The sequence below is a fragment of the Cervus elaphus genome, chromosome 5 (assembly GCF_910594005.1).
Source record: "Cervus elaphus chromosome 5, mCerEla1.1, whole genome shotgun sequence".
NCBI classification, from domain to species: Eukaryota; Metazoa; Chordata; class Mammalia; order Artiodactyla; family Cervidae; genus Cervus; species Cervus elaphus.
In genome coordinates this window covers 28,794,571-28,866,659 of record NC_057819.1, presented here as the reverse complement: position 1 = coordinate 28,866,659, position 72,089 = coordinate 28,794,571, and the positions used below count along the sequence as shown (strand labels likewise).

Here is a 72,089-nt window from a genome sequence, read left to right as displayed (position 1 = left end):
GCTAGCATAAGGCTGGGATTTCACATTTCATTGGTAATTTATCAAATTAATGGATAGTTATAATTAGTAAATTGTACAAATGATACTCTGGTTTCAGTTAAAAATAGATGGAAGAGAACCAGAGTATCTGCAGCAGTCAGGATTCTCCAGAAAAGAAGAAAGAATACAAGAACTTATTGATTGCTTGATTGACTTATTACAAGGAATTATGGAGGATGATTATCACACGATTTTGGAGGCAAGCAAGTGTCAAGACCTGCAGGGTGAGTCAACTGGAGACCCAGAATCTTCCGCAGGATGGAGTCTGAAGACCTGCGAACCAGGAAAGCTGATGGTAATGTTCTGGTCTGAAGGTCGGCTGCCTTCAGGTCCAGGAAGAGCCAGGGTTTCAGTTTGCGTCTGAGGCGGAAGCCTGCCAATGTCCCGGTTTGAAAAGAGTCAGGCAGGATTCTCCAGATGAGCCATTTTTTCTATTCAGCTTTCACCTGCTTGCCCACGACCCACCCACATCCAGGAGGTAACCTGCTTTACACAGGCTAGTGACTTAACTGTTAATCTCACCCAAAAATACCCTCATGGAAACACCCAGATTATGTCTCACCCAGTGTCTGGGACCCCTGTTGCCCCAGTCAGGGTGACACATAAAATTAAACACCATGATGTCCACTTTTCAAGGTTGACTAACACAAATGAGTGATGACCATGGCAGTAGAGCAGGGAAGAACTGCAAAAAATTTAAAGATCGGAAGGAGGTAAGGGAAGTGGGGACCGCAGGGCTCACGACAATCATATCCTCCTGAACCAGATCATCTGATGCTTATTGGTGGCGTTTGGGAAACGGGTGTGTGTGATGAAGACCATGCGTGCAAAGGTAAAGTAACTCTCCCCAACAAGTCCCCGGGCTCTGGCAATGCCACGGGGGTGTACGTTTCTGCGTGTTCCTGGATGTGTATGTGTGTGTGTTTGTATGTGGCTGGGAAGTGGGGTGCGGAGAAAACTAGGTTAAAGAAAGGGGGCAGATTTACTAGGTATGCTAGATATATACTAGACATACTCGGTAGGAATGCACTCCTCCTGTGTTGGCCACTGGATCCTGGAGTCAGTACTTCAGTTTAAAGGCCGCACACGGCACAGAGCTGTGAGCGAAATATTAATGACAACCTTGAGAAGTCGCCCAGTTCAGTCTTCCGCCTTGAAGGACGCGCTTGCATCTTGAGAAAATGAGACTCGATCTTTCTATTACTCTATTTCTTCAGAAAGGAAGATTCTGGAGGCCAATTCGTTATCAGAAACACTCAATTTCCTCTACAATACCGCCGCACACACTATTAGCGTATAATAAAACGTCCTTAGTACTTACGTGCTCCAATAACGCAATTACTATTGCTTCCTTAGCGCTGTGGGCTGGTTCTCTGCTCTGCAATCGTAGATGCCGCTGTGTGACAGGGGACTTGCTAATTGGCCTCTTTGGACCGCAATTCCTTCTTTTTAAAAAGAAAGTTTGGATTAAAGAGTCATTACGGAGTCTTCCCGTTTTAATTTTGTGCCTATGATTTCTATAGATTTAATACTAGATATCCCCCCCCGCCACGCCCCCGCCCCAGCCAGGCACTTCTGTTTTTAAAAGTACCATGCTGCCCTCATGTGGTCAGACGTGAAATGACACACATTTAAGGAAACCACAAGTACGATTTTTGTTTTAATTAATGTCAAGTGAAATCCTATACTTTAAAATAAAATTCAAAAATAGTAACAAAATCCATTTGAATCACCTGTCCACTAAAGCGTCAAGGTTTTACCCACTCACACGGATGCAAAATTTCCCTGTAGGAATAATAATACAGATTCTAACGTGAGTTAACATGAATGAGCATTAGCTAAGAGCCAGGCAAGGTAAAATTTTACATACCTCATCTCTCTTCATTTTCAAGCATAGGCTGTTTTGATATATTATTTTTCAGTTGTGGACACTAAAACACAGGCTGTTAATAAATAAATGTAAAGGCCAGTATAAAGCTGATTTTTCTGACTCAGAGCCCAAACACTTTCACCATCATCTTATTGTCTTGTTCCATTCTTTTATATTAACAAAAGTACATTTTCTAATATTCCATTATCAGGAGACATGCATAAGGAAAGGGACAAAGAATTCTTGAAAATAGGGTGAGATAATATATATGAAAACTATACAAATGCAATGCCTAGTATGAAAATAGGAGCTCAAAATATGTTAACTTCTTCCTGAATTAAGTATCCTATTGCTAACAGAATAATACTACTTTATTTAATAACTAATATTCACTACCAACCTATTGGGATGTGAATCAAAAAAGAGATTAAGTATCTTAAATCAACCAGTGAGTAATGATCTTCTAAACAGTTCAAACCCTATCCCTGGTAAGTGAAAAAAAGATCTGTTAAGAGCTTAGAAATGAAAGAGGATTTATTTCAGGTTTATGTTTTTATTGGTTGACTGCACAAGGCAGATCAGCAGTGACTGCATTTCAAGTTGCAAAAACAGAACTATTTTTAGTTTAAAAATGAGAGGACATGTCTACTCAGAGAAGCAGTAGCAGCCAAAATACCGTGTTAATCTCTGGCTCTCCGGGGGCTGACCATGTGAAATTTAGGAGTATTTCATCTCATTAGAAAATTTCTCATCTGCAAATTAAAGAGATTAGATTCTAGGGTTTGATCCTAGTGATTCTAAAAAGTCTTGAGTTCAGATCATCTTCATCTTTGGTCTACTTTGTTTCATAATTCTATAGTCACGTGGCAGGAGGATTTGTGTTTGCTTAGGCTTTATTTAACTTTTTCAGTTATTTCTCAACCTCACCCACCTGAGATGTGAGGTTAACAGTCTTACCTTTGCCCATAATAAGTCAATGATAGAGCATGTGCTACCAGATCTTTTTAAAGCATCATATGGACAGAGAAAGCCAGTGACTGAATTTCACATGCCAATCTCTCTCCCCAGATTCCATGCAAAAATAGTGCTGCTGGCTCTGCCAGTCATGTTTCCTCTGCTTTGTTTCAAACTCCAAGAACCCTATTGCTTTAAACATCTCTAAAGGAAGAAATAAAAACATCAACCAAAAAATGTCCAAATTTGTTGGGTCAGTGAGACTATCTAAGAAGGAATTATTATGGTATTTATAAAAGCTAAACAAGTTAGTCATTAGGAAGTTACCATATATCCCTGATAATAATAATAGCTAGGTTTTAGGATGTATGACTACTAGTCCACTGTTGAGATCAGTGAAGGTCACTAAGATGCAGAAAAGACAAGTAAGGCTACCATCTGCAAATATGGAACGATTTTCGCATAAGGACTTAACAATAAAGAGAGCAAAGTCTACAGATGTTGGTCCTGCATCTTATCCCAAAGGGAAATATTATAGCCAAACAACCATAGCTGCTATTATGAATCAACAGCTATGGCTTAAGAACTCTTGACCCATTGTCTCTATTCCTCATAACAACTCCAGAACTAGGAATTATATCTAACTTATACAGAACGTAATTGAGGCCCAAGAAAGATAAGTAATTCTTTAAGGTCACACAGACAATAAGCAAACAAGAAGGGTTCATGTTTACCCAAATCCAAGGTTGTGTTTTGGGCTTCTCTGGTAACTAAGACAGTAAAGAATCTGCCTGCAATGCAAGAGACCAGGGTTCTATCCCTGGGTTGGGAAGATCCCCTGGAGAAGGAAATGGCACCCCACTCCAGTATTCTTGCCTGGAGAATTCCACTGTCAAAGGAGCCTGGCAGGCTATAGTCCATGTTGTCGCAAAAAATCGGGCATGACTGAGTGACTAACACTCAGCTGTGTTTTATCCACTTTTTGTCACATGCATTCTGGTATTACCTAGGGTCTTATTTCAAGAATTGTCTTAAAGACCATAATGAACAAATATAGTATTAAAAATGGTAATCATCAGGAACAAGGTAAGGATACTCTTTCTCAGCACTGCTTTCAGCATCATACTTGAAGTCCTATCTAATGCAATAGGACAAGAAAATTAAGGCTATGAAGATTTGAGAGGGAAGACATAAACTGTCTTTGTTCACAGATGACAGATTAATCAATGTAGAAAATCTGAAAAAATCAACCAAAAAACTCCTGGAACTAGTAAGTGATCACAGCAGTGTTAAAAGATACAATGTTAATATGGTTAAGTCAATCTATTTTATGATAACAGCAATGAACAACTGGAACATGAAATTAAAAACATAATATCATTTATATTAGGACCCCTGAAATTAAATACTTAAAGAAAAATTCAAATATATTGCAAGATCTGTATGAGAAAAACTACAAAACTCTGATGAAAGATACCAAAGAAGAACTAAATAAGTGGGAAAATATCTCATGTTCATGGATAGAAAGACTCAATATTGTCAAGATGTCAGTTCTTCCCAGTTTAATCTGTGAATTCAACAGAATCCCAAAGTCCCAGCAAGTTATTTTGTAGATATTGACAAACTGATTGTAAAGTGTAAATGGAGAGGCAAAGGATACAGACGAGCTAAATCAGAGAACAGACACTAACTGACCTTGAGACTTTGTATGAAGTTGCAGTAATCAAGACATCATGGTATTAGTGAAAGAACAGACAGCTTAAAGAAATAAAATAAAAACCTCAGAGTAGATCCATATAAATATAATATAACACACTAATTATAATCAACTGGTCTCTGACAAATAAGCAAAGGCAATACAATGGACTATCTCAACAACTAATGGTTCTGGAACAGCTATGCTTCCACATATAAAATAACAAACCTAGTCACAGACGTACACCTTTCACAAAATAGAGACCTGAATGCAAAAAGCAAACTATAAAAATCCTAAAAGACAACATAGGACAAAACCTAGACTACCTTGGGTATGGTGATGACTTTCAAAGCACAATACCAAATTCACAACCTATGAAAGAAATAAATCATAAGCTAGACTTCATTAAAATGTAAAAGTTTTGTCCATGAAAGACCATGTCAAGTGAGTGAGAAGATAAGACACAGACTGGAAGAAAATAGTTGAAAAAGACACAGCTGATAAAGAATTGCTATTCAAAATATACAAAGAACTCTTAAAATCCAACAATAAGAATATATATATGTACACATATATAAAATATATATGTTATATAAATATAATATATATTAAATATATTGTGTGTGTGTGTGTGTGTGTATATATATATATATAAACTACCCATACAGAAAATGGGCCAAAGATCTTAACAGACACCTCACCAAAGAAGATACATAGATGGCAAGTAACACATAAAAGTATCCAATATCATATGTTATTAACAAAGTACAAATGAAAACATCAGTGAGATACCACTTCACACCTTTTAGAATGAATGAAATCCAAAACACTGACATCACCAAATGCTGTCAAGCCCGTGGGATGGTAGTAATGCAAAATGGGGCAGACACTTTGAAAGACAACTTGACTGTTTCCTACAGAAGTAAATATACTCTTACCATACAAGACAGCAATGGCCCTTTGTAGTATTCAAACAAAATTGAAAACTTCTGTTCACAAAAAAAAAAACCCTGCATGTGGATGTTTATATTGTAGAAGCCTTAGTCATAATTGCCAAAACTTGGAAGCAACCATGATATCCTTCAGTAGGTGACTGGATAAATAAGCTGTGATTTATCCAAACTAAAGAATATTATTTAGCACTTAAAAGAAACGAGTTATTAAGCCTTGAAAAGACATGGAGGAAACAAATACATATTACTAAGAGAAAGCTAAGTTAATTTGAAAAGGCTGAATTATGTTATGATGCCAACTATATGACATGCTGGAAAAGGCAAAATTGTGGAGAATATAAAATGATTGGCAGTAGCCAAGGGTCAGGGGTTGGGAAAGACAAATAGGAGCACAGAGGATGTTTAGGGCAGTAAAACAATTCTGTGTGATTCTATAATGGTGGATACATGTCATTACACATTCATTGAAACCCATAGAATATTCAATATCAAGAGTGAACCCCAATGGAGAAGAGTGATGAGCTAATATAGATCATTGATTATAACAAACATACTATCCAGTGGGGATGTTTATGGTGCGGGAGATCATACCTGTGGGGGGAGGGACAAGAAATATCTGGAAATTCACTGTGCTTTTTGTTCAATTTTGCTCTAAACCTAAAACTCGAAAAATACAATTTATTAATTTGAAAAAGACAGTGATCAATTAAAAATTCATTTAAGCTGAGTAATACTTCAAAGCCATGAAACTGTGCCATTCTGCAGTTAACTGCCTCTGTAGTTCGGCTGCAAGTAGTTCTCTTTTTCATATACCTCCTGGACTATAGATTTTTCTGTGATTGTTGACTGTAAGGCTAGATTTATGGTCAGTAAGAGCCACCCTCATTTATGCAAATTCCACCTGAGGACAGTATTTTCTCCCTGTAAGTCTTCCTTTTTTCTCACATCTTATCTTTGCAGCACTGTGATTTTTGCACAGGCAATAAAAGTCAAAACATATGTAATTGTTCCAGGCTCCATCTAACTCCAGGGAATGGAGAAGTATTAAAACAGAAAGTACATTAGTACTAATGACATGCAGATAATAAAGGATATTAGAATTACTTTTCTTATATTATGAAAAGGACACATTTTTGATACTTAAAATGATTACATGAAAGAGAAAGGGAGTTTTAGGCTCTTGCAAAGTACTACTGTCATGTGAAAAGTATTGTTGATACCTATGAGTCCTAGGTTTTTCTGAAATTCTTAAGACTATGGAATCACCCGGAGCTTCCCAGCTGGCACTAGTGGTAAAGAACCTGCCTGCAATGCAGGAGACTTAAGAGATGCGGGTTTGATCCCTGGGTCGGGAAGATCCCCTGGAGGAAGGCATGGCAACCCACTCTGGTATTCTTGCCTGGAGAATCCCATGGACAGAGGAGCCTGGCAGGCTACAGTCCATAGGGTCACAAAGAGTCGGACCCAACTGAATTGACTTAGCAAGGCACAGCACACAAGGAATCACCTTAAGTCTATGAGAAGAGAATTGCTACTATTTTGCAATAGTTAACAATGGTTTTAAGATAAACCCATTAGCTGTCACCATAGCCTATTTGTAGTGCAGCAAAGCTAAAGCTTTTCTCTGCTCACATTTACTCAAATGTCAGCCACATAGAAATGGATTGAAGTTTCTATGGAAACCATTTGTGGTTTCAGTTGTTTCTCGGGGTATTTTATTTCATTAATTGTTTGGAGAAAGGAGATATACATTAAGGCTTTTTATTAATGACATTTTCCCTTCTGGTTGGAAGCTGGCGAGTGGAGTTACCACCTCGATCTTTGTTTTACCACATTTTTCGCAGCCCCCAGCTGCAGCTTTCCCTGTGGCTGAGAAAATGGAATGAACTACTTTTAAAGCCTACAGATCCTACCCATCAGCAGTGACTGTTGAAACAGCATCTCTCTTCTCTCGCCTGAAAGGAAATTTGAAAGTCTGTACCTAGAGACTTTTGTAATTTATTTTCTCTTTCAGGATTTATGTAGTTCCTATGATTCCCTGGTGGCTCAGATGGTAAAGTGTCTGCCTGCAATGCGGGAGAACCGAGTTCAATTCCTGGGTCAAGAAGATTCCCTGGAGATGGAAATGGCAACCCACTCCAGTACTCATGCCTAGAAAATTCCACGGATGGAGAAACCTGGTGGGCTACAGTCCATGGGGCCGCAAAGAGTCGGACACGACTGAGCGACTTCACTTCACTATGAAATGCAGCCAATGCAGGATGTCAATACAACTTTGATGACTGTATGAACCCAGTTAGCAACAACAACAAAAGGGGATGCATGGTGGGGGAGGGTTTTGTGGCATTGATAAATCTTTCAGTGCAAAATTCAAGACCGAAGAAAATAAAATATTTCAACCCAAACATTAGCTAATTAATTGGCTGGAGGAATAGAATCCCCTCCTGTGCTGGGTGGAGAAAAGTCAAAAAGGAGAAAAGAAGCTCTTCAACCCAGAGGTGATAGAAGGACTCGAATACACTATCAAGTGTCATGTTGTCCTGTAATCATTTCAAAACATAGAAAACTTGTGGTAGACTACAAAAATATTAATAATAAAGAAAAGTCAACACAAAATAAAACTAAGAAGAAACAACCACAAATGTTCCTTGGAATAACTGAGGGCAATATGGGCTCTGAAGCAAGAGCTTAATTTACATCTCATCACAACTACGGACTACCTAGGATCTTAAATAATTTTCTTTCTCACTATGCAAGTCAGTTTCTTCATCTGTGGAGGGAGGATGAGAATTCCTACCTTGCGGAGATGTTGTAAGGATCAGAGGTCGTGGGTAAGGGTCCTTCTCATCAGTATATTCATTATCTGAAATCCTGAAATCGTGAGGTTAGATGTTACACAATTCCCCATATCATGAAAAACATCACTAAAGTACTAATCTCTTATAAAATTAATATCCATTGAAACATTTGCCCCAGTTTAAAGCTAGCAGCTTCCTCAGCTTATGCTTGACAAACTTTAGCTGATTAAAGTTTACAAAATCTCATTCAATGAGTACTGTAATGCATCTCTTAAGAATGCTCAGAATTTAATAAAGCATTCAAAAATGAGGATGAAGGACTGGAAAGACTGTATAGCAGAGACGAGAGCCAGACTCCGCTGATTCAGATGGACCAATTTCAAATGCACAACCTCAAGCAAGTACCTCAACTTTTCTGTGTCTCAGTTTCCCACGTACACAGCAGAAATAATGACAATACCATCTCCTACAAGGGTTTGTATGAGGATTTAATAAAGGTAATACTCGTAAAGTACCTAGAATAATGCTTAGAAAGTCAAAAACATGGGTTTTTACTAAGAAAAAATAAAAGCAAACAAAACAACTCTATAGCAAAGTCATTTTATTTATTTTCATTTTTTTAATTGAAATTTAGCTGATTTACAATGTTGTGATAATTTCTACTGTACAGCACAGATTCAGTTATGGATATATATATATAATTTTTTTCATATTTTTTCTGTATGGTTTATCACAGAATATTGAATATAGTTCCCTGTGCTACACAGAGGACCTTGTTGTTTGTCCACCCCATACAAAATAGCTTGCATATGCTAATCCCAACCTCTCAATCTATCCCCCCCACACACCCCTCCCCCTTGGCAACCACAAGTCTGTGTCTATGAGCCTGTTTCTCTTTCGTGGATAAACTCATCTGTGTCTTATTTTAGATTCCACACGTAAGTGATATCCTATGATATTTGTCTTTGTCTAGCTTACTTCACTTAGATAAGCAATCTCCAGGCCCATCCATGTTGTTGCAAGTGGTGTTATTTCCCTCTTTGTTATGGCAGAGTAATATTCCATTGTATATGCGTACCACAGCCTCTTTATCCATTCCTCTTGTCAATGGACATTTGGTTGCCTGGATGTCTCAGCTATTGTAAATTGTTGTGCATAGCAAAGTCATCTTAAAGTAAAATGATTATAAGCTAAAGAAAACCCAGAAGGTTTATGACAAGATAGAAGCAATAGTAAATAATGATTTGACTATCACAGAACTTGAGAAGCATTTGTGAAGCAGACAAAGAGCCGGATTATTTTCATGATTATTGTCACACACACACAGGTGACTGTGTGGGCCGTAGGACTGCTTGTATCCAGATAAGGCCTTGGCAGCTGGTTTCCCAGACACACCAGTGGGCCCAGCTCCTGGTATTCACAGCCTGTGTCCTCTCTGCCCCCCACCCTGGACCAGGCTTGGTCTATGTAACCCTGGGCAGCAACATGCCATGCGACTTCAAAGTCAGGTGGTCCCAGAAGACGCTGCTGCCTCATCTCAGTCACTCTCTTGCCTGTTTCCCCACACCTCCAATCCTCATGCTGGAGGAACACAGCTTGCAGGCTCCGTGGAGCCCTGGGGAGAGCCCAGGTGGTGGGGACCTGAGGCTTTTGTCCAAAAGCCTGAGGACATCTGAGAACTCCTACCAACAGTGACACGAGCTTGAAATCTCCACCCCAGCCCTGTGACGCTTTCAGAAACCACAGCTGCTCTCAGCAGCTTGTCTGTGTCCACTGGGGGGGGGGGGGGGGGAGGGGTGGCACAACCAAGAAGTTGAGAATTATGTTTTACTTGGCAGACATCCTGATGAGGTAAGCCTGGGACAGCCCTCTCAGATCACTCTGAGGGACCTCTTCAAAGAGGCAAGGGAGGAGCCAGGGTATATAGGAGCTTTTACAACAAACACCAGGGAGTAGGAACTTCAAAAGATTACTGTTCATCAAAGAAAACCAGACATCTCAAGTTAAGGAATTCAGAGCTTTTCTATGTTTGGGAAGATGCAGGAGTCTGGGCTCACTGAAATCATTCCTCTAATGTACACCTCAGCTGTCTGGGGCCAGTGTCCCGTGTTTTCTCAGCCTGTCACCCTGGGGTGCTTCAATGCAGGTTGGCTTAATGCTGGGTGGTAGGCACCCTCTTTCCATCCTGTGTTTCCTTAGGACTCATTGTCTGGGTGGCTGTAATGTGAAGGCTTGAAGGTGACAATATCCTTTGCTCAGTGATATGGCCAGCTTCCTCACTGACATCTGCAACTGCGTGAGACAGCCTGAGCCCAAACCACCAAACTAGGTCCCTCTTAGCTGCTTGCTCCACAGAGACAATATGAGATCATAAAGGTTAGCGCTCTAAGCTACTAAGTTTGGGGTCACTGTTGTGTAGCAACAGCTAACACAGAAGCGAAGGAAGTCCTATGTGCTATTCTGCAAAGTTAATGAGAAAAATTAACTCCCACATAGATGCAATTGATAGTGTTTATTCTTAAAACTAGCAAGCCTTTGACTGTGTGGATCACAACAAACTGTGGAAAAGTCTTCAAGAGATGGAAGTACCAGACCCCCTTACCTGCTTCCTGAGAAATCTGTATGCAGGTCAAGAAGCAACAGTTAGAACCAAACATGAAGCAACAGACTGGTTCCAAATTGGGAAAGGAGTACGTCAAGGCTGTATACTGTCACCCTGCTTAACTTATATGCAGAGCATATCATGCGAGATGCTGGGCTGGATGAAGCACAAGTTGGAATCAAGATTGCTGGGATAAATATGAATAACTTCAGATATGTAGATGACACCACCCTTATGGCAGAAAACAAAGAAGAACTAAAGAGCCGCTTGATGAAAGTGAAAGAGGAGAGTGAAAAAGTTGGCTTAAAGCTCAACATTCAGAAAACTAAGAGCATGGCATCCTCTCCCATCACTCATGGCAAATACTTGTGGAAACAATGGAAACAGTGAGAGACTTTATTTTCTTGGGCTCCAAAATCACTATAGATGGTGACCTCAGCTGTGAAACTAAAAGACACTTGTTCCTTGGAAGCAAAGCTATGGCAAACCTAGACAGAATATTAAAAAGCAGAGACATTACTTTACCAACAAGGTCTGTCTAGTCAAAGCTATGGTTTTTCCAGTAGTCGTGTATGGATGTAAGAGTTGCACTATAAAGAAAGCTGAGGGCTGAACAATTGATGCTTTTGAACTGCAGTTGGAGAAGACTCTTGAGAGTACCTTGGACTGCAAGGAGATACAACCAGTCCATCCTAAAGGAAATCAGTCCTGAATATTCATTGGAAGGACTGATGCTGAAGCTGAAACTCCAATACTTTGGCCACCTGATCCGAAGAACTGACTCATTGGAAAAGACCCTGATGCTGGGAAAGATTGAAGGCAGGAGGAGAAGGGGACAACAGAGGATAAAATAGCTGGATGGCATCACTGACTCGATGGACATGAGTCTGAACAAGCTTGGGAGTTGGTGATGAACAGGGAAGCCTGGTGTACACAGTCCGTGGGGTCAAAAAGAGTTGGACGTAACTGAGCGACTGAACTGAACTGAACGTGCAACCTTCCATTTTCAAGATAAAAGCTTTCTCAATCACTTTTCAAAAAACATTTTGATAAATAACTTTGATTCCCCCTTAACCTTCAGAGACTTTTACAGTCTGAGAGTTTCTTGCCCCCCTCATCCTCTGCTCCCTCCCACTTTCTCTCCTCTCTACTTACGCTTTGATGTTTTGGGAAAGTGCAGTCACAGTCCCACCTCAGGGATGGGCACTGACCCTTCCTTCCATCTGCTTCTCTTCCCCCAGATTCAGGAGCATCTCACTGTCACTCCTTAGTCTCTTCCTCAGGGAAATTCATCCCAAACATCTTATTGAAAATTGCAGCCCCACCTGCTCACACTTCTGACTCTCTGTATCCCATTTCATTGCCTTGTAACACATTTTACTGGTTTTCATGCATATCTTTCTTCACTGGACACCAACTCCATGAGGGCAGGAAATTTTATCACTTTCATCACTTATTTACTAACAGATCCTCATCAACCAGAACCATGTCTGGTACTTAACATGTGCTCAACATATATTTGCTGAGGTGAGCTTAGGGAGTAAATTTACTTTAAATGTTCCCCCCCCCCATACCAATATTCCTGGGGTAAAGTGGTTATTCTATTTAAATATGTTGACTCAGTAGGTTGTCAATAAACAGTAGCTATGATCTGAATGCAAACTTCTGTTTATATTGGGTTGACCAAAAAGTTCATTTGTTTGTTGTTGGTTTTTTTTTGTAAGATGTTGCAGATATGTACACATATACACACACAGTAACTCCCCTAAATATTAACAAGGTGTGGCTATTCTATTTAAATATGTTGACTCAGTAGGTTGTCAGTAAACAATCTGAATGCAAACTTCTGTTTATATTGGGTTGACCAAAAAGTTCCTTTGTTTGTTTGTGTTTTTTTTGTAAGATATTGCAGATATGTACACATATACACACACAGTAACTCCCCTAAATATGAACAAGTTCCCTTCCAAGAACATGTTTGTTCAACTTGTTCATAAGTCCAACAAAGTTAGCCTGGGTACCCAGCTAATACAATTGGCTATATAGTACTGTGCTGTAATAAGGTTTATATTTTTCACACAAATAATACATAAAAGGCAAACACAAAAAATAAAGAAAACATTTTTAATTCTACATTACAGTATCTTGAAAAGTACAGAAGTACAGTACAACAGAGCTTCCCAGGTAGCTCAGATGGTAAGGAATCTGCCTGCAATGCGGGAGACCTGGATTCAATCCCTGGGTTGGGAAGATCCCCTGGAGAAGGGAATGGCAAACCACTCCAGTATTCTTTCCTGGAGAGTTCCATGGACAAAGGAGTCTGGTGGGCCCACGGGTCGCAGAGAGTCGGACATGACGGAGGGACCAACACACACACACACACACACACACACACACAGTGCATCAGCTGGCACGCAGGGACTGGCACTGGGTGAACAGGCAAGAAGAGCTACTGACTGCAGGAGGGAGACGAGGTGGGAGATGGCAGAGCTGAAGCGTCATCAGCAACAGGAGACAGAGGGCAAGCTGGAAAGTCACTCACTCCTGACGTTGATGCCATAGGTTCTGGTTCCTTGATGGATTCAATTCTATCTACCCTTGACAGCTTACAGTGAATGGTGTCGGATTCTTCATCTCCGAAGATTTAGCTTCGGGACCAGGGACCAGGGACCAGGCTTGATCACTCAAGAGCTTTTGTGTAGCAGAGTTTTATTAAAGTATAAAAAGGGACAGAGAAAGCTTCTGACATAGACATCAGAAGGGGACGGAGAGTGCCCCCCTTGCTAGTGTTAGCAAGGGGGTTATACATTTTTTTAATTGGTTATTACAATAAATCAAAAGAATGTCTCAAGGTTGTAAAGATCTCACTAGACCCACTCCCACAATATACATTTTAAGATAACAGGATTAGTCAGAAGTTCTTCAGGAAAGAGAAACATGTCCTCAACAGGATACATTTTTGTTATATAATCCTTACTAAGGAATATAGAAAAAAAAAAGTTTGTCCTGTCCTCCTAGAGAATTCCAGACCCCTATCTCCTCCTTGGATACCCCGGACTTCTTGTCAACCTGCCTAGGAATTGACTCTCTCCCCCTCTTGAAAAAAATGACTCAGTAATGTCTGGGTGCTGCTGCTGCTGCTGCTAAGTCACTTCAGTCGTGTCCAAATGTGTGTGACCCCATAGACGGCAGCCCACCAGGGTCCCCCGTCCCTGGGATGCTCCAGGCAAGAACACTGGAGTGGGTTGCCGTTTCCTTCCCCAATGCATGAAAGTGAAAAGTGAAAGTGAAGTCGCTCAATCGTGTCTGACTCTTAGCGACCCCATGAACTGCAGCCTACCAGGCTCCTCTGTCCATGGGATTTTCCAGGCAAGAGCACTGGAGTGGGTTGCCATTGCCTTCTCCAAATGTCTGGGTAGTAACTCTTTTTTTTCTCATCATAGGTGACGCAGTAGCACTGGGTTGAATTCCGAATGGCTGCTGCAACCTCCGTGCATCATTCTACATCCAGGCCCTTGTGCCTCAAAAGCTAACAGTGCCGCCTCAGATAAAGAAGATTCCCCTGCCATTCCCTGTGTCCTGGATCTCTTCTTAGCGTTGCCAGCTATGTCACCGTTGCTTTCACACTTGCTTCTGGACATCCTGAACTTGAAATAAAGATACAGCCCTGCTGTACTCTATGCAGTACTGTACAGTCAGGTACACAAAACACAACCACGTGCAGGGGATGCATGCAGGTGACAACGTACACTAGACATGTGAGCTAGTCTCTGGGATGGAACATGTGAACCCATGTCCGTGTCTCTGAAGGTTCGCCACTTGAAGGTTCGTATACAGGGGACTCACTGTATATATATTAGCCTGAGTGTCTTACAAGGAAGGTCTAGATGCAGAACTGCCATGGATGATATGAACACTGACCTGTGAACTCACCGTTTAAATTAAATCTTTACCACCTACATTCTTAGGGCAATCATCTCATCATATATGCATAAAAAAAGTTTCCATGTCTTTACTCCTAATACATTATCTTTATTAACATACATTATCTTTATTAACAATTTTCTATCAGAGAATAGCATGACTCACTGTAGCTAGGTAAAAACTAAAGACGTAAATCAGATAGTGAGTCTAAAAAGTCTAAGAGGGCTGCCCATGACATCAATTCAGAAGACTTCTGGAAGCCATTTAGAAAAGATTATAGCAGAGAGACCCAGTAAGCTGCCTGTGTGGGTGTGTGGCCTGGGTAGCCACATAGGACGCTGTGCAAGAGAGACTCATCCTTGGTTTAATGTTCTACTGTTGCCATCCTGAAGTCCTTACTAACATTGTTTACACGGGACCCTGCAAATCACATAGCTGCCCTGAAGCCAGAGAAGACAATATTACTCACTACTGTAACCAAAAGTGCTACAGCTGCTCACTGCTCAAAAGCCATTAAGGAGACTAGGTTGGTGAAAAGGAAAATTTGCTTTTGGATTCTGGCAACCTGTGGGGAGGGTGCATGCCTGTCCACACACACACACACACACACACACACACACACACACACACACGTGGGGAGGGTGCATGCCTGTCCACACACACACACACACACGTGGGGAGGGTGCATGCCTGTACACACACACACACACACACACACCCAACAGTCAGGGGGCAAGAAATTTTATAGATGGATGGAGGGGGCTATATGCAGAAACAGCACAGTCAGCTCTGACCATCATCCTGAAGTTGGTCATTGGAGGTCTGACCAGTGTCATCTTGTTTGTTTTAGGTCCAGTTAATCTTCAGTTCCAGGGTCGGTTTGTTTCCATTTCTTCAGGCCAGTTCTCAGAACTATGGCAGCTACCGTCAAGGCTACAGTCTGGTCATCATACAGTTAACTTCTCTTACCTGGTGAGGGTTTCAATATCTATAAGACAGCTCACAGGCTATGGCTCAGAATACTATCTATAGCCCTTGAGAAGGAACAAAACGTCCTTGACTTTGCTTACTGACTGAATTATTATTGCTTTGTCCTGTCAGACTGTTTTCCTTTGTGTCTGCATTTTCCCACTTCTCTGATTAAACGTATTCTTTGGCTAAAGTTTTTCCACAAACAAAGGCTGGCAGAGGACATAAGGGACAGGGACCACAGGACCCTCTCTGTTTCAGTACTATTCACTGCTCAAGGAAATGAGCAGAGGTAGAATGACCAGGAAAGAATATGAATTTTCCCTGGGGGAGACACTCCAGCCTTCTCCCCTGTGTCCCTCCTGAGTTAGGGGAGTGGAGAAACAGCACCAAGTTTGGTACACCGCTTGCTGTTCCAAACGGGAACCCTGATGCCACCAGCAGCAGGCCCGGGAGACGGTTAGAAAAGCAGAATCGGGAGCCACTCCAGACCTCCTGCATCAGAATTTGCATTCAATGTGCGCTTTAAATTTGAGAAACAAATCTGTACCCTTCCAAAAGCCATCCGTGCACGATGACAATGCACGTTACAAGTGGCCTGGTCTCCTTGTTACTTCTGAACTCAGGTAGCAGCTGCTCCCGGCTCAAAAGCCAAGAGGCAAGTGTGAACAGAAAGGATAGATGCTTTAATCAGAAAAGCCAGCAATTTGGGGAGAAGGTGGATTCATGTCCTGAGATGAACTCTAAAGATTTTGTGCAGTCACGGTACGTTTTCAAGGGAAAAACGGATGGGAGCACAGAGTCTCAGTAAGTCAGGGAAGCAGGAGGGTGGGATCAGCGTGATCCTCCATAGCTGCAGGCTGGCTGACTCTTCAGATGTTATCTTGCCTGTGTGATCCACCAGCAGGACTGCTCAGCCGGCTGTTCTGGGTAGAGAGTGAGCCACACTTTAGCTGCTGAATTCTTCATTCTTACCTCTTTTTATCTAGAAGAATCAACAGGTCAGGCTAGGCATGGTGTGCATTCAGGAGAGCATAAGACAGGAGTTAGTTTCACTGCCTAGGGATCTCATTCCTACAATTAGGTTTTTAAGGTTCGAAGGCATAGAAATGGGCAAACAAAAAAAAGAGCAAAAGAGCCACTTTCATCCCTAAAGGGGATCTTCCACCTTCACCAGAAAATCCTTATCCTGAAATGCTGCCAGAATGGGATGTTAACTGATTTGAACATTACTTCTGCTGTGTCTGTGGTCCATTCTCTAGGATTAAGTTGATATGAAGTGAAATGACTTGAAAAGATAATAAAAGAGAGAAGAAAACATGAAGAATGGGTTACTATGAACTAAGCTGAGCAGGGGGAAAGCAATGTAACGATAATAAGAGGGGGAAGTAAAGTCACTCAGTCGTATCCGACTCTTTGCGACCCCGTGGACTGTAGCCCACCAGGCTCCTCCGTCCATGGGATTCTCCAGGCAAGAATACTGGAGTGGGTTGCCGTTTCCTTCTCCAAAGAGAAGGCAAGCTACCTTAAAAACAAAATAGTTAATAAACCAAGAGCTTAAAACGCGCTGGGCATCTTACAAAGCGTTTGAAATACTTTATTTAAATCTCAACACAAACGTTAGAAGTGCCACCTTCAGAAACTGATTTCCAAAGTTTGAACTGGCTATGATCTAAATCATCAAAACGTGGTGTATTATTTTCACAACTGTGTGTTTTGATACACAATTATAAACTACTGCTGAAGGAATGTCTGTGTAAATTCACACGCATTTTGGAATTGGGCTCCAAAAGTCAGGGCCCATCACAAAGAGAAACAGAATTAAGGTCCTTTGGATTCCACTGTTGCCTGCATCCTTCCACCTGAGATAAAGGAAAAAGAAAAAAGATCAAACTTCACTTGATGCAGGAAGTGCAGTTCACACAGCTGTCTGCACGGCCACATTTCCGTGTGAAGAAGCTCTTTTCTAGCAGAAGTGAGACTACCCCAGGGCACGTGGTCCTGGGCAGGTGCTCCCACTGAAAATAGCGTGAACCCTGCAGTTTGCAGCCTACCCGACATCCGGGCTCAGAGCCGCCAGGACCGAGGGGGCGTCACCGTCCCAGCCCCGCGCCCCGCCCCGGACCCGCCGGCGGGGAGGAGCTCGGAACCGAAGAGGAAGCGCGGGATGGAGCTGCGGCGCCTCTGGCTTCTCTGCTGCTGCTGCTGCTTCTGCTGCTGGGCCCCCTGCCCCGCCCTGACCCCGCCGCTCGGCCGCCACCCGCTCGCCGCCTTCCGGGTACCGCGCACGCCGGGGGAGCCCTTACCGCGCTTCCAGTCCCGGGCTGGGCGGGGCGGAGGGGCCGCGCGAGCCCCACCCCCGGGGTCACCGGCCGCTTCCGGTCCCGGGCGGAGGGCGGGGCCCTGGAGCTCCACACCGTGGAGTCGCCTGTGTTTTCCAGCCCCGGGGGAAGGCTGGGCTGGCCGGAGGTGCCACTCGAGCCAGTCCCGGCGGGTTACCAGCCCAGTCCTTTCCCGGGGCGGGAGGTGGGGCTGGGGCACCTGGGCGCCACACCCGGGGCGGGGAAGTATCTCAAGCCCTGTCCTGTCCTGGGGCTGAGGGGCCACGCGAGCGCCACCCGCGGGGGTCGCCTACCCTGTCAGGTCCCCGGGCCGGGAGAGGGGGCACCTGAGCTCCACCGCGAGGGGTTGCACGCCCCGCCTGTCCCGGGCTGAGCGGGATGGAGGGACCACGCGAGCACCCCTAGGAATTACCTGCGCCGTCCTTTCCCGGGGAAGGGGTGGGGGGCACTCGAGCGCCATCCCCGGGGGGTCGCTTAAACTCAGTCCGGTGACGCGCCCGGGTTCCAGACCCGGACTCCGTCCTAGGGTTTCCCAGGGCATGCTGACCCACAGATTGGTCCTCCAGGAAGGATGTGTGCCTGAGGGTTTATACGACACGTCCCAGGTTGCCCACTGATTATGTCCAAGCTGGTCCTAATTGAAAAGCACTGCCTCCCCAGACTGTGCATTTCAAGGACTGGAACCAGAAATAGGCGGAAGAAACTTGGCCGTTTTCCGGAGGGGACACTGATCACCTCCTCCTCAAATCAGAGTTTTATCGGCCAGGAGCCAGCATTCAGAGCTCAGGGAATCCTGCCTATTTATGATTTTCCTGAACCCAGGCTCCTTGGACTAGCTCACACCCTACAAGTTCATCTGACTTGGTGGAGACTGATTTAGAGAAGGGGGTAGGGTTTAATTTCCTTTTCAGATTATTTTGAAAAGGCTTCATGATCTCAGATTGCACCCCAGCGTTAAAACTCAGGAGCACACCAGTTAGCTGAGTATCAATAAGGTTTTTCCTCAAGCCAAGGAAGCTGCAAGAAAGAATGATTTAGAATGTACTTCACTGTGTTCTATTAATATATACCGGATACTATTTAATAGTTTTAAGTTGTGAGAGGTCATCATCTTGGTTTAATTTTGCTGTCAAAGAAAATTCATTCGTAATTGGGAAGTGTGAAGTCAGTAATCCTGCTGCTTATTGGAGTTGTATTTATTCTTTATCCTAGTATTTTCTTGAGGTTTGCCAGAGATTCTGAAGCTGTGCACCTTTCTACCCCTCCTGCTGGTCCCCTGGAGCCCCAGTGTGGGAAGTGCCAACCTCTCCTGATTCTATTTGTATTTTTGCCCAAACCAAGATATATATTTTATCTCCTACTTATTGCTCTAGCTTTCAAAACCAGAAGCACTGGTATAATCGCTTAAGAACGAAGTTTCTGTCCTGTATTCTCTTCCTGCTCTGAGCTTAGTGACATGTGATGGTGAAGTAAACCCCTTTGGGGGAAAATAATCAGTCCCACCTATCCTGGTGATGTGTTCACTGACTGAAGAAATAGAAGCACTGCAATACTCCTCAAAAATATATTTGAGGATTGGAATCACAAGGAGGCCAGAGTAATGAATATATCTTAAATATGTGTTATTTGTATAATTTATAATTATGTGTGCATTTGCTCATATCATATACTCATACTAGAGGCCCTACCCAGACACTGGCAGCTAGGAAATACAGCTAGCTCATGTCAAGAGAAGTACAAGAGTGCTTGTTGGAAGACGTAATTTCTCTTTTAAGTGGAGAAGGGCAGAGAGATGAAGATTTTCAGCACATTTTAAAAATCTTGAGAGAACCTGAAAAATTTCCAAAGCAATTGCCCCTGGTGGGACTTGACTTCATGAGATGTTGTGACTCCTTTCCACACTTGCTGGAAACTGTGTTTGAACCTAGATGGCTGTTTGAGCCTGGAGCAGACTGGACATGAACAGGTAGAAAGGGCCTTGCTCGGGCATTAGGAAGCATCCCTCCACCCTAACAAGAGGGACTAACATGTGTTGTGACTGATGCTCAGTATAACTCTGAAAAGCTTTACTCCTTAAAATTATGTCAGATTAGGAGTTGGTTGAGTTGAAATTCTCTGTTTACCTATCTGGGGTAAATTACGGACAGATTCTAGGAAATTCCCTGGCTCCATAATCAAGTTAAAATTTTAAAAGTTTAAAAATTAAAATAGAGTTATAAAGTGCTCTCTGTGTTGTGCTAGGGAGAACCTATAGGTTTTAGGGTGAAAAGTACATATGGAGGGCCAGGAGCTGTAGTTTTTGGCTCTTTATATCTTATTTAGGGAGACCAAAGAGGTCTCATGTCTGCAAAGGCATTGATGAACAGTGGCTCCTGAAATGTAGCGTGGAAAGGTATTCAGGGAACTGCAACTGTTGACACAGTTGGAGAAAGGGTCTGATTGATTAGTAATTTTTTCACGGTCTTAGGTTCACGGTGAAAGGTTTTGTGCCTGCCTTACCTGTTTTCCTAAATTCACTGTGAATATTCCGTGAGTGGAAGTTAGGTGGCATCTGTGATCCTTGTTCACAGACTGTTATTCAGTTACTGTTGAGTGAAGACCAAGCTCCTCCTGGGATGATTATGGGATGCCTCTCAGGATAACTGACAGGGAAAGAAGGGGAGAGCACTCACCCCCCCCCCCCCCACCTTTTCACTCCTTAGAAGCTTCTGGTGCTCAGGAAGCCCCTGCTCTTGTTTCACGCGCCTGATCCTTATGCTGGAACCCAGCTGTGCACTGACCTTTATTCCTGCTCCCTATTTGACCAAGAGCAGCTGGTCTCCTGACCACTTTGGGGCTACAAACCCAATAAGGGAACCAATGACCGTTGTATGTACTCACTTCAGAATAATGTTTATATGCCAGTGCACATGTGATTTTGCCTAAAATTTCAGAAGCTTCACTTTTAAAATGCTTACCTTAATGATACATGTGCCAGTTTTTAAAAAATTAAATTATACATACTTGGAGGCATGTTTGTTTACATGTAAATAGATCATTTTACAATGAATGATCCTAATGAATGAGCCACAGACATTTGCTATTAATAGCCCCTGAAGATCTGGATTATTTCCTCCAAATAAACTTTATCCAGAATTCTTTAAACCACAATTTTCATCTAACTGAAACATTAAGAGGTGAAAATGATGTAAGAGACTCTTGTTCAGGTGGTAATTTCTAATGGTTCTAGCTTAATGCATATACTGCCAAAATTAAAATATACCAGAAACTTGAAATCTTGGGTAAAAATTTATTCATTCATTTGTTCATCTGTCCATCTATTTATCTCTTACTTTAACATTTACTATGTATAATGTGCTGACTTTGAAAAAAAAAAAGCACAATATAAGAGTTTCAAGTTAAGTTTTGTTTGGGGCAAAATGAGAACTATAGCATGGGAGACTGCATCTTAGCTCTGAGAAACTGCTCCAAAGAGGTAGAGGGGGAGTTCAGTGTATGTGTAATTTTAGTGGAAAGGGAGTACATGCAATCAAGCACATATTTTTTGCGGAAGGTTTCTGCTAATCATGAGGAGCAGATGTCATCAGGTAGGAGATGCAAGAATTGGGCTCATAAAATCGGCTCCTGAAAATACCTGTCTGAAGAACTGTCCTGCCAACTTTTTCTTGAGCACAGGCACGTCATTTCTGATCTTCACACAGAACTTCTTTCGGGGGTGTTGAAGGTCAGCAGCTGAAATGGCGCATGATTTAATCCCTCTAGAGGAAGATGGCATGCACCTGGAGCAAGTGCCAATTTGTAGTTGATGATGAGATGGTCTAGGTTTTCTGATTGATTCAATGGCATATAAGACACAAATGGATCCTGTTAGAAGTTGGCATCTGGTCAAAGTAGGCATTTCATCAATTCCTTCCCTCAGGTTGATCAAGTTTCCTTTCATTCACTGCTGAGAGTCCTTATCATGAAAGGATTATGAATTATGTCATATGCTTTTTCTGCATCTATTGAAAATATCATATGGTTTTCCTGTTTTTATTCCATGAGTAGGGTGTATTGTGTTGATTATTCAGATACTAAACCAATGTAGTCTCTTTTAATGGACCTCACTTGGTCATGATTCTATTGTCTTATAAAGTTTTGAATTTGATTTGCTGATTTTTTTTTAAGGATTTTACATCTACAGTCATGAGGGCTATTGGTGCATATTTATCTTGCCATGAGGTGTTTCTGTCTGGTTTTGGAATCAGGCCTTATATAACCAGGTGCAAGGGGTTCCCATGAATGTGTGTGTACAATTGGTAGTAGCATTTCTTTTTTAATTATATGGAATTCACCAGTGAAGCCATCTGGGCCTGGAGTTTTCTTTGTGGGATGATTTTCAGTTAGGAATTTAATGACTTCAGTTGATAAAAAGTTGTTCAAATACTCTATTTTTGTTGTATCCAGATTTGGTGATGTAGGTCTTCCTTGGGGATTGTCCATTTTGCATAGGTTATCAAACTTGTTGGCCTCAAGTGCTCAAAATATGATTCTTCTAGTGCCTGAAGCATCTTTGTGGTCCTTCTTTCCTTCCCAATAATGGTGATTTATGTGTCTTCTCTTTCTTCTTTTTTCTTTATCACAGGAGTCAAGACTGAGAAAGTGCAGGGGAGGGGGCCTCAGGGAGAGCATCTGACTAGAGCAAAGCTCTAAGCTGAGAGAAGGGGGAGAAAGGGCCTGGGGGGTGTGCCCTGGATACCTTGCGGGCGAGGGCAGGGTCATGAAGCCATAGGGATGCATTAATCACAAACCAACCTTCAGGGGAGTCCCTTCCCCTAGTAGGACACCTGAGTGCTTGGTCGTGGGCCAGGTTGTGGGAACCTGGGTCTCCTCGCTGCAGTCTGTCTGTGAGGCCCGCCTTCGTGGCTGCATGTACTTTCCTGTGCATCCATAAAGGTCCTGCATCCTCAGGACCTCCATCATCCCTCCAACTCGCAGTGAAGTCCAGGTTGCCTTTAGGACCTAGGAACCCTCTGAACTGCTCAGCAGTTTGCAGTCACTGGCTTATATTTGTCACACACTCATTTTGTGGTCCAGTTCTATTTTTAGATGTATACATCTTCTTCCCAAATTATATTCAAAGCCTTGCTTCATCAAGATTATCTTTTGAATGCCTGAAACTCGATAACTGTTGATAATTTCATAGATTAGCAATCCTTCCACATATGCTCAGTAAGGAAAAATACAATCATGATAAATCCCAGGAATAATTTGCTTAAAAATAAACAGCTTATGCCATTTGCAGCAACAGGAATGACCCTAGAGATTATCATGCCAAGTGAAGAAAGTCGGACATTGAAAGCCAAATACCCATATCACGTATATGTGAAACCTAAAAAATGGTACAAATGAACGTATATATAAGCCAGAAATAGACTCACAAGACATAGGAACCAAATTTATGGTTTCCAAAGGGTAATCAGGTTGGGGGAGTTATAAATTAGGAATTTTTAATTAATGATATACACTACTATATATAAAATAGATAACCAAAAAGGTCCTACTGTATAGCACAGGGAACTATATTCATTATCTTGTAATAACCCATAATGGAAAACAGTCTTAAAAATAATTATATATACATATGTAAAAAAAGTAGCTTAGAGCTATCAAGGGCATGATGTATATAAAATATAATTATGCGTTATTCAACAAAAAATGCTAATTAAGCATCTGTTATGTGCCAGGCGTGTGCTCAGTGAGGCGGAAACGGCAATGAATAAGACAGACCAGCCTGGCCCTCATTTTGCTTATAGGTTGATGAGACAGACACACAATAAACATATAAGTGAACAAGCAAGTTTAGAGTAGCTGAAGTTAGAAACTTAATGAATGGTGGTCTCCTGAAATTGTATTTACTCCACACAGTTGGTTAGTACTAGCAAATTGAAGCTTGTTTGTGTAAAAGATGAGCCTAGCATACTTACCACAAAATTCAAAGTGGAGGAATCTGTAAATAAGGATCTAATTTTCAGACAGACAAACCAAGCCATTTTCCTGGGACATTTCCAGGATTGAATCTCTTTCCCAAAGCCTTTTACCCAAATGAAATAGAGATCTCTGTAAAACCGAGATAGAACCACACTGATTTATCCAGTAGTTATTTATTCCTTTCTTCATGCTTCATTCATTGTGCTAAGACAAAGATAAAGATCACATAAGTACTTACTGGTTACAATTCCTACTAGTGTCTGGTATTTATTTGCAATTTATTTTCTTTTTTTCACTATATTAAATAAGCACAGTTAGTGCTTTGAAAATCCTTGGTAAAGAGGAATTATAAATGGATAAGACATTCCTTTCCCAGCCTCAGAAATTATTCCTAAAGTCAGATAGTATTTTTAATACAAAATATTTATAAATCTAATCTATTATTTTAGGTAACCTTTCATTGTGATCCACAGGAAATAAATCAAGCTTTTACTTTTGCATCTGGAAACTATTTCTAAGTCAGTTATATGCACATTGCTCCAGAAAGTTAACATAGGTGATAGAAATTGGGTTTGTTTTTTTTTTTTTCCTTCTAGGAAAGTCTTAGTAGACAGCGATACTTGAATTCTTTATTTTCTCATGAAAACTCCACTGCCATCTATGGAATAAACCAGTTTTCTTATTTGTTTCCTGAAGAGTTTAAAGGTATGGACTCTGGGGTTATTAGCTGATTAGTTTCCTGATTTTAATTTGTTTCCTTAATTTTTAAGAATCTTCAGTTGTGAATCTAGTAAACTGAGTAATAGTTAACATTGATTAAATACTTAAAAGTGTCAAGCAAGTACCTGATGCTGACAGTTGGAGAAAAAAGTTCATGGCCACTTTCTTCTAATAATCACTTAAGAACTAAATACTATAAATGCAGGCATTTTCCTGTGGCTCAGAGGAATGGCACCTCATCCCTCCTCCAGTTTTCTATGCTATTTCTGTTCGAGACCCCCCCCCCCTGGTTATGATAAAACAGATGTCAATTATACTCATTTTTTATTGACCTGCTTCTGTCAAACCATTTCATGTGACAGCCCGGCCCTATTGGAAGAATTCTCATCTTTTATAGCTTTTGTCTACTCCCTTCCAATTATGGAAAAGAATAAAAGGCAGACTTTATCAGAAGCTCCACTGTTTCTGTTGAAACATCCCTCTGAAAGGAATCCCTGTAATAATGTTGGCTGTCCTTTCATCTTGTGTGTGTCCTCAGCTATTTATTTAAGAAGCAGCCCTTCCAGGTTTCCCCGATTTCCGGCAGAAGAGTACACGTCCATCTCCAACCTGTCTTTGCCATTAAGATTTGACTGGAGGGATAAGCATGTCGTCACCAAAGTGAGAAACCAGAAGACGGTATTTCTTAGGTTTTTTTTTTTTCTTTTTAATCACTTTAGGGTGGGAGTCACTTTTGGGGTCAAGTCCAATCAAACTTGTGATGGAACCATCCTTTCAGTAGGTAAATTCATACCTCGGTTATCACAAAACAATGAGAACAGGAGACCACCCCACCTGGAGGGAGGAGGCGCTGTTAGGCCCAGCTTCACTCAGGGGATGAGCTCTGGGGTGTCCCTCTCTGCCTGCCCGGCCCCCACTCAGACTCCCAGGGCTCTGCAGAACAGCGGGTGGAAGGCTGAGGGAGGGGAACCAACTTAAGTAGCTCAAAAGGGAAACAACTTGAAATCAGGCGCCTGGTCCCTCAGTGCCCCCGGAACCCTTGGGCCCATCCCTTGAGCTCCCTCAGAGACCCTGCCCCCAGCCCCACCCCTGCAGAATCACACACCTTTTATCTGTGGTCCTTAAAAAAGCTGTCAGATCTGCTTTGATCTGACATAGACGTGCCTGGAAATTACCAACTGTGCAAAATCATAAAATGAAAATGAAAGGGATTGTAGGAGAAATGAGGTTAAGACTCTGCACTAAAAATTCATGACACATTAAAAAAAAAAGAACAAGAAAGTAGTAAAAGTCACAGCACAGTTTTATCTGTGTTAAATGATAAAGAAATGTGTAAGCCCTGCAGTAAGTGCAACCATTTACCACCATGTGATATCACTTATATGTGGAATCTAAAATATGACACAAATGAACTTATCTACAAAACAGAAGCAGGCTCAAGACACAGAGAACAGACTTCCTCTTGCCAGGGAGGAGGGGTATAAGGGGATGTAGGGAGAGTTTGGGGTTAGCACATGAAAGCTATTACATATAGAATGGATAAACAACTAAGTCCTACTGTACAACACAGGAAACTGTATTCAATATCCTGTGATAAACCAGAATGGAAAAGAATATGAAAAAGAATGTGTGTGTGTGTGTAACAGACTCACTTTGCTGTACAGCAGAAGCTAATACTACGTGTAAATCAACTATACTCAATGAAAAGATCAATTTTAAAAATGCAGCCATTTACCTTGCAGAAGTCCTGGGTGTGCCTATTAAGATTATCTGGAATCAGGGAAAGCAGAACCCCAGATGCGGGTGGGGGTGCTCATAGCCCACAATGAGCCGTCTTGCTGGCAGACATTAGAGGACAGGCGCGTGTGCCCTGCACCCCTGCCAGGCGCAGGGATGTCAGCTTACCAGGAAAAGTTGACCCCTAACTACAGGGATGTGGTCTCAGTTTGTCTGCAGTGGGAACCTCAGCAGGTCACTCAGCGTCGTCTTGTAAGGCCAGCATTTTGGATCCAACAGTTCCCCAGTGACCATCTCATTAAGATGATCTCCTTTTGTTTCTCAGATTCTGTATTTGTTGTTGTGGATTGAAATAACCACCATATCATGTGCTTTATTACTGGATTCTAATGAAGAGTGATGCGGTTTGCTTACGGTGTCTTAAAGTAGAACTTTTATTTAGAAATCTTTGTACTAAAGGAAAGATGTTTTGGAGCAGCCACCACCCTCTTGGGGCAGCAGTAGGTGGGTGACCTGAAGCAACATGCATTTACCTTTCTCAAGGGGTGCAGAGCCTGCAGTAGCCTCCCTTAGTGAATGCTGTACTCTCCACATGCCCTGGAGCTAGAGATGGAGATAAGGCCACGGTGAGATCCCTCAGAACTTCACTCCACGAGGACCACCAGCCGCCCTTCCTGTCTTTCCTGCAGCAGCTGCTGCCAGGATTAAGGTGGTTCCACCCAGTTTCAAATCCCACTCTCATCTCCGCCTTTCCTGCGATTCTTTCTTATGTGAAATTCTTGATTCCATTCCCTTTCATTCCTTTGTTCTAGTTTATCCAATAAAAGCAAGTTAAGAGACCCAGAGTCAGAAAGATTGTTAGTGAGTATTTCAGTGAGGAACGATTACTGTGGGTGCCTATAGTTGGGACATTACCTGTGCGTTCATAATGCTGATGGGCTAACAAGTCTTTTATCCAGGTCCTGTGCTTATCTGTTAATGAGAACAAATATGCACCATGCACCCCTGCTCTGCTCACCTTTCCCTGCCTTCTGCCCTTGGAGGGGAGGTGTCGGAGGGCAGAGCAGAGTGTCAGGGTAGAAGCACAGACACACTTTTTCATGTTTTTTCCATGATGGTTTATCACAGGATATTGAATATAGTCCCATGTACTATACAGTAGGAATTTGCTGTTTATCCATCCCATAAGTGATAGTTTGCATCTGTTAATCCCACATTCCCTCTCCACCCCTCCCCCACCCCCTCCCCCATGGCAACTATAAGTCAGATGCCTACGTTTGTGCTGACTTGTTTTTTTAAAAAGAACATCAGTCCAAGTGTTTTCCTAATCTCTAAAGTTGCCTTTTATTTTGCAATGTCAACTGGCAATAGTGATACTCCCAATTTACCTTTAATGAATAGTACATTTGGATACTTATAAGAGAATTGAATTGAAAGTCAGCAGGATTGGCCTTTATATTCTGTAGGCCTCCAGATTCTGCTCACTTGAGTTGATCATTTGTGTTGTCAGAGATGTCGCTAGACGTGATTGGCACATTGTTAGATAACAAATGTCATTCTATCTCTGTTTCTATCATCATTCTATCTCAGTGTGGTGGATGCTGGGCCTTCAGCGTGGTGGGTGCGGTGGAGTCTGTGTGTGCGATAAAAGGGCAACCCTTGGAGGCGCTGAGTGTCCAGCAGGTGATAGACTGTTCTTACAGCAACTATGGCTGCAACGGAGGATCCCCGCTCAGCGCTTTGTACTGGCTCAGTAAGGTGAGTGGCTCTGCGGTCTTTTAAGCTGCTTGTTGACTGTGTGTTCAGTCTGTCATTTACTCAGTAATATTTTCAAGTTTGGAAATGTAGCTAACCAGAGCTTAAATTAATCCAAAGATTTCCCAGATATCTGACTATGTATATTTAGAAGTGGGATCTTTAGGAGGTAATTGAGGTTAAATGAGGTCATAAGGGGCTTCCTTGATGGCTCAGCAGTTAAGAATCGTCCTGCAATGCAGGATACACGGGAGATGTGGGTTCGTTATGTAGGTTGGAAAGATCCCCTGGAGGAGGAAATGACAACCGACCCCAGTATTCTTGCCTGGAGAATCCCATGGACAGAGGAACCTGGCAGGCCATGGTCCATAGCATCGCAGAGTTGGACATGACTGAAACAACTTAGCATGCACACACGAGATCATCAGCCTGGGGCCCTAAGTTGATAGGACTCTGACAGAAGAAGAGGATGAAGAGGGCAGGGCCTCTGTCTCCCGTGTGAGGACATGGTGAGAAGGTAGCCATCTGCACCTCAAAGAGAAAGTTCTCACCAGACACTGACCCTGCTGGCACCTTGACCTTGAACTTCCAGTGTCCACAACTGTGTGAAAATAAATATCAGTTGTTTAAGCCCTCCACCCCAAAAAATAAGAATTGCTTCTGTGTAGGTCAGCCATCAAGAGAGAAACCAAAGTGTGAAAAATCTTACCTGCTATCTGTGTTCAGAAAAATATTTATTTTTATTCCCTAATATTACTTAGTAAATGCTTTTTTTGCAGATGACCCATAAAGATGACAGTGTGTGATTATTCATTTCCATAGAACTTCTGAATGCCCAGGTTAAAAGGGGACTAGAGGTCAGCTGGTTGGGTACCTCTGTGTAGATGCAGAACTGAGCCCTGGGAGGTGAGACCCTGTTGCCAGGTCAGTAGCTGAGATGGGCAGCACCCTGGCCCTCTCCCCACTTCCCACCCACCCCCACCACACACCCTCTGACACTGTCCTGGCCCATCAATAGTGGTGTTGAAGCCAGTGATGAAGGCGCTGTTGTTGTGTACTATGAAAAGCTGTCAAGACAGAGTTCCCAAAGTTGAGCATCCCTGTCTTCTTCGTTTGCTGAATCTTAAGTCACCGCCAGATGAATGGCACAGAGAGCAGCGATGGAAGGATGCTTGTGAGCATAATGCATGACCTCAAAGACTTGATAACCTAGAGCCAGAGCTGTGGAAGGAAGATATTTATGCTCTTATACCTTCAGGAGAAAGATGGCCAGATTTTATTATTGAATCAGTGGAGGTTCTAAGAACAGGAGATATAGAGAAAACAGGAGCAAAAGACAAAGACAAACAGTTTAATTACCTAGTGAAGTGAAGTCGCTCAGTCGTGTCCGACTCTTTGCGACTCCATGGACTGTAGCCTACCAATCCTCCATCCATGGGATTTTCCAGGCAAGAGTACTGGAGTGGGTTGCCATTTCCTTCTCCGGGGATCTTCCTGACCCAGGGATTGAACCCAGGTCTCCCGCATTGCGGGTAGACACTTTACCATCTGAGCCACAAGGGAAGTTTCCATAAAAAAACACTTAAAGTTTTAACTTAAGATTTTCATAACTCAAAGAATACCCAGATAATGAACTGTGACCAAGTTGAATCTTAGACTCCTTGTAGTAAGTGGTTTGATCTTTGTCACAACCATGTGACATAGATTATGATTTTCTTTCAGTTGCAAGTCAAGCTGGTGAGAGATTCAGAATACCCATTTCAAGCCCAGAATGGCCTCTGCCGTTACTTTCCTGACTCACATTCTGGATCTTCAATCAAAGGTTATTCTGCATATGACTTCAGGTAAATGTCTCCTCTTGTGGTTTTCTCTATGTTTCTTAAGTTATTATCTATTGACTACTTGGAATTAATAAGTTGATTGGCAGCATTGCTTCATACTTTTAAATGTTTTAAAATACACTTGATTCCCTGGTGGCTCAGATGGTAAAGAATCCACAGGCAATGCAGGAGACCAGGGTTCCACCTCTGGATCGGGAAGATGCCCTGGAAAAGGGAATGGCCACACACTCCAGTGTTCTTGCCTGTAGAATTCCATGGACAGAGGAGTTTGGTGGGCTACAGTCCATAGAGTTACAAAGAGTCAGACATGACTAAGCAACTAACACTTTTATTAGAGAGATGAATTGGCAGTCACCATGGAGGTCTATGTTGTTTCTTAAATATCATATACTTTTTTTCCATGTCTCTACCAACAGAAATAATGCAGTTAAATCAACACATTTAAATTCATTTGAAGGTATAATTGATACTTAGCACCTCCTACCAAGTTTGTGTCACAATTACCCTTAGCGCATTTCAGTCTTACTCTTGAATTAATAATAATAGTAAAAACTTGCTTTCTGTAGATTCTGAAGCTAATGGCAAGTAGTCTTACTTTCCAAGAAGCATTTTTGAACCCCCTCTCTGTACCTTACATTTTTCAAGTCCTTGACTGTCAGAAAGATATAAAATGAAGTTTTCCTATTAGAGGCAAGTGGACAGAGTATATAACCGGGCAGGTGACGAGCTCATCCTGCAGGCGTGATGGGATGCGTGGGTGGGTGAGGAAGGGACTTGTGTGGGAGTGGGAAGGGCGTGATGACTTGGAGTGGGTTCAGTGGAAACAATCATTTAAAAATGCCTTAAAAACACATGGCACTCAAAGCCAGCTAAAGAACCATTATGACCATTTTATTTAGTGCAAAATAGGTGCTCAGGGATGAGACACAGAACCATCCAACTCCTTGCTTCATTTTTTAGAAGTATGAAGGAAGCTTTGAAATAGAGAAAGTAAAAAAATTAAATTTGGCTAAGGTGACAGACTGGTCTACTACTTACTGAATATAAAAGCATCTCTGGGTCTAGATGGCATTCCCCCATGGAATCTGAAAGAAATCATAAGTGACTCTGGATCCTCAAACAAAGTGGAACCCACACCAGCATACATGTGTCTGAGGACGGGCTGGCCATCCCCTCAGCTCCTGGCTGCCAGAGCAGCTGTCACCTGCCAGCTCAGTCCCCAAGGTCAGGATGCACAGAATCGTGATAAACGGGCAGGGTCCCTGAGCACGGTGGTCCCCGCCTCCCTTGAGGGTGAAGGTCACATACTTTCTAAGTGAGCAAGTGAGCCCCTGTGCTGCCAGATCCTGGAGAGTCTAAGGTGAGTATGTGCACAGGATCCTCCCGAGGTTGACAGTGTGATCAGAGAGAACTCAAGGCATCCCTTGTCACAAGGAGCAGAGTGAGAAAGTTAGGAAGAAATAAAAGAATAATGGGCATCGGTCTACTTTAGAGAGAGAGACAAAGCGAAGGTGACTGCAAGATTCATCTGTCCTTGGATCAGAAGGCAGAGGCCGCTGTGAAAACCCACCCCCCATCACACAGAATATTAAACTCTGAGAACATGGCGCCAAGCTAACCACATTAGACTCTCTCTGCAAGAATACCTTCCTTTGATTTATTCATTCATTCATATATTTTACTGAACCCTGTTTCAGGTTCTGGGGATTTGGCAGTGAACACAGCGGACAAAAGCTCTGCCCTCTGGGCTATATTTTAGTGATAGAGACAAGCAGTAAACCAAAGAAATAAAAATATGAATGGTCTGCTAGATGAAATAGCTTTAAAGGAACTAAATAGCCATGAGGTAAAGAGGAAACAACAGCGGTAAGAAGTTGCAGCCTCAGGATGGAAGCCCAGGAAGGGGGTTCCTGGAGAATGTAACATTTAGTGAAGACTTAACTCTGCAGCTACCTGGGGAAACACAGCTCCTGGCAGAAGGGATTGTATGTGCAAAGGCCCTGTGGCAGACACTGGTCTGGCATAGCAGTAGATCAGTGAGGAAGCCACTGTGACTGTCCTGTCATCTCGTGTGGCGTCATATCATGGAGAGACGCACTAGACTGGAGGTGATGAGGTGACAGAGGTCGTCAGGGGATGATCTTGGAGCAGAGTTGGACGAATGGTCTTAGATGTCTTAGATGGGATGGAGAATAAAGCCCCACAGGGCGTATTGAGGGATATCTGTGAGGATAAGAGAGGAGAATGTCAGGGAGGACTCTGGGATTTTTGCCTGAAAGACTGAAAGAATGGAATTGCCAGGCATGAAGCTGGAAAGTCTAAGACAGGAACAGAACAGCAGGTCCTCGTGAGACAGACACACAGAAAGTAATCCCAGGAATCTGGGAGGACTAGGGTGTGAAGCAGAACCAGAGAGCCAAGTGTCCTCAGGAAGCAAGTTGGTCCTGGGGGTAACCTGGCTCTCAGTCCCACCAGGACCTCCGGAGCTGGGCAGACTATGCATGTGAGAGATGACGCCCCACCCGTGTTGGTGTACATCATCTCCCGGGAGTTTCCCCTGACCTCTATTTTTACCATCATGCTCTCTTAGTTTTTTAGTATGCCCAGACAACACCAGCCCAGATCATAGCTCTCAGCCAAAAAGTTCACAAAATTGTCTTCTAGCTCTGAAAAGATATATTTACATTTAAAACCCTTCTGAATCCTAAAAGCATAATCTAGCCTTAAAAGCAGAATGATCATTCATACACAGGCTGCATCCTGCATTTTTGCTCATCAGAAACAGACCTCAGGAAAAACATTTCAGAAGCCAAACTAGAATATGAACATGACTATTTAAATAAATAAAAAGGGAAAGAACCTATCACGTATAACTAAGGATGGAAGAACTAGGATGCCATAGGGAAGATGAAGTGTAAACCCATGTGCTCATCAAGGGTCTGTAACAGGTAAGACTCTCCCTAATCTCCAAATCTTTATGACAATAACGTTTAGGAGAATTCTTAAAGACTGCAGGATTTGTCTCTTAATGATCTGTGAAAGTGATGGTAAGCTCATGGAATATGATAGTAGTTCCATATTGGGCTAAAATGGAAGTAAAGATACTTTTTGGAATATATTGTAACTTGTGTCTAGCCCACACCTTTCTGAAAGATGAGTGACAACAGTTCTGGGGCTAAATGGAACCTTTCCCTGGAGCCTTTCCCTGCTGGTCTAGACCACAGGTGCCCTCCTATTTCCTGTTTTCCAGCAACTATGAAATCTTTTTCCTGGTCCTCCCTGAAGCAGAGATCATAACTGAACTGTTTCCATGACCCCATAGTGTTCACCGCCTTCTGCAATTCCCTCAAACGTCTCTCTTTCATCCTTCTCCTTCCCTCACACCATCTCTGTAAAATGATCTTTGATTTTACTGGAATAATTTACTGGATAGCTTTTGTTATCTCTAAAATGTGGAGGCAGTTATCTTCTGGTTAATATGGAGAGTATCATGTTTGTCACCATTGTGTTACAAAACATTCCGCAAACTTAAATAAAATAGACATTATACACTAAAACCTGTGCTGAAGAAAACTAGTTTATTAGATAACTTAGAAACGAGGGAAGGACACAATGTTTATTATAAACCTCAGGTATAATTTATGGGTCAAGCAGGCTATGAAATCTATGCCTATAATTGTATCTTTATGTTGATGCTGAAGGTGGGTACAGTGGCTGTGTCATGAAACTGGAATTTGAACCAACTCTGTGGAACCTCAAATCCCATACCCTAGCATGTTCTCCTCCAGAATTTTATAATTTTGACTCTCTTTAATGAATACCAATTATTTTTACAGCAGCAAAAATTAGAAATGCCTGCTTGTAAATCTCCAAAAACATTGTCTCCTTAACAGATAATGTGAGTGATTGTTTAGAATGAACTTGTGGTTTCTATTTCAGCAAACCCCACTGGTAGGCACTCATGTTTTTTCCTCTTCTATGGACACACTATCCCCTTGATAGAAACTGGTCTACAGCTGGCCGGATGAGGGCTTATCTACTCTTTCTAGCCACTAATCCACCATGCTTTGCTACAGCAATAAACTATCAAACGCTATCTTAATGGGCTGAAATATCAGTAACTTGGCTTCAGTGTCCTACACCCACAAAGCTGACCTTTAAAAATACAATTAATGGTGTAATTATGTACTTTTAAGATTGATGAAGGCGACATGTTATGTAACATCAGACTTTATCAATTCAGGTCCAGGTGGGAAGGCAGAACTGCATGCCCTGCTGTCTTCCCAGTTCAGCCCTGGTTCTCCTGGCATCTTAACATCCCTCCTCCCTATAACTACACTCCCCGCCGCCCACATTTTTGGGTAGCTCTTTTCTATAGTTTTCTTTATTTGATGTTCACTAACCTAGGCTGTCTGTTCTCTTGATTTTTACTTGGTGTGGCAGAGGTGATGAGATTCACTACATCCAGGCTTTCCACTCTCCTTATTAAGAGAATCCCTATATTTTAGCATGGTACTTTGTCAACCAGCTATAAAATTTAATTTCCCATCTTCCTTAAAACTAACATTGGCCGTAGGACTGACATCTAGCCAGTGAGACCCATGCAGATGTGTGCAGAATGTGTGATCACTTCTGGAATCTCAACAGGGACATAGCACCTCCCATTTCTACTTCTTACTGTCTGAAATATGAGTGAAATGGCTGGCACTCTAGCAGCCTTCTTGGATCATGAAGTGATCTTGGGAATGGAAGCCTCTTATAAGAAGAACCCAGATCCTGGTATCCTGGAGCCCATAGTGCTCCTGGACTGCCAGTCTTCCAGACTTCTTACAGCCTCCTTTGTTTAGAACTTGATAATTGCCACCAAACCTACTCCTTGCCATATACAGATTAAATACATCACTTTTGTAAAATATTTTTACCTTGGAAATTAAACTTCTTAACCAATTTTTTTTTTCTTTTGATAGTGGCCAAGAAGACAAAATGGCAAAAGCACTTCTTGCCTTGGGACCTCTGATAGTGGTGGTAGATGCCATGAGCTGGCAAGATTACCTGGGAGGCATTATACAGCATCATTGCTCCAGTGGAGAATCAAATCACGCCGTCCTTGTAACAGGCTTTGATAAAACAGGTGAGTGCTGGTGAGACATGACTGATTGCTTTGCAGCTTGAACCCCAGCTTGACACGTGATTCCATCCTTTAAAATGCTGAAACTTGGTCCTCTTACATCTAAGTTCTCATGAGCTTTACAGCTTTGCCATAAACTTCCAGGTATACACGCCCTGCAGATCCCCTGGTCAATTTTTGGTAGATGCCATGTTAAAATGACACTAAATTCTTGATCTAAATATTGGACATTCTCCATCTGCAATGTTTAGGATAATTGCTGGGAAAAGAGAAGTGCTTATTATTTCATCATACTTACCTAACAGTTCTTTTCCTTTCCTTTTTTCAAATTGCTTGGATATGTGTATATATGTGTGTTTTCATTTTATGCAGTAAATGTAACAAGCAGAATGAATTCAAACCCCTTTTCCATTGATTGCAGTGTGACACTGGTACAGTTCAGTTTACTTGGCTAGTTTGTTAACATTTTGTTATTTTTTGTTTGTTTGTTTATTTGCTTTCTTAAAACCACTCTACTTTTCAGGAAGTGTTCAGTCATGTCTGACTCTTTGAGACCCAGTGGACTGTAGCCCACCAGGCTCCTCTGTCCATGAGATTTCCCAGGCAAGAATACTGAAGTGGGTTGCCATTTCCTCCTCCAGGGGATCTTCCTGATTCAGGGATTGAACCCACGTCTCCTACATCTCCTGCATTGGCAGGCAGCTTCTTTACCACTCTGCCACCTGAGCTTTAAGTGAACATTCTTTCACCACAGCCATGTTCTCCAGGGTCTGATTTATATTTTGTAGGAAGTATCCCATACTGGATTGTACGGAACTCCTGGGGAACTTCATGGGGCATCGATGGCTATGTCCGTGTGAAAATGGGAGGAAATATTTGCGGTGAGTCTTGAACTGATATTGAAAATCCCAGGCTCAGTGTCAAGGAAGAGAGTGAATAGATTAAAATTATGAGCCTGTCCCATCCATGGTATGCATTCAGGGTTCTCAAACCACTGTTACAGTAACAATGGTCATCCTTCAACTAATTGATAAAAATAAAATAGCGTTTTTTAAAAAAAGACACTACTGCACATATTCATGTTTTTAAGAGGGACTGTAATAAAAAAAAAACCAATGTAATGAGCAGAACATTATAAGATATAGCAATAATTTACCAAAGTTAACTACTTCCAAAAATCCACTTAAGCTGAACTTCTCCAAAAATGTCTCCAATTCCAAATTTGCTTTTTATAACTATATGACTGTCCATTATTTTATGTATTATAATGCCTACCTTAGGATCATCAAGAATCACTTCTTCTTTGTATCAAACTGAGTGAAAATCTGAGCATTTGTGTTGTTTCAGATTTAATATACCTCTTGCCATCTACAAAATTCTAGCAAAAAAATTCTGTTCCCTGGAATTGAGAGGCTTAAGAAAATACCAGACACACTCTTTTGTTGAATAATAACATTTTTTGTTAAAGAACAACAACTTAAAATAGCTATTTAAGTATTTTAAATGTATCCTTAAAATCTATATTCAAACCCTATTCTAAAACTTTTGATCTGGAAAATCAGCAAATTTTCTGAATTGAGTTGACCCAAACTATATTGTGTATGAGAGCATTTATTTTATTTCTCATTAGTTCTAACAAATATACAACTTTTTAAAAGCTGTGGAATGCCCCCGGTTGTGATATTTATAATAAAATGATAGTCATTTTTAGATGTTTTTATAGTTAATTTGGCATTGCTACTGAAGTGGATAAAATATGAAACAGTGGTCTGTTGCCCATAGCTGGAGCACAGTTCTCTATTTGAAAGTACAAAATTCGCACAGAGAAATTACAGCAATGAAACAAATATGCTAATTTAAGCCAATCCCCTTGAATAGGACCAAATAGATTTTTTAGCTGAGGAACAGTTTACTGAAGCTCTTACAATAAGTTCTGAGTTAAAAAAAAAAGAGTTATGGAAAATTTGGGGAGCATATATATTTTTTTGCTTCTTCTTTTATATATATATGTAAATATATATATATGTAAATACATATATGTGTATATGTGTTACTTTGGCTGTGCGGGGTCTTCTATTCAGCCTGCGGGCTTTCTCTCGCTGTGGCACGTGGTGGCATCTCGAGTTGCAGACCGTGGGCTCCAGATCAGGCTGGCGTGGTAGTTGCAACATGCAGGCTCAGTTGCTCCACAGCATATGGGATCTTGGCTCCCCAACCAGGGATTGAACCCGCACCCTCTGCATTGCAAGGGCATATTCTTAACCACTGGGCCACGGGGGAAGTCCCTGAGAGCTCATATTCTGATTCAGTCTAGAGACAACAGCTCCATTGTTCCACTAAATGGTAACCAGAGCGTTGCAGCCAGAGTACCAGACTCCAGCCACGCCTCTCCTTTCAGCATCCCTGAGGGGCTTTGCAGGTAGAAGGCTGATGTGGTTCCTGACCCCTTGCTACCTCCAGTTTATCTCTGACTGTGGAGGGTGGTGCCTGCATCTGGGCTGAGGGGCAGCTACTGTTAAAGCTCTAGAAGGAGAGTTGCAGGAACATGATTCAGACTGGTTCATCTTCACCTCAATCATGACTCTGTTCCCTGCCCCCACCTCTCCCAGCCCCCAGCTACAAAGGGTGGTTGGGATCATTTCTTTATGTTCCCCAATTAAGTCTGCACACCCTGCCTGGTTAGTCATTATATAGGAGCCCACATCCTTTCTGAAAGTATTTCCTGAAAGTTAAATCCCTGATACATCACATTACTCTCATGAACAACTACCGAAGGCAGGTAGCAATTCTGTGGCTCCAAGAAATTTTAAAGACACAGCTAATCACAGACAAATCCAGTCTTCAAATAGGATGTTTCATCGCTTCTGCCATGGCATTGTGATCCCTGCTCTTTCATGCTAAGGAAGCATCACACACTTGTGACTGAAATTTTGTTGAAGTTCAAGTCTTAGAATTTAAAGGTTCTAAGTTATATTTAAAATAATCCTATAAATCATTGTATTGTCTCTAAAATATATACGAGTGCATTCCATATTTCAGATACATTCATCTGTTCAGTTAATAAGTTTTGAGGTTTTTTTAATAGTGTCTTGAAATAAAAACATTAAGCATCTCTGCTGATATCTGCTTTTGAGTTTGCCATGTTTGTATGGACAGGTAGCTAGAACCAGTATGCTATTTTCTTAGTAGATATTAACTTTCTGAACCCAAATCAAAACTGTCTTAATATTTAAAAGAGATGTAGTGCTCACTTCAGCAGCACATTTACTAAAATTGGAACAATACAGAGAAGATTAGGATGGCCCCTGTGCAAGAATGACATGTAAATTAGTGGAGCATTGCATATTTTTTGAATGGAGAGAGTAGCATGGAAACACATACACTACCATATGTAAAATAGATAGTCAATGGGAATTTGCTGTATTACTCAGGGAACTCAAACTGGGGCTCTGTAAAAACCTAGAGCAGTGGGAAGCGGTGGGAGGTGGGAGGAAGTTTCAAGAGGGAAGAAACACATGTAGACCTATGGCTGATTCATGTTGATGTATGGCAGAAACCAAGACAATATTGTAAAGCAATTATCCTTCAATTAAAAATAAATTTAAATTTAAAAAACTAGTGATGAAGGGTTAAATCATAGTGGTGCATAAGAAACTCATTCACATTAGTGAAAAAAACAGCATGTAAAGGAAAAATAGAGTACTACCAATGATTTCCTTTTTTTCTTAGGTATTGCAGATTCTGTTTCGGCTGTATTTGTGTAATGTGTTTGCCACATTGAGAGTCGAATACGAAATTGAAGGTTCATGATTAGAGCTGACACTTCATTCTTGGCGTTTCATCATTATGCTTTTGCAACTTCTGACAAAAACAGGTTCTAGGACCTGGTCATGTTGAAAAGAAGCTATGACAATTTAGAGAGAGGTGGACTGCCCACCTCTGCAGGAAGAAGACCAGCACCAAGGCCTGGGAGGAAGACTGGGAACAGTTTCCTCCTGGGAGGAAGGTCGGATCAGGAAGTGTTTTAGGTCTCTTCATTCTGAAGCACCTATTATCTGGGTTTTGTTTGATTGTTGTTTCTATTTGTCCTTTGTTTGTTTTTAATGACATATTTCCAACAGGATTAAAGAAAGGATAAGCAGTCCTTTTCTTTTATGGGATTCAGTCACCAGCCTCAGCTGCCCCTACACACAAGAACAGCCAACTTAGAACTGTGTGTGCCTGTCATAGAGGTATTCCCAGCCTCCCAGAGGGAATTTCATAAGAGTTGTGAAATGCCAATTGCTTTTCCCCCCAAAAATGGTGCTCACCCCTTGACCTGTGCAGAGGTCATGTAGAACGAGCCAAAAAGACAATCACTTTTTAAGACAAACGATTGAAACTAAGTAACCCATATGGCAACCATGTAGTGGGAAAACCTCAAGTAGCCTTGCATGAGAGACAATGTTATTTGTGAATTCTCACTGTCAGTAGGATTTCAGTGCATTTTTTTTTTTTTAAATGTGGACCATTTTAAAAGTCTTCATTGAGTTTGTTACAATATTGTTTCTGTTTTATGTTTTGGTTTTTTTGGCCTCATGGCATGCGGAACTGCAGCTCCCAGACCAGGGATCAAACCTGCACCCCCTGCTTTGGAAACACCAAGTCTCAACCACAGGACCACCAGGGACGTCCCTCCAGCACATTTTATTTCCTCCTTGGTTCTCCCTGGATTGAGGAGCAGTGGGCCTTCCTATATTTTCTCACCTTTTCTCTTACTCTCAACTGCAAAACTTTAAATCTTCCTCATGGTCTGGCTTCCTTGGCTAAAGTCTCATTTTTTACCTTCCATTTCTATTTTATAACCATTTGTTTGACTCCAGTAGTCTCTAAGGCTTTGTCCATGTCAGGACCTCACCTGTCTGCTCCTCTGTCGTGTGGAGGCACCACTCCTTTCAAAGTTCAGTCTCAGTAATCTGAAACTGTATTAGCCAAAATGTGAGCTCCCCAGCCGCTGTTTTTCCAGTTTTCTGCTTGTTTTTTGCAGACTCCCATCCTAGCTACTTTTCTGTGCATCCTTTGAGGTTTCAGCTCATCCCTGGTTCTTTAGGTCATCTCCTCTCTTGCTAAGTCAGCGTGGCTGTGTAAGAACCTCAGAGCATGAAATCTGCTCTTCTGATTGAATATAAGTACAATCGTATCGTAGGAGTTAACACAGCTGCATCAAATACTGCATATTTAAGCATTTCCTCTCTAAGATTCATGGTCACTTTCCAGTCTCAATAGAAGCAAAATTGTAAAGGTAGCAACAACCACTGAAAACAATTGAGACATCCGATTTTTTTCTTTCATGGTTGGCCTTTATTAATATCCTTATTAGAAAAAGAAAATCCACAACAGGACACTATATCTTTTCCTTACACCAGCCAGAAGCAATTTCAAATGAATATGTGTTGACTCAGGTTTAGAAATGCTTCAGAATGAAAATTGATATTTTATTTGATTAATATTCTAAATATCCAACTGTACCAGAAAGGAATATGTCTTGATTGTCCTAGTTTGTGATGATGTACTAATTCTGGTAAAATGTAAATGATTTTCTGATACTCTTTTACGAATGATATTTTTAATTACAGAATGGTGCATACTTTTCAGCTCTTGTGGATTTTTATAAAATTAATAATGAAACAACCTATATTTGACTCTGAGTTAAGAAGACTCTGTCCTTGTGTATGGCTTACATTTTGTGAACACAGTGGTAATGTGTTTTATATTCACACAGGAGTTTCCTCAATTCTGAACCCATATATTGATTTTTTAATTTTCTCTGTAGACATGTTTGGCTTCCCAGATGGTGCTAATGGTGAAGAACCCTCCTGTCAATGGAGGAGACATAAAGACATGGGTTCGATCCCTAGGTCGGGAAGATCCCCTGGAGGAGGGCATGGCAATCCACTCCACTATTCTTGCCTGGAGAATCCCATGTACTGAGGAGCCTGGTGGGCTACAGTCCATAGGGTTGCAAAGAGTCAGCCATGACTGGAGCAATTTAGCATGCATGTACATAGACACCTTAACTGCAGCGTCTGCAAACCATCTCCTTTCCCTCCTTAGGAAAAAAAAAAAACACACACACAAACAAAGAAACTCCCCACACCTCTTAGAGTCTCTGGTTTTGGTAACATCATGAGCATTATATATTGACCCAATCAATAAAACTGAGGGAAATCTTGAGTGTTCTACCAGTTCAGCTATACCTGATCCATCACCTGATCACCTGCCACTTCTCTATTTCCTCTCTCCATCCTTCCCTCAGTGCATATTCTTTAGCATCTCTCACCCCTACTTCCCAGGAGTTGACCCACTATGTCCGTGTCCTTTAATCCAAGGCTTCTCAAGTCCCCAGACCAGGAGTCACCTGAGGATGGGAAACTGTTTCATCAGTCCCACCAGGTGTTCATGATGGACAGGATGCTAATCCATCTATCTGTGTTCCCTGGGTTGACAGTTCTAAAAGACACCACAATCATGTTATCCCCGCCCCCCACCCCCCCATTTTAGCCTTTTAAGGGTCTCTCCATGCCTAAAAGATCACACATCAACTCTTCTAAAAGAGATTTCCCAAAGAAGCCATTCCTGGTGACAGCTCACAGTAAATGGTGCCACTGGATTTGTGGTCTCCGGAGGAGAAGATTTAACTCTGGGACAAAAGACAGACTCAGTCACTCAGAGCTTTGTGTAGATTTTATTAAAGTAACAGGGATAAAGAAAGCTTCCAGCAAGAGGCAATGGAAGGGGGAGGAGAGTACCTGCTCACTAGTTTAAGCAGGACCTTATATACTTTTCAACTACCTGCTGAGAATAGATAAAAAGAATACCTCAAGGTTGCAAGAGTTCTAAGCCCCTTTCCCAAAGCATGCATCCTGAGATAACTTTGACACAAGATTAGCCAGGGAGAAGGGTTTCTGGCAACTTCTCCAGGCGAGATACACTGTTGTTGTGTAATCAGGGGTACAAGTCTTGAGAAACAGGTTCCCAGGCAAGATCTGTTATAATCATAGTCATTAACATAGAGCCTAAGAAAAGCATTTCCATTTTCATTGCTGTGTGATCATTAGTTCCGGGACCTAAAGAAAGGCCAGTTCTCAGGCAAGATACATTGTTGCTCAAGGCTTAAGGAAAGCCTGAGGGAGAATGTTCACCTCCTCCTTAAAGGGCCTTGGACTGCCTGCCTAAGCTTTAACTCTTTCATTCCCCCCTTTTTCTTTTAGGAGAATATGGTTACCAGGGATAGGGGTGGAGAAATCATTCCATAACTTCTTCCTGCTGGTGAGGGGTGCAGACCCTAAATGGTTGAGGCAAAATATTCTCCTTACCCTCATATTGAGGGTCTCTGATTCAGTGGCCCTGAGTAATAGCTAGAGAAGGCAGTAGGAACTGTAGGATCATGAACGACCATTTGTCACTTAAATCTCTCAAGCCACTTATATACAAATTTCATTATACAGTTACAGATATAAGGAGAAAACAGGAAGGATAAGATGATTACAATTTTTCCAGTCAAGCTAATTTCCCAGCAAGGAGGGTTTGTGAACCAAGATTGTATCTGTGACCAGAGTGGGACATCAGGGAGTCCATTTTGAAGAGTGACCAGAATCTCTACATCACTGTTACTTTGTCTGGAAAGCCATTGTATCCTTTAGAAAGAACAAAGTAGACAAGTAGATGAAAAGGCAGAGACCACAAATCAGTAAAAGAATTAATGTAATCAGCAGTCCAAGCAGTTGCAAGCAAGAGTCAACAAATCAGCTTACATTTGGTAGTAACTTTGATCATGGTCTAGAGAGAGTCAACATTTGGGCTGCCCTGTTTATAAGAATGGAACCGTTTGGTGTGTTTATTTACATTTTGAGCGTAGTAGTAGTTGAAAGAGTGACAACCTGAAACTTAACAGACAAAATAAATATTACCATTTCTTTTTAGAAGAACAAGTCTGAACCCCAATGTAGACAGCTGTCTTAGGGAGACTTAGACCACTTGTCTAAGTTTGTCCAAGTAGGCTTTAGCCTCTTATTGTGGTATTAACATATCAGCCAATGTAGTTGTCACCACTAACAATTTTAGCATTTTTCTAGGTATGAAAAGATGCAAAAATTTGGGCTTAAGAAAATGTTTACCTGAAAATATCTAACTGTCCAAAGGCCTGTTTTGTCCATTTTTCCAGAGCACAGAGTGAGGACCTAATTTCTGATTTCTACCCTGAATTCCATTCAGGGGATGTTGAAGGTCAGTAACTGTAGTATCCATGATTCAGTCTTTGTAGAAGCAGACAGCAAGTGCCAGTGTCCAGTCACAGGGCCCCTTTATGGCCATGAGTTTGACCATAGTTTGGGGGGCATATCATGACCACCTTGTCCCACAGTGCTGAGAAGGCTCATTCCCAGATCTGTTGAAGATTTCACTGACAGGCCACTCAATGTGCTGTTACTGGACTAGGCCCTGTGAGTAGCAAAAGTCTCTGGACTGCACCTGTCTCACGAGTCTCTTGGTCCAGGGAAATATCCCCTGTTGTTGCTTCTTTTCATATACAGAGTCACACCATTATAACTATGGATTTCATATGGAACTGTATACTATCATATCAGTGGCTCAGTCACACACTTCATAATGTAAGGAACAATACTTCTTGAAACAGGCAATACAGAAAATAATGTAGTTAGCAGTAATAGTAAAATCATAAGTAAGACCTTAAGTCAAGAACTTCCATTAGGTATAGCCCAGTGACATCTCCAGGTCATCTGACTTAGTTTGTTAAATGACTGTAGCTTGCTGTTAATCTGGTTGTAGGCCCTGGAGCATCTGATCTTTATTCAAAGACTGGTTACTGAGATAAGGTTTAGAAACAAATTCAGAGTGTCCTCTTTAATAACTTAATTAAACCTCTTAGCAGTGTAACATAACCACAAGGAACTATCTCGGAAGTGAGTCTTAGTAAACACAAGTGTGTGTTAGTCACTCAGTTGTGCCCGACTCTTTGCGACCCCATGGACTGCAGCCCACCAGGCTCCTCTGTCCATGGGATTTTCCAGGCAAGGATACTGGAGTGGGTTGCCATTTCCTTCTCCAGGGGATCTTCCCGACCCAGGGATCAAACCCAGATCTCCTGCACTGCAGGCAGATTCTTTACCATCTGAGCTACGAGGGAACAAAGCTAGAACTTAATATTTAGTGAAACATAATAGATGCCATAGGCCTAACATCAGTTGGGTAGATATTTTTCTTTTAGAGCTCCCCAGTATACTTTGAGATTTCTGTATATGTCAGGAGACAGGGGTGTTTTTTTGTTTGTTTGTTTGTTTGTTCTTTTTAAACCTTAATGAGGCTGTTCAGAACCCAAGTGTCTCCAATTTCTGGAGGGATGAGACAGAAAACAAAAATGTTTTAATTTTACCCACCAGGATAAATCATTAAACTGTTTTAAACCATCAGTAACTTAAGGAGAAGAACTTCTTTACATCTGAAAACAAAGATTAGAAGCCTGTAATGTGTCAGATAAAAGTCATAAAAATTTAGTCATATTTAGCAGCCTATTCAATCTCATGTAATCAATCCCTTTGTTCTGCTGTCCCTGCCCAATGACCGAGGACATCAGTGAAAACAATAGTCCCCAAGAAGCTTGTGACGTTTCTTGCCAATGTCTGTATGACGGGGCCAGCAAAGTGGGTGCCCCAATCATTGGAGATTGTAGAAAACATATTTTAACCATTTTTATCCAGTGTGAAATATTAACCCTGAAGCCAGGAAAGGCTTTATCTTATCAAATAAAAGTGAGGTTTGTCAGGGAGCTGGGAAAAGTCAAGCGGCTGTCTTGGATTTCCCATAACCCCAACTGTTTGGTTTATAGCCATGGTTTATCCATTTTATATGCCCTATGAGGGGTTAATTTTTGTAGAAGCGGAATAAGATTTGTCTATGTGTGCCATAGTCTGTTATCATAAACCACATTCCAGGAAAACTTTGTTCTTTCAACAGGAAGAGAAAACCAAATTCCAGATTGGTACCAGCTTTAATTTACTGTGAAACAATAGTTATTCACTTAGAGTAGCAATAAAAGATTTCAAAGGCAGTTTAATGTCTTAAGAAACTTGTATCATGCACAAAACTCTCTTCCACTTGCCACAAAACCTTTTTACACTTTCTGTATTCACTTTATTTGCCCATTCAGAGGACAGCCACCTATAAGTTCAGATTTACTTCCTTTTTCCTTAATAGAATATAATTCCATTCCTTATAGTTTTTTATTGAAAACACATGTCCTACTTTCTTTCAGCAACCATGAACTGTACTTTATATCATCATTTTGTAGGTTGGTAAATACAGATCACCCAAAGCTATATCATTTGCAAAAGTATCTTCACACTGTCTATGTTAATTAGATCAATAAACAAACATCAATACCAGGTATCAATTCAATAGTGAATATTTCCCAGTTCACACAAGCCTGAAATTCATTTTAGTTTAATTTATTGAATTTAGAAGTGTTTGATATGTATGCGCTTACTTCTCTTTAGGCCAATCAAATAGAGCTCATTGACCAATTAGCCTTTAGCAATGTTGTCAAGGATGGAAATACACACTGAGACACACATAAATCTGGACAGACAGAAACCTCACAGTTTTCCACTTAAAATTTAAAATGTCTCTTTGCCTTTTTTTCCTTGGCCTGAAGTTCTACCAATTTGCTTATGGCTAGAGTCCCAGACAGAGTGGGCTGTGTATCTCAAGGACATGATAAGAGTTAACTTCAGGTTTTCTCCCAGGCATGATTTGTTTCTCAGGCAGGATCAGACCTCCAAAAAAAGTATTTTAACAAGCCAGCTTTTTCTTAAGAATCAGTTCTGTAATTTCAAAAGATTTCATTTTAACCAGTTTTCTCTGGGGTCTAAAGAATATCATGGCCATTCAGTGTCAAAAATGTCATCTCTCCTTTTTGTAGTCATAGTTTCATAGCTAAACTTTAAACCAGAGAGTGTTCTAGTTGGCTCTGATGACAGGGGTAGACTTGACTGATAAGATGTTGTCCAGGCAGAAAGTGTCTCTCCGGGGAGGTGAGGTCTTCCTTAAAACAAAGAAACCCTGTGTATAAGGGATTTTTAGTCTCCAGGAATCAAATTTATCCCAGTTTTTCAAGATACAATTCAAAGGGGTGGTTCTGTAACTGTTAGCTCCCATCTGTAAGAGAGAAAAAAGGGCACCCAGTGTCATGGTTTTTTTCTATGGGAGGCATCCCTCCTTGCTCTAGATGGGGGTGGAGACAGGTCTTCCACCTAAGCTTCCTTCCCTGGCCGTAGTTAACCTGTCTCTTACCAACGCAGGTATGTCATTACCATCCCTCCCCATTCTACCACTAAGGTGGGGTGGAGATGCACTAGGGGTAGACCTGATGGCATCTCAGATTGATATCCAGGTCCTCACCATTAAAACCTTGGCTTGATTTTTTGCTCCTCCTCTGATGCCACCTGGGGTGATATGTGATAGAAAAAGAGGTGGTGAAGGGCCAGCCAGCAAGGAAAAAGTGATTTTTGTCCTTGAGCTATTAGGGCCAATCCTTCCAGTTCATTTCCACAGATTCCGCAGAAGAATATCTAAGGAGTTGAGACAAAAGCCAGCAGAGAGCATACTCTGGTCCACTAGGAGCCAACCTTACCCAAGGAAGAAGCCCATTGCACTTCCAATCTGACCAGATCCTAGGATTCCCAACCTGTGTCCTCAGAAATCTCACAGTTGCCAGCAGAGCCTCCATCCATATGGACTGGAGGCACAGCCATGACAAGAACTCACTTTCAGGTCGCTGACCCCCAAGGCAGGCAGCTCAGAGAGCATTTATCCTGAGAGATGTTCCTAGAGCCAGAGCTCCACCCAGCTCTTGAACGTGCTCCTCTCTGCAGTGCATGAAAAGACAAGCCAGGTATAACTTTTGGCTTCTAACAAGCGTAAGTGCTTTGTGACTGTCAATCCAAATTTGGGGTCTGAGTAATAGTACACAGTATCAGTATGGATTGCAAGTCCCTTGAAAGTCTATGATTCAACAGATTAGGTTAGTAATTTCAATTCCCCAGGCAGTTATGAAATGGTCAGAGGGACAAGGAAAAGCTGACTGGGGAAAAGAAGTTTGGTTCATATGCTTCTAAGCTAGTAAAGTAGAAACTTTACAATAAAAGAGTAAAAGAGTCCCAGCTCTGAGTATTCTTACCTTGTCTTAAAGATCCCGGACAAGCCTGCAAGATGATAGCTTATGGTAAATGGTGCTGCAGGATTCGTGGTCTCGGAAGTAGAAGATTTAACTCCGAGACCAAAGACCATCTCAATCACTCAGAGCTTTGTGTAGATTTTATTAAAGTAACAAATATAGAGAAAGCTTCCAGCAAGAGGCACTCGAAGGGAGCAGGAGAGTACCTGCCTCAGTAGTTTAAGCGGGACATTACATACTTCTCAACTAGCTGCTAAGAGTAGATGAAAAGAATGCCTCAAGGTTGTCCTAGTTCTACGAGACCCTTTCCCAAGGCATATATCCTGAGATAATTTTGGTACAAGATTAGCCAGGGAGAACAGGTTCGGGGCAACCTCTCTGGGGAAGAAATACTGTTTCTGTGCAATCAGGGGTACAAGTCTTGAGAAACAGATTCCCAGGCAAGATCTGTTACATAATCATTAACATAGAGCCTAAGAAAAGCATTTCCATGAATAAGACATTGTGCTGTGTGATCATTAGTTCCAAACCTAAATATGTATCTCAGGCAAGATATATTGTTGCACAAGGCTTAAGGACTGCATGAGCAAGACTGTTCCCCTCCTCCTTTAAGGGCCTTAGACTGCCTGCCTAAGCTTTAACTCTTTCACTGGCTTCTCAGTCTCACCAGCTACTATTCCACGTGAGTGTAATAAGTTCCTTTACACATGAGTGTAATAAGTTCCTTTACTATTCCCTGTGAGTGTAATAAGTTCCTTGTCAGAGCTGGGGTCCAGCTCTGACAAGCTGCTGGGCACTCACCCAGTGAGGCCAAGAGCAGAGCAATGAAATCATCATGTATTTAGTAGAAGTCATAATGAAAAACATCAAGATGTTCCTGGATGTGATTTCACTGGGATCTCAGAGTGAATACTAAATTGGGCAGCCATGATTTCTTGATTTATTTAAGAATTATTAAAAGTGCATAGTTTAAATGAGGCAAGTTTAAATGAGGCATTATAAGTGGTTTTGGAGTAGGAAATGGCAACCTAATCCAGTGTCCTTGCCTGGAAAATTCCATGGATAGAGGAGGCTGGTGGGCTACAGTCCATGGAGTTGCACAGAGTCAGACACGACTGAGTATGCACACATAGTACATAAGTGGTTTTGACATTTACATAAGAATTAGTGATACATCATTTGAAAAAAACCCTTACAGCTATATAACCTAGCACACCAAGAAACGAGATAAAAATAATTAAATAAGATTACTTATTAAAAGAATAAGTCTTGACAAATAACATTTATTTCAAACTTCCAGGCATCTTGGTGGCAGAACATCCATTAACATTATTTCTTCACTACTTTATGAGAAAAAGCAAAAATTGTAAACTTTGTCCCCATTAAACAGATAGGAAACTGGGCATTAACCTCATTGTATCAAAATAGATAATTAATAGATGCATTTACTATCAAACTTAAGGGACTACCACTGGCCACCATGCTGTTTGTCTTTGGATTTTTCAGCCTAACCACACATATAGCAAAAGCAATTATATGTAATTTAGAGATAAACTAGACAGTATGATTCTTATAAGAAAAGTTGCAATTGAGACCAAAGAATAGTTCAGTTCCATCAAGAACCTGCTTCTTACAGAGATAATCACCCTAGGTCAAGGTTACTCTACATCCCAAATTTTTTTATAATATTTGCATAACAGAAATTCCACTAAGTATTGCCAGGCCATCCTAGAAAGAGAAGAAAGGAACTCCTGTCTGATCTAAACTCTGGGTCTCACACTTTTCATGACAAATGAACTTGGTCATTTCTTAGTTTATCTGTCTCCTGTTTTCTGGAAAGAATACCCCTGGTCACCTCAATTCTGCTGTGCCTTAGGGTGCGCTCTGCCTCCCAGACCATGAGCCTTGAGGCTGGGAAGAGCACTTTTCCCTCTGGGAGTCTAGAGGTGCTAAAGCCTGGATGCAGCCTCAGGACAGAACTGGGAAGAGCAAGGCCAACCCCTACTGAGAAAGAGAGGTGAGACCAAGTTCCCCCCAGGTGGCAGGAACTGAGGTCTCCAGGGCCCGCATCCATGCCTGGGGGCTCCAAGTTTCCCAAACTCTTCTCACATATAGGATCTCCTGGAGTAACTGCCCAGTGAACCCCTCGAGGTAAGTTTCAGATAGATTTCTGTCCTTGGTCACCAAGAGTCCTAACAAATGCAATCTATGTTTCCAAAAGAATACATGTCAAAAACAATTTTAATACTTGCAAAAATGTTTGACTGAACACCTCTTTGTACAGAATGACACATTTTATTGCATAAAATATTTGAAACAGCTGAAGTTTACAAGCTTACAAAATTTGAAATGAGATAACCATTACATTACATGGTTACATTAAGATAAGTACTAGGATATTGTTTTTAACAGGAAAACACACTATGTACACTGTTATAATTTAACTGAATTTCTTATCTTAGTGTTTAGTCTGTTATCACAAACATGAGGTGATAAAATTATTTCTAGGTTTGAATCAGCGCTACAGTGCTATATGTTTAATATATGCTACATATGTATATATATATATGTAAGTACATATATTACATTAGGACTCTGTATAGTCATGAAAATTCATAGAAAATTTTTAAAATGCAGACTGAGAAAGCAATATTCTTCATGGGTTTTTGCAGATGATTTTAATCTGATTCATCACTGCTGAAGTAAGAACTGTCACAGTATTCAGCCGTGTAAAGGAACTTATGAATGACTGGGTTCATCTTCGGAATCCAGTGTCGGGGAACCAGATATGTTGAGAGATTAAATAAATCTACAAATACCTTGTACCTATCACTGGAAAAACACATATATACAGATGTTTTAGAATTATTGATATGAAAGATTTTTAAAATTTTCAAATAATGATATTTTACCATAAATAAATTTCTATATTCTATCATATTATATATGTTATGTGTTGTACATATCAAGTAGTGTTAGTATTAAGATTGCTTCATTTTTATTCCATATCCAAAGTTTATGTCCATAAAACAATATTATGTGTTTCAGTGATCAGGACCAGACTGGGCCAGAACAAAACCTAGAGTTATTACTGTCATGCTACCTTCATAAAGATAAGGATGTGTTCCTGTTTCTGACTTTTAAAGGGTGGGATGCAAAACAGTAAATTGAAAGCAAATAAAATTCCCAGTTGTTCACTGGAAAATATTTCCCACCTGTAAAGTAGCCGCCAAGTAATAGACATGAGTGCATTGATATATTGAAACACCATCTCAGATTATATAATAAAAGTCTGTAAGAGCTGTTTTCACTTTTAAGATTGCTTTTGTGTTTGTTAGCCAACTATTTTCACTTGTATTTCACTTGCAGAAGAACACTTGTCTTTAAAATCACATTTGGGTTCATATTTTGCTGTCATTTGCAACTCATGTGACCTTTGTCAAGTTGTCCAAAGCTTAGTGTTTTGGTTTCCAACTTCATAAAATAAAAACCACAATCCCTTCCTCTCACCAGGCCTTTGTGATGATTTAATGAGAAAGTGACACACTAGGAAGGTGGTTTGTATTCACTATTCCCACCACCACTGATGGGTGTGCTCACTTTCTATGATCATTTATTGTTTCATGCTCACAGAATTTATTTCTAGGAAAGGAGAAAATGTGTAATGATTATAAAAATTCAAACTAATAAATTTTTAGAATCATTCAATCTAACTTTTATTCCTGGGAAAATGAAGATGTATAAAAATAATGAAAACAAGCTGTGCATTTTATAATTTAGTCAATCAGGTGGTAAGATTAGGGATGAAAATAGGTGAATTACAAAGAATTTCAGGGTCACTTTGCTATATAGCAAAAATTAACACAACATTGTAAATCAACTATACTTCAAAAAATTTTTTGAAGAAATTTAGAGATTAAATGTGAACACCTCATTTATTCTCGAGCTGATTCTCCTTTCCCAAGGGGCCATATAAGTTTTCCAGTTTTCAGATGTGTCTATATATCTATCTATCCATAACATTGGGAATACTAAATAAGAAAATGAATGTCCTTGAAATCTCTCTAGCATGTTTTGAGTGCTCAGTAAATGTTGCCCTCTTTTCTTGTAAATAATATGAAAAGGGCACTCTGGAGACATGGAAGTGGTTTTTAATACTATAAAAGTCATTTCAGTAAACAAGCTGTGTCATTCATCTGGCCAAGAGGACATTGGTGATATTAATGATACCTGTTTTAGTCTAGCCCAAACCTGAGGGAGAATGAGTTGAAAACACTTCTCCTTGGGTTAACTTGGTTCCCTCCCTCACGGGTGATGAAAATATTGGCACCGTGCCCCCTCTCATCCCAGGATCCAATTGATGACCTTCCGGAAATAAGGATGTTTACAATGATCTCCAGAAGCTTCTGGAGGAATTCCTTAATTTAAGGATAAATGTGTTGCCAGCAGTTCAGACAGGAGCAAGTGTAAGTGCCTTGCCTAGATAAAGCACCTCTCCGTGGAGAAACAGGCGCTGGCGGCCCCGTGGAGGTGAGGGGGAAGGCCCGCTTACCTCACGGTGGAGCGCAGGTACTGGTACCCAGAGGACCCGCCGGTGCCCGCCTTGCTGCCGAGCATCCTGTGCACCATGCACACGTGGTTATCTAGGTGAACACACACATTAGCTCCGGGGCGTGAGGAGGAGGGGTCGGAACTATTATTGCCTCTGAGGAAAGGCTCCCCTTTATCATTCCCTATGGGAGGTTCGAGTGTGAGCCAACGCAGCTCAAGGAGAGACTGCCCGGCGCTCCGCCTGGTCCCCGCTGCGCGGTGCATCCATTCTTCCCTAGGATTAGCTCTTGGATGCCAGGGCGGGGGGGTGGGGGCACACTGACTTTTATGAGCACTTGTTCCTATCGCCTTCATGGAGCCCTTCCTCCATTAAAACAAAACTACTGGTATTATATTTTCAAATTGCATTGACACAAAGATGACTACATTACTGTTATAAATTAAAACATTTTCTTTGACCTAAAGTCTACTTTTTCCTTCTGATGATCCCTGGTGGCTCAGACAGTAAAGCGTTTGACCCGGGTTCAATCCCTGGGTTGGGAAGATTCCCCTGGAGAAGGAAATGGCAACCCACTCCAGTACTCTTGCCTGGAAAATCCCATGGACTGAGGAGCCTGGTAGACTACAATCCATGGGGTCGCAAAAGTCAGACAAGACTGAGCTACTTCACTTTCTTTCTGATGATCAAACACGACATTTTCCTGGGCCCGCAAAGAACATGTGAGCCCTGAAAACTGCCTGCCATTTTGCACTGGGTGGGTGGCCTGGGTGGGTGGCCCTCAGAGAAATTGCTGAGCTGTTTTTTCACAAAGTAGCCCATCCCCCCCAACACACACACACACACACACACACACACACACACACAAGTGGAGGACAGAGGGCTAATGGTGCTTGAAGGGAAGCAGGGTTGTGGGTCAGGTTGGGGGGAAGGGCTTACATCTCCACTTGGTCATGAGTGAGTCCACATCCATGAGGAAAGTCAGGAGCTGGAAAGGGACCTGGAACCTGGGCTCTTCCCTAGGGAACAAAACCACCATCATCATCTGGACCATAAACATGTCCAGCCAAGTCCAGAGTGTCAGAAAGAACACATACTCTACAATCTGCTGGGCCCCAAACCAACATCCCCTTTGCCTCTGGGGAGCTGTGACAGTTTTGATCACTCTCCCAGGCTTAGGAGATAACACGATTCATCTTGCAGTGTGTGTTTAAAGATTCTAGAAGATTCCTTGAAGTACATGAAATAACCAGAGTCACACCCCACCCCCATTCTCATAAAAGGCAGACACAGACACCATCTCAGGTTTTCTAGCCAGTAATAGCCTGGCATGCTGCGATTCATGGGGGTCGCAAAGAGTCGGACACGACTGAGCGACTGAACTGAACTGAATAGTCAGAAACTTCTTCCAGGCAAGGATATTAAACTGTGAAAACAAAGGCTGCCTGTTAAAGTTTCCTCTAATACATATATACATAATAAATATATATAAATAAAATAAAATTATATATATGTATATTTTTATATATTTCTGAAATTTATACATATATATATAATTTTATTTACATATATATATTTCTGTTTTCATCTCCTTCATCAGCTCCCTCTGTGTATTTTCTGCAGAGGATACATAAGCCTGAATGGCATATATTTACTAAGAATTGAGGAAAACAGTCAAAACTGTTTTTTATGCTGCTGCCATTCTGAAAAGTAGGTGAGAGAGGATTGAAAAACTAAATGAATTCAAGTAAGACATGCAGTAAACATAGATTTTTTTTTGTTTGTTTTTTTGGCTTTATACCAGCATGGCATCTATTGCTCTGACACATTCAATTTATGAAACACAAAGATGGGCCTCAGACATGGTGGGCGGTGATGACAATTAGACTTGAAATTGCAGAGCAAACAGAACAGCAATTTATATGGTGCTTCTACTTCATTCTTTTTCATTTTATAAACAGGAATAACAATGTCATTAAATGACAGAACGTATTTCATGGCTAAGATTCTGAGATAGATTCAACTTCCGGTCCTTAGGACACAATGTCACAGAATTTAATGAAAAGGATATTTGATTAACTTGTGTGTGTGTGTTTTTAACCCATGACAGGGATAACATTGGACTCTTACTATTTAAAATAAAGAAAAACCTCATGAAACTTCACAATTATTTTCTAAGCTTTCTCCCAAATCTAAATGACTTTTTAAAAACTATGATTGCAATGTATAAGCTTTATACTGGATACATTATCTATATCTACTCCTCAATTTTTGCTTCAAATTCTCTTCTTTTGACTTGTTTTTACCTGTAAAAATATATCATCAAGGCCCCCTGAAGTGCTTTGTATGATAGCCGTCTTTCTCCTGCAAGACATGGAACAAGTTTTAATTTAATAGATAATTTAAGACCCTCCTGTTAATTTGGCATCATCACCTTAAGTAATTGTTCATGTTTTTAGAAAATAATGTGAATGTTAATTAAATATTTAATCCCTTAGCTTGAATTTGGAAAACTATCATTTAAAACATTATTTTAGTATTAGATTTTAAAAGACAAAATAATACACACATGTATACACACACACACTTTAAATTCTCAAAACTTTTAAATAGAGCTAGAAATCATGCAATAAACAGCCACAGACAAAAGGACTTGACCTTTTTTCCTCTAAATACTTAGTTCCTATATCATTTATTAATATCTCACTGAAAATAATGCAACTAAATTATAGAATTATAAAGTTTATTAAATATACTTTGTCACTTTCAAAATAAGAAAAAATTGATAAAGATAACTTGTAAGATAAATTTTTAAATTCCTTACTTCTATGAATGGAAATATCAATGTCCATTTTATCCCCCCAAAGTAGGGTATGGTATTTTGGTCTCACAGTCTTATGTTCCAGGGGAAGGATCCTCTGAATAGAAATGCCTACCTTTACTAAGGAGATGCTCATGACGTTTCTCATCAAATAAGGACAGTAATACCTCTTTCTGCTTCTGATATTCAGCCATTTGTTCCTCCTTTTCCTCTGACTCTTCCTTAGCCTTTGGGAGGAAAGCTGCATTAATATTCCCAAGAGAAAATAAATTCTTATTTTAGAAAATATTGCTTGTGAGAAATAGACTAGCCCAGGTGCAGAAAAGGTGTCCCTAGGATATGCACTGTATCATCTAAGAGTATAGCTTGGAAATTGTGAGCCAGGCCCTCCCTCATGCCCACTGGTTCTACCCTTTTGTTTAAGTTTAAATGATCTGTTAAACTCAAATACTCTTTTCATAAATGTCATGATAAATGAACTCAGGCAAAACTGGAGAGACTATGAGTGATCAATAATGTCTAATTTTAGACAATAATTATTTAATACAGGGAGTAAATTAATTCCACTTAGGAAAAGTTAAGAATTCCTAGTCAGAGAAACTACTAATTCTACTGAAATTCTATCTTCAGTGCAGTATTCTATAAATACAATTCCTTAGATATTTTTCACTGTTATATTTTTATTCATTCGATATTTATTGATTTGTTTAAGGAAATTTGCATTTTCCTGCCTTCAACACATGCTCTACTTAGGACTCAATTACTTAGAGCAAAAATCAGTTACTCCAGCTGACTTCCATTTATCAGATCAAGCATATCATGTGGTCAGAATGTGTGTGCCTTGTATGGCCAATGGACTATTCATTCATTCAGTAAATGTCAGCTAGTGACAGAGAAAAAATAGTGAGGAAAAACTGAGCCCCCTGATCTCTATCTGGTGAAACAGTGAAAACTTGTTAAATTACAACCATACAACTAGGTTCATCTGTACCATTTCTCCACATATATGCATTAATATACTTTATTTTTCCTCTTTCTGACTTACTTCACTCTGTATGACAGACTCTAGGTGCATCCACTTCTCTACAAATGACCTGATTTCGTTCCTTTTTTATGGCTGAGTAATACTCTATTTTATAAATGTACCACATCTTCATCCACTCTTCTGCTGATAGACATTTAGGTTGTTGCCAGATCTTAGCTATTATAAACAGTGCAGGGTAGGAATAGAGATGAATATGTAGAGAACAGATGTGTGAGCATTGAGGTTTGGAAACAGAGGGCCAGACAGCAAGATAAATTGGGAGATTGGGATTATATATACACTATGCATGTTTGTGTTCAGTCACTCAATCATGTCTGACTCTTTTGTGATCCCATGGACTGTAGCCTCTGTCCATGGGATTTTCCAGGCAAGAATGCTGGAGTGGGCTGCCATTTTCTCCTCCAGGGAATCTTCCTGACCCAGGGATCAAACCTACTTCTCTTGCATTTCCTGCAGTGGCAGGAGGATTCTTTACCACTGTGCCACCTGGGAAACCCTATCTACTATAAAACAGATAGCTAGTGGGAAGCTGCTGTGTATCACAGGGAGCTCAGATTGGTGCTCTGTGATGACTTAGATGGGTGGGGTGGGGGATTTGGAGTCTCAAGACAGAGGGGATGTATGTATACATATGGCTGATTCACTTCATTTTACAGCAGAAACTAATACAACATTGTAAAACAACTATACCTAAATTTTTTGAAAAAAAAATTTAAATAATTGTAACCATGGGCAGTGAAGTAAAGGAGCAATGTCATATCATCCCAACTTACATTAGCAGAGAGGTCAGGAAAGACCCTCCTGCTGAAGTTTTCCTTGAACCAAGACCTGAAGACTGGGAAAGAATTATCTGAGAAAGAAGAATGGAATCTGAAATTCAAAGAGCCAAATAAGCTAGAGGTAAACAATTGAGAATTACTGGTGTCTAAGCAGATGCCGCAGCAGCAGGTGTAAACAAGTTCACCCGGTGGAAGAGGAAAAAGAAGATACAAGGGACCTGAGCCCATGCATTGTGAATCTCCATAAGTTACTGGTTTCACAAAGAAACATGAACCCATGAAAGAGCTGGAGAAGTAAGGGTCAGAAAACTAGGTGAGGACAAAATGTTGATACCAAAACCATGGGGGGAAAATGTTCAAGAAAGTGTAGGTAGTCATTAGTATTAAAGCCAGTAGGAAGTGAAATAACATGAAGATAAAACGGCCATTGGATTTACGTATGGGGGTCATTTGTGAATGACAGGAAGGAAGACTGAACCAGGGTGAGAATTAGATGGAGAAAAAGAAATAATTACACTCACTGCTCTTCAAAATACCCTGCAAATCTGAATGCAGTGTAATGTTCACAATATCCCTATGAGGTAAATACTCATATTTTACATTTTGCCAATGAAGGGAGGGAAGCAAAGAGAACTGGGTAGCAGAAGGGTATGTTACACGGTCACCAAGAAGGGAAGGGGAATTTGACCCACGACTGTGATAACACTGCATGGTGCACATAGCCTCTCAAGATGCAGAATTGAAACAACTCTTCCAAAAATTTGGTCATGAAGAAAGGATGAGGGCCCTTAACATGAGAGAAATTGAGGAATCAACGGTATTGTTTTAACTGAGAGAAGCTTGCCATTGTCTGAGGAAGAACTCAGCCAATAGGAAGAACTCAGCACACATGAGTGAAGGGGAAGTTAACGTGACTTAATGTATTGGTTGACTGGTCCTTTGGGAGCCCACTTCTGTCTAGAAGCAATCATAACATGAAACTTTCAATTAAAATGAAAAATGTCTATTAGTCTCATCTCCTCAAAATCTTACCTACAATAAACTCCTTCATTTATTTTTTATTATGCATCAATAAAATTAAATCACTTGTGTAATATATTCCAAGCAAATGCACATGTAAAAGAAAAAGACTATAAGGAAAATGAAAGACTAAGAGAAAATAAAATTCCCAAAACTTCTCCTGTAGTAAACTTATGTTTACTTATGGTTTCACAAATACCTGAATCTTCGTGAATTCTTCTTCCAAACCTTTGACAATGTTCTTTTCAAGCTCTCCCCAGAAGTTAAATCCATGCGGCTCTAAACCTGGGGTTCTTTCCAGCCATGCCTGAAGTAAATATTTTTCAAGCGAATACATTGTAAAATTTAAAATATGTAAAATGCTTTGTAACAAACATTTGTGAACTTGAAATATAAAATTTTCCTGGTTTTGAGGAAAATGTCAATACATCCTTAATCTTTTTGTGTGTAAATATTTCTCTTGCCTTTCAATTTCTGCAGTCAAATGCTCTACCACTGAGCTACATCCCCCTCCCCTTCAATTTTTTCATTTATAAAACAGCAGTGCTTTTTTCTCCTAATCTAGAAGACAATCATATTAAAAATTTACTTTTTATTAACAAATTATTACAGAAATCCCAATTTTGTTCTGTAAATCTATGAACATATGTATATGTTGTTTTAATGAGGTATACTAGTTTATTCTCAAAATAGTTTATGTCTTAGGAGCTGAAGGAATCATAACATATATAATTTGATTTGATCTAAATGCAAGGACACTGTGTACTTAGCAACTTTGAAATCAGCTAGCTACTCAATTATTTCAAGATTTCACAGGATTTTTAATCTAGAAATAAAAACGAGTCCATGCATCTCTGTGAACTCTCATGTAGCCTATTCTTGGTTTTGAATTTAACTTTGCGATTCTTTGTCTATAGCCATTAAGTGGCATTAATAGTATATTAACCTAAATCTGTATTTAAAATGCCCAGGGGATTAGTGAGCAGAGCATAATTTGATAAAAGTTTAATTTGCCAAGTAAAACCTTTGTCCAGGAAATCAAGACTGTACATCCTTATTTAATAATTTTCTTGTGCAGAAACTAATAATTCCTCAGGACCATGTACAGACCCACAGAGAATTAGATATGACTGGGGGAAATTATGAAGGACAGAACCTTAGTGATGAACCTTAGTGATGTAGTTTAACTAAGAAACATACTCAACTTGTGGAAATTTTCAATTATGGAATATTTTAAAGTAAAGCTCACTAAATAAATAGCCGTACCCAATTTAAAAATCAGCTAACCCAATGCTAGTTGCTTAGCAGGAATGTTTAACAGGATTGTTTTAATAAAATATAGAGGTTATTAAATAATCATTGACTATAGAAACATCTCTGAAGTTCTCAAGAGAGTTCTTAATATTTTAATTAGTGGAATTTACCAGTTGAAGTATTTTTATAAATTCATTCTTCTCTTATTTACAACAAATGCAACCCCATTTCGACAGGAGTTTTGAAGTCCGGACCTCGCAGAAGCTCAGTGAACAACACGTGCTGAGCGAAACGTCCCGTCTGCGCACGCACCTCCACCAGCTGCAGAAGCGTCCTTTCCTGCTCCGACTTCAGCAGAAGCTCGTTGTCCTTCCCTCCGAAGTTGTCGCGGTAGTGTCTTCTGTTGTAAGGGACCCTCAAGCTCTGCAGAACCCCTATCTTGTTTTCTAACAGGCGGAACTGCAGACTCTGGAAGCCGGACGCCGGGGATAAGTACTCTCTTTAAGAACAGGTCCCGGGAGAGAAGAGCAGGGGAAGGTGCACATTGTAAATCGCTGTAACACTGCCTTCTTGGGGAGAGGGGAAGGTGGTGGTCATGTGATTCTGCAAGTGTCACCAGGCAAAGACACACAGCAGCCCAGGGCTGAACCTATGACTTGGAATTGATCCAAATCAGGACAAGGAGCGCCCAGCCATCATCCTCTCTGTAGGCTGATGTTTGTATAGTTTGTGAACGGTCTTATGTGTATCAATGTGTGTTTATATCTGTGTATGTATGTTCACATGTGCACTTATATATACACATGCATACATGTACATGCATATGTGTATACTAAGTTTTTTCTCAAGATAAAGACAGATGAACATTGAGCAATACTTATTCAGTAGTGCTAAAAAGTCCTTTATAAATTTTCTTCAGTTTCTCCTTAAAGTTCAATTCTTAAAGTTCAGCACTATGAGGCTCTACAAGTGAAATGAATGGGATGTTGCCTAGCACAAAACAGGGCATCACAAAATGTGGTTACTCCCACCAGGCACAGCCCTCACATCGCTATAAATGTTCTCCCTATAACTGGTACTAAGACTTCAATTTGTTAAGTATATACTAAAAAGGAATTCCACTTCTTTTCATTTGATTTGCAACCATGTAGAGGACACTGCTTCTGCACCCCGTGCTCTTAAAATTTCTTCTCAAATCTTAGTTATGAAAAAAGTTTTCTTATAAAATGTATAGTTTACTGCTAAACATTCCATAACAACCTAAGTGGGACAAGAATCTGAAAAAGAATAGATACATGTACATGTATAACTGAGTCACTTTGCTGAACACCTGATGCTTACACATTATTAATTAACTGTAGTCTAATATAAAATATATATAAAAATATAAAATAAAATTTTAAAACATATAAAAAAAATATAAAAAATAAAATTTATTGTTCAATCCATAACTTATACTGTCAGTTTTGGGACTTCTTTATATATCATTCCTGTTTCTCTTGTACTTTTGGTTTCTAATCATTTAAATTTAGTTATGTGTATTGTATCAGCCTTTTAAGCCATGCTAAGCTGTCTAAAGTCCTTTTGGGATAAAACCAGGGTATACATGATGAATTGAATTTAATAGGTTCTGTTATGATTATATGCAAAAGGAAGAGATGAAATATTTTCAATAGCTACTCAAATGCTTCGAGACGACGGCTCCCACGTGCTCACAGTGACAGAGGGACTCCTTAACGCCACACGAAACAGCAGGCTCGTTCTCCCCAGCCCATCAGAACGGAGGGGTAACCCCTGCATGCTGGCAAAGCCGTGTGCACACCTGAAGTCATTGAAGTCCAAGGCTGTCATGGTCTCCAGGACGGAAAACTGCTGGACCAAGAGTTTTAGGATCACCACCACTCGATGCATTCGGGTGACCACCTTCAGCATGTTCCTCTCATCCCTGACCTGGGTGTTAGGAAACAAGACACTTGAGTAATCAATCCTCAATTCTGGGAGACACTAAATAGAGAATAAGTAACAATGCACTCCTGCGGATGTTATCTCTACTTTAAAGAGGAACATTTGCATTAAAATGTGCCTTAGGTAGATGCTAAACAAATGGCAACTCTGAATTGTTTGCAAGGAATGTCTGCAACATTAAAATCATCTTTTTCTTTAAAACTAGAAAAATTCTATGGAAGTTCAATTTAAATAAATTCTGGAACACAACTCCCACTGATTTCAAAGCAAATGTCTCTCTTAGTTTTGCTCTGAGGAATAAAGGTTAGGAGAACGTGGAGACTTGTGGGTAAGGATTAAGCAGACCCTTGGATTCCTCTCTTCTGTCCCAAGGGCAGGAGTTGCCATGGAGATGGATGGGGATGATGTTCACTGTCTGAGGATGAATGTTCTCTCCTTCCCAGCCTCCTTGGCTCAGGGGCTCTGAGCTGGAGAACACCAGGCTGTGTCCTGGGTCCTCCAAGGATGGAGGAAGGTATGTGTGCAAGAAGTGGGCTGGAAGGGAGGCTGAGGGAACATCACCAGGATTCTGACTCTTCCTCCGCCCACCCTGTTCCTCCTCATCCTCTTCTGGCTCATCCTCCTCTCTTGTCTGTTCTCTTTCCCTATCTCCACCTCTCCTCCTGTCTCACCTCCCTCATCATTGCTCCTATCTTCCCATAGCAAACATTCATTAGAAATACAATTCTGATAGCTATTTATTAAAAAATCTACATTAGCTGTCCTGGCAATCCGCCATCATTTGTAACAACTTTTTGCAGGGGAAAAAATTGATTTCTAAACAAAGGACTTGAAAATAAAATTTGAAAGGAATCTTAAAGCAAGGGCATGGTGATAATTACACTGGAAGAACATGACTAAACTCTCTACACTACAAACTTTTTTCCCCTTAAATACTAATTCCACCATTTGGTGTTAAACTTTTCCCATTAATAATATTTTCTACACTCTCAAAGAAAAGTATGAAAGCAATATAGTGACATAGCAACTCACATGGCCATTCTGAAAGATCTCACGAACAGAGTCTAATTCCCACAGGATCTGCTTAAACCAGAGTTCATAAGCTGCAAGGAGAAGATCATCATCAGTCAGGAGCCTTTTGACCATAATTATATGAAAGAAAAGGCTAACACATTGAAAGAGAAATAAAAATGTAACTTAAAAGTCAGTAAATGCCAACATAGTCCTATTTTATGCTACAAACAAGTATTAGTGATCAAGTTAAAATAGCCTCCTTTTAATGAATGTTTTAATATGTCAGGTATGTTATTTATATGCTTTATGTTATTTTTCAACTGATTTCTTTCAACAAAATATTGTGTCTTTTTGGGATACAGCAAATAATCCTATCTTCCCATGTGGAAGCTGGAGGTGTGTGGAGAAGCAGAAGTAATACTGAATATCTATAAAGTGAGATATTAATATTCATTAACCTTATGAATGGGCTTCCCTGGTGGCTCAGACAGAAAAGCATCTGCCTGCAATACAGAAGTTTGATGCCTGCAACATGGGTTTGATCCCTGGGTTGGGAAGTTTCTGTAGAGAAGGAACTGGCTATCCATTCCAGTATTCTTGCCTGGATAAACCCATGGACAGAGGAGCCTGGTGGGCTACAGTCCATAAGGTCGCAAAAGTTGGACACCACTGAGCAACTAAGCGTGCATGCACGCACCCTAATGAGTATGACAACATTTTTGTTTCTAGAGATTTAGACTTTATAGGGAGAACAAGCTATGAACAGGCTGAAACTCTGTCATATTCATCAGTTTCCCTCAGCTCCTGGCATAATGTGTGAGATAAGATAAACACTGGGTGATTATTTTATAAATAGATAAATTAAACAGCAAACATAGTCATTAGGGGAACATGGAAATGAATCATTTTAATGATTGCTCATGCATTCTGTTTGGGCAAAGGCTGTGCTTCTGTACTAATGAAGAGAATAAAATTATACCTTTAAATTAGAGCTAAGGAGACTTTAGAAATCAAATTTCCATCTTTAGACAAAAAGAGCAAATCAAATATTTTTTGATCAGTTTATTTATCAATTTTTCAAGTTTAACTTTGGGTAGCAGGTCCTGTGACCTGCTGACCTTGTGTTCTGATGGAAGGAAAGTTTCTCCATCAAATGATGCAAGCTACCATTTACTATGAGCTCATTGCATGGTGTACCTTGAACCAAGTGTGTAACACACTTTATCTCATGTCATCCTCACAAGAGCTCTGTGAATGAGAAGATGTAATCATTCTTCCCATTGTACAGATGGGGAAATGGAGAGAATTACTGGTCCAGAAATCAGACTGAGGTTGCATCATCTTTAATGGTAGAGATGGGATTCGAAATAGATTTCTGATTCTAGGTGTATGCTGACCTGCTGTCATTCTGCCCTCATTGATTTTGTCTTGGTATAAGCCACCAACAGAATGTCAACATAAAAAACAGAAGAAGTAACACAGTAAGTCAATTATTTTCCTTTTTTTTTTTCTCAAAGGAGTTGATTATATTAGCCAGTCAGTGAAGAAAACAATCATTTGAGGAAAATACAGAAAGAATTGGTAAGACAAAGAAACATCTAGAAATTTAGCACTGATCAGCATGAGACATGGGGCCATGATCAACCAGAGGACAGTATTATAACATGAAGGATTTAGAGTAAATCTTAATGTTTTGGGGTAACAGAGTTCTGTAAGACATATATTTGTGAAATCTTGCATACAATTCAAAGAGTTCTGAGACTTCCTAAACTTCCAAAGTCAGGGACTCCTATGTTAAAAAACCACTTCCCAGAGGTTAGAAGTCTGGAGAGAATGAATACATGTTTTAGATAAAATTTATATTCCTGTTTCTTACCAGATTTCTGTAGGACATGTAAAGTTACAGTAAATGTGAGTGATCTATTTCTTGAAAACAGCTCTGAGTTGACAAGTAGTGACATCTTAATTTTCAGATTCTTTGTGAATTCCAAGAGATAAAAAGTCTCTTCGGATTAAGGACAAAGTCCTACCTGATCCAATAAGTAATGAGGTAACAGAAAGAAGACTGTAATAAATCCCAGAAGGAGGACCTATGATAATTTATCTGACAGCAGAGCATTTGCAAGCATCCTAACAAATGTGATACTTTATTCTTCCACCGTTCTACAGTTAAAAGCATCGTAACTTTCCTCATTACTAATGGGAAACTACTATGAATAGTTACTGTTCAACCCTGTGTGTGACTTACCTTGATGAGTTATGATAAAAAGATGTTCATCGTGGATTTTATTTCCTTTTATTTCACTTTGAAGCTCCTGTGCATTCAAAACTTTTTCCAACTTCAAACAAAAAAAAAAAAATAGAAAAACTGATTTTGTAGAAACTTCTATTTACATGATGAATAAGTTACAGTTAGGATCTAATGTACACCATAGTGACTGTAGTTAATGTCAATGCATCATATACTAGATCTTAAGTGTTCTTACCACAAAAAAAAAAAAAAGAAAGGTGATTATGTGACATGATGCGGGCATTAGTTAATGCTCTGGTAGCAATCACTATGCCGTATGTAAGTGTAATCAAGTCAACATGTAGGCAACTTAAACTTATGTGAAGTTATATGTCAATTATATCTCAATAAAACTGGAAAAAAGATTACAAAAAGACTGATATTGAAATTGCAAAACTTGATTTTTACCAACTTTAATAAATAGAATATGATACTATAAAAAGAAGTCTACCAAATACTCAGGAACCAATCTACTTTCTTTTAAACAATTAATGTCTCTTAACAAGGAGTGAGTTGAATTTATGAGTTTTATTCTTTTCAGAAGAAATTATATCTGTGTATGTGTGTGTGCTGTCATGTCTGACTCTTTGCAACCAAATGGACTGTAGCCCACCAGGCTCCTCTGACCATGCGATTATCCAGGCAAGAACACTGGAGTGGTTTGCCATGGCCTCCTCCAAAGGATCTTCCCAACCCAGGGTTTGAACCTGAGTCTCTAGAGTCTCCTGCATTGGCAGGTGGATTCTTTACCACTGTGCCACTGGGGAAGCCCAGAAATCTATCCAAATATATACTATTACCCTCACTGAGAAATCACATCCCTTCCATCTCTTGAAGCCCGTGCCATAAAAGCTCTATAACTTGCTTAGCCTACTGTGTGTCTGCTGTTCTTTTATTCTCCTAAAGAGTCAGTTCTAAGAAGGTCTTAACATTGCCTATCAGCTCATCCTTAGAAACCCATCAACAAAGTCATCAAGGACTCTAATCATTTCACATCTTAAAAATAATCTCCAGCACGTTCCCTGGTGGTCCAGTGGTTGGGACTCCATGCTTTCACTGCAAGAGGTGAGGGTTCAATCCCTGGTCAGGGAACTAAGTTCCCACATGCCAAGTGGCCAAAAAAAAAGATAAAATAATGTTCAAATACCTCTTTGTAACACCCTTCTTTCATCTAAACTTTTGTCTTCAACATTTCCACTTCACAATAAAGAATTTAAAAGAGAAGCTGTCTGGCTACATTTGCAATTCTAGGCTGGGATTTAGTAACCAGGTCTCATGTGAACAGGTCATGCAATGCCAGCCAGTTATTTATGCTTTCTCTGCCGTTATTGTACTTTTGTCAGGCAGGTGAAACTTCACATACAAGACTTTAGAATTTTCTAACAAAAATATATGCTCGAAAAAGCATACATTTGTATAAAAAGAGATATCTTTAGATCCATAAAACTATTTGGTGACTGAGAATCTTTATGACCCCATGGACTATAACGTCCATGGAATTCTCCAAGCAAGAATACTGAAGTGGGTAGTCATTCCCTTCTCCAGGGTCTCTTCCCAACAGAGGGATCAAACCCAGGTCTCCCACATTGCAGGCAGATTCTTCACCAGCTGAGCCACCAGGGAAGCCCAAGAATACTGGAGTGGGGAGCCGATCCCTTCTTTAGGGGATCTTCCTGACCCAGGGATCAAACCGGGGTCTACTGCATTGCAGGTGGATTCTTTACCAGCTGAGCTACCAGGGAAGCCCAAATACAAAAACAAACACAAAACAATCTCCAAATATGAAAATGTCACGTAGCTGAGTTCAGGGACTAAAAATGACAGATAATCCTTGTAAGGACCCTGCCACTTACTTGCAGGTAGTTTCCATAGATAAGTCCTCCTTTCCGGGCTCTATTCACACCGGCCTGTGATTTGTCTTCTTCATTGTCTTGTGCAGAGAGTGGTTTAAAAGCATATCTGCAGGTGAAAGAAGTGAAGGGGGCAAAAATAGAGCTTGAGAAATCACAGTACTGAGTAATAGGAGCGACGAGAATTCTCGTATTCCTAACTTTTCAAAGTAGCTGATTAAACAGTGGGAGAAGGCTGACGGTTTTCACACTTGCTCTTGAAATTCTGAAATTACTGTTCATATTTGACACTCCTAAGAGCTTTACCATACTCAGGATAGAGGTAAATACTCACCCAAAGTTGTTTCCTACAAAGGGGCACCCACTCATGGTGAAGATGTCAGGGAAGCCCAGGGCTCTGACTATAGCTGGATGATGAGGCTGACCTTCCCAGATGGTCCACAGCTGCTTTTTATGTACCCTGCCCTCCCTGCCCCAGCCAATCAGCCCCTTTGCATCTCCTGGTGGGACTTCTGTTTCAGTTGGTACAGAAGCTGAACTTTGGCAAACTGTAGAGTGGATTTATGTCTGGGGCAGTTTGTTTGCTATTGACCTGAGTATTCTGCCAACAGTATTTGACTTGCTAAGTTCTGCTGTCATATCCAAAGTAACAAGCAGTAAATAAATCGATGAGAGGCAAAGTTTAAAAACCCGAAGATTTAACTAATCTATTCCAAGAACACATTTGCATAGTGTTAGAATGTATAAAAGAATGAGCTTGTTAAAAAAACAAATATTTAAAAAAAAAAAAACAAATATTTATTCTCTTGGTCTTAGATTTAGATATTCTTACAACTCCAAAGCCAAAGAAAGACCTTGAGTGTCTCTGGTGAAATAAATTCATTAATCAACAGAGGCAGGATTCACGCTTAAACCCCAATTTCAGCCCCTTTTCAAAGTTTTTCTGGTCTGAATCTCATCTAATAATTAGCAGCAGTCAGGCTGCTGTACTGTATTAGAACTTAAATGCATATTATTAATTTACTGACACTTGGGCATACTGACTATGCCTGGGTACTGGGAGTCAGCCCACTTTGTCTGCAGATAATTTTAAAACAGTAATAACATAACTGGAGTTCCAAAGCATGCCCATGAGAAAGTATTCTTTCTAGAAAATATCATTGATTGGCCTAAGTTCTAACTGTTGCTTTGAGGTCCATGGAGCCAGAGCAGGAACTCCATCCTCCCTATCCATTGCTACAGTGCACAAAGAACCACACAGAGATGGCTTTTCCTATTTATCTCAATGGTCAGTTGATGTCTAATTCACCAGAGTCACTAGAGGTCAGAAGCCTCATTTCCAGTCTTGGCCCTACCACTGACTAATTTGTGATATGGGGAAATTAACATGTATATGTATCAACTTCACCAAAAGAAATGAAGATGTTTAAAATTAACTGTAGTTTCAAAGATCTTGAAAGTAAAAGTCACTTAGTCGTGTCCAGCTCTTTGTGATTGCATGGGAATTCTCCAGGCCAGAATACTGAAGTGGGTAGTCGTTCCCTTCGCCAGGGGATCTTCCCAGCCCAGGGATCGAACTGGGGTCTCCTTCATTGCAGGCGGATTCTTTACCAGCTGAGCCACCAGGGAAACAAAATTCTGATTTTATGACTATAATAAATCATAACATTAATGCAGTTTTACAGAAGGATAAACAGAATGAAAATGTTATAAGAACTTGGAAATCATGTAAGCCACATCCTTGGCCCCCGTATTTCCTTGGGGGTTTTACACATATACAGGTGTATGTATGTGCTCAGTTACCTCAGTTGTGTCTGTCTCTTTGCAACCCCATGGTCTGTAGCCTGCCAGCCTCCTCTGTCCATGAGATTTCCCAAGCAAGAATACTGGAGTGGGTAGCCTTTTCCTACTCCAGGGGATCTTCCCAACCAAGGGATTGAACCTAGGTCTCCTGCATTGCAGGCAGACTCTTTACCAGCGGAGCCACAAGGGAAGCCCATTGAACCACCTGGGAAGCCCTTTTTACAGACAGATCTGGCAATTGCTTATTCCCAGGACAGGAGTTTGTCAGCAGGAGAGACAGAAATAGTTCCTGTTATCCTGGCCTGGAGTGTTTGGAAGCAGAGAATATTTAATAGCTCCTCTTTCTACACGTGGTTAACTAGCTATGAGTTTACAAAGAATACAGCTAAATAATCTATTCTATTCTCTTTAAGGTTGAGAATTGTTCTGCACATACTGGTCTCTACACTAGTGAAAGAAATAAGGAAACTTCTTTCACTATGAATTAGAAAAATTATTTTAGAAGCAAAAAGTTTTCTTCTTTTTTAAAATAACATTCCACTTGGATCTTGTGTGTGTGAGTCACTCAGTCACATCCAACTCTTTGTGACGCCATGGACTGTCGCCCACCAGATTCCTCTGTTCATAGGATTCTCTAGGCAACAATACTAGAGTGGATAGCCATTTTTTTCCTCCAACAGATCTTCCCAAGCCAGGGATCAAACCTGGGTCTCCTGCATTGCAGGCAGATTCTTTACCATCTGAGCCACCAGGGAAGCCCTCAGACCTTCTAAGTAGGGCCAATTCAGTTACTTATGCAACATGAGAATTAATTATTCAAATATGTGGATTCAGTGCATCAGAGAACACATAAGTTAACCTAAGGATGGTAATTACAATAATGATCCCTCACACACAAATATTCCTATTTATTTTTGCAATAGAAAGTATAATGCAGTTTTAGGACTGGTTGTATTCTGGCCAGCATCTTGTTAATACTTACATGTTGCCACTTGGAAATCAATCTGTCAGTCTGATCCCTACCTCATAGTGAAAATTTTTTCTTCATGATCAGATTTAAAACTTCTATAATCAATACAGTGCTTATTGCTCCAAATATATTTTATGTACTGGACAGTTTATACAGACATTATAGAAAGATAATTTTAACTCCAAGAAATCTCATGGTGAGAACCTCAGACATCAAAGAAGGTGAAAAGAGAAGACAGACTTATGGGAAAAGACAATGTTTTGTGGTAGTCTTCCAAACTCATCATGTGTTCTCACACACGTAACTCTCTGCACACATGAATTTCAGAAAGGAAACGCTGGACAAAAAGCTGGCTGATGACCATGCTTAGAAGACAAGAATCATGCCCATTTTTTGACCCAAAGGAAACTACAAATCACCCATCTGTTTATAGGTAAAAACACTGAGAACCTGGGTAGCAAAATAACCTTGTCCCCAGGTATGTCCTAAAATGATTCTCCTGGTAGCTCAGCTGGTAAAGAATGCACCTATAATGTGGGAGACCTGGTTTTCATCCCTGGGTTAGGAAGATCCCCCGGAGGAGGGCATGGCAACCCACTCAAATATTCTTGCCTGGAGAATCCCCATGGATGGAGGAGCCTGGTGGGCTGCAGTCCACAGGGTCTCATAGAGACATGACTGAGCATCTAAGCACAACACAGCACAGCACGTGTCCTAAAAATATTAAAAGTATTTTTAAAATTAACTGTTAAAAACCAATGTCTCTGGTTCTTTCTTTGGTCTAAGATTAGGTGAAGAAAGGGAACCTATGAACGATGGAGCAAAGAAAAGAATTGGCAATAACTGGTATTGGGCTAAATTTAGAAAGTGAAGGAAATTTGCTTTATTCCTTCAACCATCGCAGTATTGGTTTTGAAAGACCATCTGTAATCTGCTGTGGAATGTCCCATTTCCTTCTTTCACTTAGAACTGGGACAACCCCCGCAACCCTACTCCACAAACCACCTGTTCCCATTTTTCTTGCTCAACAGTTAAAGATGGTGGCATATAAGGAAATAGGGAGTCAAGAATGGAAGTTCTCATGGATAAATGACCCAGCATTCTATTTTTCAGAAGATAATTCTAAAAAGTACCCTGCACCCATTTCAAAACATCCGCAAGGAAACCTCAACTTATCTACCTCCGTAAGGAATCTTGGTTTTGGCTTTTCCCCCTTCCCTGCCTGTCTCACCTCCCTCACTCCTCACTACCTCCTCCAGGGACCAGTTTCCATATAAGCTCCCCCTGCTCAAGCCCTTGCCTCAGGCTCTGCTTTGGAGAAAACCAAAGCAATATGGAGATCTCTTATTCATCATGAGATTTAGAACATTTACGAACTGAGTAGTTACCTTTTTGTTTGTCAAAATCATTTTCCTTTCCAAGCACAGTTCTATAAACATAGCAGCCGTTCCACAATCCATTTTCACTGATTTATTTGGTGTGACAAATCGCCACTTGTTATATGAAGTAGTCTTTCATTGGTTGTTCTTGTATTGTTATTGTTGATATTTTGCTTTAGTCCCATAGATGGGAGTCTCAAGAGAATTAAAATGCATTTTAGCTGATATTTAAATTTAGTCATACAAGTAGGAACTATGCAAAGTCTACTTGATAAAACTCGGAAAAGCCATCAATAAGTAAATTTTGCTCAGTTGTAATTATTATGACAGACCCAAGAAAAAAACAGAAAAGACACTATTAGAACACCAATTTAAAGAGAAGGGGTACTCATGTTGCTAATCATAGATCAATTAAGGAACTATTTTTTCCCTCGGTGTGGATTTAAAATGACTATGACCGCCTAGAAGAGAGCATAGGCAAAACATCCTCTGACATAAATCATAGCAATGTTTTCTTGGATTGGTCTCCCAAAGCATATAAATAAAAATGAAAATAAACAAATAAGAACTAATCAAACTTAGAAGCTGTTGTGAAGCAAGGAAAATGATTGAAAAATGAAAAGACAATCTATGGAATGAGAGAAAATATTTGGACTTAACCTCCAAAATATACAAATAACTCATATAACTCAACAACAAAAAACTAAAACTTCAATCAAAAATGGGCAGAAGACCTTAATAGACATTTCTCCAAAGAAGACATACAGATGGCCGGTAGGCACAGAAAAAGATGCTCAACACCACTAACATTTTAGTCAGTTCAGCCGCTCAGTCGTGTCTGACTCTTTGTGACCCCATGAATTGCAGCACGCCAGTCCTCCCTATCCATCACCAACTCCCGGAGTTTACTCAAACTCATGTCCATCGAGTCGGTGATGCCATCCAGCCATCTCACCCTCTGTCGTCCCCTTCTCCTCCTGCCCCCAATCCCTCCCAGCATCAGGATCTTTTCCAATGAGTCAACTCTTCCCATGAGGTGGCCAAAGTATTGGAGTTTCAGCTTCAGCATTAGTCCTTCCAATGAACACCCAGGACTGATCTCCTTTAGGATGGACTGGTTGGATCTCCTTGCAGTCCAAGGGACTCTCAAGAGTCTTCTCCAACACCACAGTTCAAAAGCATTAATTTTTCGGTGCTCAGCTTTCTTCACAGTCCAACTCTCACATCCTTACATGACCACTGGAAAAACCATAGCCTTGACTAGATGGACCTTTGTTGGCAAAGTAATGTCTCTGCCTTTTAATATGCTGTCTAGGTTGGTCATAACTTTCCTTCCAAGGAATAAGCATCTTTTAATTTCATGGCTGCAATCACCATCTGCAGTGATTTTGGAGCCCAGAAAAATAAAGTCAGCCACTGTTTCCACTGTTTCCCCATCTATTTGCCATGAAGTGATGGGACCAGATGCCATGATCTTAGTTTTCTGAATGTTGAGCTTTAAGCCAACTTTTTCACTCTCCTCTTTCACTTTCATCAAGACTCTTTAGTTCTTCTTCACTTTCTGCCATAAGGGTGGTGTCATCTGCATATCTGAGGTTATTGATATTTCTCCCAGCAATCTTGATTCCAGCTTGTGCTTCCTCCAGCCCAGCGTTTCTCATGATGTACTCTACATATAAATTAAATAAGCAGGGTGACAATATACAGCCTTGACGTACTCCTTTTCCTATTTGGAACCAGACTGTTGGCCCATGTCCAGTTCTAACTGTTGCTTCCTGACCTGCATATAGGTTTCTCAAGAGGCAGGTTAGGTGGTCTGGTAT

The 72,089-nt window shown here is 40.7% G+C and overlaps 2 protein-coding genes and 1 non-coding gene across 4 annotated transcripts; 2 read left to right on the top strand and 1 right to left on the bottom strand.

Moving 5' to 3' along the window:
• Positions 1–17,906: 17,906 nt before the first annotated feature.
• Positions 17,907–40,968, top strand: CTSO (cathepsin O). Its single transcript, XM_043902278.1, has 8 exons — positions 17,907–18,083; positions 24,714–24,822; positions 25,376–25,515; positions 28,165–28,332; positions 30,052–30,173; positions 35,138–35,301; positions 36,087–36,179; positions 39,028–40,968. The coding sequence occupies exons 1-8, from the start codon at positions 17,973–17,975 to the stop codon at positions 39,060–39,062; spliced, it is 942 nt and encodes a 313-aa protein (XP_043758213.1). The 5' UTR covers positions 17,907–17,972; the 3' UTR covers positions 39,063–40,968.
• LOC122695805 lies at positions 38,542–38,648 on the top strand. The gene has a single exon (XR_006341557.1). It is a non-coding gene; the product is annotated as a U6 spliceosomal RNA (small nuclear RNA).
• Positions 40,969–45,912: 4,944 nt separating the features above from the next.
• Positions 45,913–66,603, bottom strand: TDO2 (tryptophan 2,3-dioxygenase). 2 transcript variants are annotated; one of them, XM_043902277.1, is made up of 12 exons: positions 66,449–66,603; positions 66,118–66,223; positions 64,223–64,313; positions 61,993–62,063; positions 60,818–60,945; positions 59,308–59,494; positions 57,941–58,048; positions 55,013–55,124; positions 54,383–54,440; positions 53,016–53,095; positions 52,080–52,170; positions 45,913–46,509 (listed from the first exon to the last, which is right to left on the bottom strand). In XM_043902277.1, the coding sequence occupies exons 1-12, from the start codon at positions 66,481–66,483 to the stop codon at positions 46,476–46,478; spliced, it is 1,101 nt and encodes a 366-aa protein (XP_043758212.1). In that variant the 5' UTR covers positions 66,484–66,603; the 3' UTR covers positions 45,913–46,475. The 2 variants fall into 2 exon arrangements, with proteins under 2 accessions (XP_043758212.1, XP_043758211.1); XM_043902276.1 differs by lacking the exon at positions 45,913–46,509 and adding an exon at positions 49,803–50,359.
• Between the last annotated feature and the right edge of the window lie 5,486 nt (positions 66,604–72,089).

Excerpts from the sequence above, each read along its gene's own strand:
- CTSO (XM_043902278.1), top strand. The coding sequence starts at position 17,973 with ATGGAGCTGCGGCGCCTCTGGCTTCTCTGCTGCTGCTGCTGCTTCTGC. Across the intron at positions 24,823-25,375 it reads GTTTCCTGAAGAGTTTAAAG|CTATTTATTTAAGAAGCAGC; the intron begins GTATGGACTCTG and ends GTGTGTCCTCAG. Across the intron at positions 36,180-39,027 it reads AATGGGAGGAAATATTTGCG|GTATTGCAGATTCTGTTTCG; the intron begins GTGAGTCTTGAA and ends TTTTTTTCTTAG.
- TDO2 (XM_043902276.1), bottom strand. The coding sequence starts at position 66,483 with ATGAGTGGGTGCCCCTTTGTAGGAAACAACTTTGG. Across the intron at positions 62,064-64,222 it reads TTTTATCATAACTCATCAAG|CTTATGAACTCTGGTTTAAG; the intron begins GTAAGTCACACA and ends TTCTCCTTGCAG. Across the intron at positions 50,360-52,079 it reads TACCTGCGCTCCACCGTGAG|TGATAGGTACAAGGTATTTG; the intron begins GTAAGCGGGCCT and ends GTGTTTTTCCAG.